Source organism: Anguilla rostrata, chromosome 5 (assembly GCF_018555375.3).
Source record: "Anguilla rostrata isolate EN2019 chromosome 5, ASM1855537v3, whole genome shotgun sequence".
NCBI classification, from domain to species: domain Eukaryota; kingdom Metazoa; phylum Chordata; class Actinopteri; order Anguilliformes; family Anguillidae; genus Anguilla; species Anguilla rostrata.
Genome location: NC_057937.1, coordinates 21021935 through 21094023, shown reverse-complemented (window position 1 = coordinate 21094023; position 72089 = coordinate 21021935). Strand labels below are relative to the sequence as shown.

Here is a 72089-nt window from a genome sequence, read left to right as displayed (position 1 = left end):
AATCGCCTCAAACTTAATGTGACTTGTAGGAGATAAGTGTACACTCTTTGTAGTGAAATTTCACTGCTTTTGATCACATCGCTTCAATAAAAAGTGAAAATTGTTACTCCCCTATTCAAAATATCTTCCTGACCATGAGTGGTAATGACATTATATAACCATCAGTTATTTGAAATAAAGTATGCAAGCCAGAATTTGTTTTTTTCTTTGTACGAATATTATGATTTTATGTAGAAAAAGCAATGTTCTGCATGATGATATGCTAGTTATGTTGGTAAGAACTAATACATTACATTACAGGCATTTAGCAGACACTCTTATCCAGAGTGACTTACACTACATTACATATAGATTTTTTTTTTTATAAAGAACAAAATATAGTTCCCCAGGGACCACAATGCAGTATAAGAACAGCCATAAATAATTCAAAATAGAAAAAAAGGAAAAAATACCTAGATACAATATATACAAACAATGAACAATATATGCAAAATACAAATTTTTCCTGCATCTGCAATTTATATCAAAGTCATATTTGACAGTATACGTTCCACAAAAACCGTTGATTGGCTTTTGAATAGGCTGTGATCATGCGTGCATTGCATCGGAAACCCTGAAATTAGCAGTCTGGACTGCGATTTACACCATAGTCCTGGTCTGAGCAGGCAGGTGGAGAGGGCGCAAATTACAAACCAAATGGGCTGGAAAATTGCTATGAGCAGCACCAAAATTGCTGTCTGTTTCTCGATCGTGACTGACACACCCCCAGCAGCAACTCTCCCACCACTTTGGCATGTAGTGAGTCAGGAAATTACCAACCAGTTAAGGCATGCCAAAATCCATGACTGAAATACTATTTCTTTGTCGGTTTGCAACATGCCATGTACTGGCCAGAAAAAAACAGCCTCAGATCTGCAGTTCCCAGCTGGCAAGCATACAATGATCCACTGGTGGCCTGCCACTAGCACAGCTGTCATCCAGTCAGCCTTTTTAAGACTGGCACTGAACTCACACATATATATGCACACTATATGATCAAATCTATCTGGACAATCTTTGGTCTGAGGCTGTTTTTCATGGTTTGAGCTGGGCCCCTTCGATCTAGTGAAGGCAAATCTTAATGCAATGACATTTTAGACCATTCTGTGTTTCCAACAGTTTGGGGAAGGCCCTTTCCTGTTTCAGCATGACAGTGCCCCCGGGCTGCGACGTAGAGGTCCATATAGAAATGGTTTTATCGCCCCATCTGGGATTTTAAACTGCATCCTCTGAAGTCCAGTTGCCAAACCACAAGAACAAATAGAATCAAATTGAATCAAAGATTTTTTCATCAAATGAATGGGATTAACAAAGATATACAAAATAATTTTCAAGGTTAATTTTAGACAAGGAGGTGTAGAAATTAGCTAAAGGGAAATTTTACAGTGCTATAGGAAAGCATTTTTTATACAAAGTTGTCCAGAGCTTGAGTTTGCAGTCATGAGACGTTCGGGATTTTCAAGTCTAGTCTAGTGACGCGGTGTTACTCTCCAGTATGTCAGTAAATTACGAACCTAGATGGATGTGATGAATGGATTGTCCCCATCATTATGTATTCTTATATTTTTTATCTTCTAAAATAAATAGAGACTGTAATATCTGAATGAAGGTCCAAAATATAAATGGTAAAAAAAAAAGAAATTCAAAATGAGCCCTAAATGTGATTGGACTTTATAGGCCAATAAAATCAGTCACCACTTCATGAAATGTAATGTGAGGTCATTTGTGTTTCCTTCAGTGATGTCTGATGGATTTGGCCAAACTGTATTTAAAAGCCTTTTTCACCAATAACAGTAAATTGAATTTTAAAACTAATCATGTTAATGAATTACATGTGATTTCTTGTTTTCATATGGCTTCTGTGTGTGTGTGTGTGTGTGTGTGTGTGCACGTGCTTGCATTTGTGCATCTGTGCATGCAAGGATTGTTCCATGTCATTTGCCTACTGTCCTACTCTTACAAATTAAAAGGCATTAAATGTCAGAAGTTTAATTAAACTAATTGATTCCTTTGCTTTTTCATTAGATACTGTCATCATTAGAAAAGCAAAACTGCCTTTACAGATCAGAACTGAACAGCAGCATTTCTTATGCATATTAATCTCCCTGACACTCCCCTGTTTAGCATATTGGAATACCTGTATAAATTCCAGTAACACAGTAATACACTTTCTGTTTTTCATGCAGTGACAGAGTTTGGCAGGGGCATCTTGGATGGCTATTATCTTCACCTTGGGCATCTGAGGCCCCTCCCACTTTGTTGATAATGACATGGGGCTGTCTGTCAGTAGCTCCTCTGCAAATTGAAACATAAACATCCAGATCTCCGTAATGTGACAGATTTACGACAGATTCACTACATACAGCATGAAGGACCCCGGACTGTAAATGAAAGAAGGTCAAATGAAATGCTTGTGGAATTAAGTCAGCAATGACAATGCTATTCCATGGATATTTATAGAAAATGTTTTAAAGGCAGTAATAAATAAGTTTTCATGCATTTATTTATTTATTTATTTATTTATTGTCTTGTACTGAGGCAGATTTAATATAACGTATTGTTTCACAATGCAAAAGAAAATAGTGATCACTTTTTCTTTTCGCTCTTATTTGCTAGTAGGCAGCACCTCAGTGCATACAATCTGTCAACAGGTTAACACATAAACACAGTTGCATTGCAGCATTACAATTGTTCATATGTTTTACTGCCAATAAAAAGTAAAAAAGGAGAGAAATTTAGTCATCCATCTATTTAGAGTCTTCAGGTACAGACATGATTATCCCAGACTGTTAGCTTCCTCTCCTTCCTTTCTCTGAAGTTGGACATGTGACACAGAGGGGGAGCTCATGCTAAATTATAGACTAAACATTACTGCTTTGAGTGTGTGAGTCTATAACATATGTCGACATGGCTAACATAAAAGAAAAAAGGGTGCACAATAAGTAGAGTACATCAGAAACAACAGTAATGCAAAAGAAGTGTGTGAATACTAAAAATAATAATAATAATAATAATGGCATACATATGAAAATGTACTTAGTTAGAAAATGTACTTACTTGGAAATGTTATTTAATGCGCCAAGGATTTCTAATTGTGTCTTTAGTACCGTTAATCTTTTTTTAGATTTGTACATGAATCTGAACTGCCATGACAATGTCTCAGCAACCAAATTTTTCTTTACTTCTTTCAAATGAAAGAGAGAATAGTTTCATGACCAAGAAATGTCTACCCCCCCCCCCCCAACCACCACCACCCCCAATGAACTCTTCGACGGGTAATGGATGGGGCTTTTTCTGCTGGAATGGAGGCTAAGCGATGGTTTTGTTTAGTGAGCAAGGCAACTGTCTGTCTTCATAATGGCACTTTCCATCAAAGAGTCGTAGGTTCGCTCCGTTCCACTGGCTCCGATTAGGGGCAGAGCCATGGATATTCTCCCTGCGATCCTCCATACAGCCTGACTGGTGTTAGTTTTGCACCTGCAACTTCCAGCTTCTCCTTCTCTGTAATAAAACCCCCTACAGTACCCACCCCACATCTGGCTTGGAAACAGCTCTGAATGAGGTCCTGTTTGAAAGCCTCCTCCCTTCATGCATTTGATGTGAGTTATCTGTCTCGTTTTTACTGCCAGGATCACTGGGAGAATCCCAGAGGTTAGAGGTCACAGGGGTCAGTGGCTGAAGGGTATGGGCTCCCTGCCCCACTTACCAAAGTCTTTTTTCTGCCTTTTTTTAGTAGGATTTATTTATTTATTTTGGAGAAATGCGATCTGTCTTGAGGAAATCTGTGCTTCTTGAAGTTTGGGATCAATCCAAATTTATTTCATAGTGAGCAGCATTCAGGGTTGTGTTTTGTCAACATATTTCCGCTTCTGTTCTGTTTGTATGTCTGTGTTGATCTTGTTGTGTACATGTGCGTGCATTTACTTTTGTGTGTGTGAGCATAAACATTGCCTTTCAAGCAAGTATGTATGTGTTTTGTATCATGTGTTCCTACGGGCATGATTGTAACTCTGGTTGTGCTTTATGTGTCCATGCGTATGTATATGTGTATAGGGGTGTGTGAGTGTGCATGTTTGTGCATGTGTTTTGTATGACTGTGTTCTTGTGGGTGTGAGAATACATTTTTATACCTCTCTGTTATGAAGGGACAGAGGGTTTTCTTCTGTGTATGTGTACATGCCAAGTATTGCACAGGTAAAGACGTGGTACATGATAAGTTAGCATAGAGCATCCAGCTGTGACATCAGCCTGCGGTAATTAACTTCCACAGCTATATAAACCAAAAGGACTCGCTTCGGGGTTCTGGTGGGGATGCAGTTTCAACAAAAGAAATACCGTTCCCTGGAATGGTATCAGATCAGTTGCTTTATACACCATGCTCAGATCATTAGTGAAGTCACCCCAAAACCTTCCCACAATTCCTGTATATTGTCTGTCAAGTTCTATTTAAAAAATGTATCTAAATGCCCTGTGCATTCACTTTGTTCTTTCATTTTCAGTGTTTATTAGGGCACAGGATAAAGATGTATATTTCCATGTTTTTCCAGGAAAATTGTCAGATTGTAAAGTATGCCATTTAAAAATGTGAGTACTGGAGGCCTAACATGGCTGTTTGATATGGATATTCAACCACATTTCAAATGATCACATCTTTGATTGGTTAAAATGCAACTGGAATGTTAATTATGCAAAACGTTTTCCAAAAACATCTTGGTGTTAATATCCTCAAAAGAGCCCTCTTAGATTTATCATGAATACACAAGATGTTTACCAAACCCCTCTAAGCTAGTGTTTGTTACAATTCCCTGCTTCTTCTGTTTGGTGTTCCCCTGTTTAGCCCATTCACAGGTGATGTTTGGACCGGGGTGAAGCCAAAAGGGCGTGGCCTGTAATTGGAAGCACCTGTTTGGGTTCTAGGAAAGGGCTCAGGTTGCCCCCAGGAGGGGTTTCTTTCTCCAGGATCAGGTTAAAATGTGAGTCTGACACTTGTCTACTTTGTCCTTATTCTTTTTTTGTTCGTGACTGTAAAACTTTTCCCTCATTTTTTTAGATAAATTACTATTTCTTTATTATGAATCTCATTGTGTGTCTCCACTATATTGTGGCTGTGACCGATCAGCTGTAACATGCTGTAACCAATCAGTTGTTACACTTAAAAGTTGTATCTTAACGAGTGCTCCAGGTCATTCAGCTAAGTACATTATCTTAATTTCACCCCTCCCAAGATAATAAAAATTCTAGTAGAACCACAATGCGTGTTTTGATTCACATATGGAGGCAGATATTGTAGTTTGAATCCAATGGAAGGATTTGAATGTTTTCTTTTCTGAAGCTTCTTTCTCAATTTCCATCATTTTGTAGGATGATGTGAACTGTCTAAAGTGTGGGAGTATTTTATTTGGATTTCAGAAAATAAAATAGAGTTTCCTCCAAAGATTTTACCGATGCAAGCACAATAGTTTAAATGTTTTATGCTTAGTTAGCCAGCTAGCTAGTGTAATGAGTTAGAGGTTTGCTTGAGTCAGAAGGGGGATTTGCACCAATATGTCACTTTTCCAAAACACAGTACCCAGTGAGCTACGAAGAAAGTAAATGTTGGGGTGACAAAGTTTTGTCTGATGTCCCTAAATGTCCACTGAGGAGATATATTCTTTAGGGGGCTGGATAATTTGTGATGTAATCAGGCAAAACGAAGAAGAAGAATTCCCTAAATGCAAAATCCCCTAAATTTGGGGATTTATTGTGTGGTCATGTCAAGTTGTTTGCAAATTCTGTCTGTTGTCGGTCAGAAGGCACAGAAATGTATGTTTGTAAGGCCAGGGGCCTGTGGTCATTGTGGTTATTTCTGTTGGGAACCCTGAAAAGTGCCAAACTTTCGGTGCTGTATAGGTATGGGCAGGGGTTAAATTGGGGGTGGACGCGGGTGGACGGCGTCCATCCACCTTTGGTAAATAAATAAATAATTTTGACCGGTAGTTTTAGAAATAACTATGACAATCCAGTCCATTTTTCGTACGCTCCAATCCATGTGTTCCCTCTAGCCAGTTACTCGCTCAACCAATCAAAAATCTGAAGGAATAAAAGACTCAGGAAGAACAGTTGTTTATATAGACTGCCACAGTAAGAAAAATATCGTTGATTGTCATGATTGTTTGGAAGCGGACGCGATAGGTAATTTCATTAACATGTAATTTCATCTATGCAACATTTTAAAGAGAGATGAATAAACACCCCCCACGAACACCGGCTATTAATTAATGGCAACTTTGATTGCTTGAGCAAAATCAGCAGGTTTCTGGTCAGCAGCTAAGCTAGGATTGAATATTTCCCACATACATAACGTTTTATTCAGCAGCGACTGGTGAGCTGAAAATCGGTGGGGCCCAAACTTTCCTTTAAACTAACCATTGATCTCAACCTGTTTTCATTAGTAATTTTCCTTATAATCAAGCGTGCCAACAATCGGATTAATCAAATGGCAAGTAGCCATAACAGACAGCGTCTTCATACCACGTTAGGGGGATTAAATCATAAATTTAATTTATTCGTTAAAAATCTGTTTTAATCAACAAGTAGTCTACACTTAACAAACAAGATACACCAGTCTATTATCTACCGTGTTAGCTTTCAGAATAACAAGCAAAAACAAAACCTGCACTTCAATTTTGTTTACAATCTACGCATTGCAGATATTTGCCATGAATACGAGTGCGGAGAGTGCATGTATCCGCAAATAATGTTGATTAAAAATGTGCACAATTTAATACTGCAAATGAAAATAAATGTAGGCTGCTATAAGGCCTAGGCTACTCGCTAAAACTGCCTATTTGGGGAGAGCTGGCTATATATGATAGTATTGAGTAGCCTATTTTGCGGATTAATACTCAAGAAAAATCATGGGAGGATTCCGCCACTGCTTAGTGATTAAAACGGATTTTTCTAAATCGCATTTATCATTTGATCTCCCTAACACAATGCGAAGAAGCTGTGTCCCTTTCCAATTGATTAGTCAGATGTTTGCATGCTTGTTAATCACTGAAAATTAATTAAGACAGTTTGAGATCAATGATTAGTTTAAAGGAAAGTTTTGCGCCTCACCAGTTTAAGAAAGATGGATAAAGGAGGAAGAAAGTGAGGACAAAAGGAGGATGACCGATTATTTTTGTGGATAAAAAAAATTTTCAGTATTAATGACACTCAATAAACTTGAAATATATTATGTAAAAGCTTGCATCAATAGTATACATTCAAAAAATTGTTTTCCTTAATTACAATTATGTGCACAACAATTTTGAACTGAGACATTCATTGGTTTGTACCTTTTTTCACCCACCTCCCACCGGATCTCAGGGTCCACCCACCTCCCAAATCCCAATTTAACCCCTGGGTATGGGGCATGCCGCCCCACCAAGCTGTAAATTGGCGAATTGGAATACCTGCCATCCCAATAAGAATGTTAATAGCTGCTTATATATGCTACCACTATTTACTGTTACAACTATTGGAATATGTAACCACTGTTTTACAGGAAGTACAAAACCTGCAGTTATTCTCAAACTGTTTGGAACATTGATATTTCACGTCACTTCCACTTTTGAAACAGACTGCCAACTGCTTTAACATCTTAGCGCAAAGCCCCTAGTGGTCGGCATGCCGGCGTGCCAAGATTACTCAGACATTCAGTGCTACTGCAACCAAAGTATGAGTTAAAAACAGAAACGTTTTGTTTTAGTTTCATTAGTAGACAATACACGACAACTATGCCGAATACAAAGTTTCGCAGCGCCACTATTGTCGCTCTGTTCCTTCATTTAACATGCACCCCCTCCCTGCACTCTCATCTGCAACTACACCCCCCACCCATGACATAATGGACAATATTGCCTATCTGGGCATGCATAAAAATATTCTTTCACAGAATACGACCACTCAAAAATCGTATTCCGTCATAGCAACAACATAAACCCGACAATAGCCCTAAGATAAGATATGCCAATACAGCAAGAAAAATGCTGCTCACTGAATAACAAAATAAATAAGACAAAAATTACTCCATGTCATTCTATAGTTAATATCTGGGACTAAATATTCAATAAATATACAACCTTACCATTGGTTTTACGCGTAGAGATGTCCCTTTTGAGACTGAGTGGTCATATATTGTCTTGGACAATCCATTTGTGAAATATATGCCCATTTGTAATGCCTGGGTACCTTCCAAAATAGCTGTGCGTAATACCATACCTGTTGTTTACGGTGTTGTCACCCTTTTTAGTACAGTCTGGCTTGATTGACAATTCAGTAGGTGACAGCATAAGCTTTCTAACGATGTATAACATCATGCTTTTGGAATAGCGTTTTATAGGTCAGCGTAACCGAAAATTTTCTTATCATCACATTCACTTACGCATTCACTCTGTGGTAGCAGTAAAAGACGCTGCACCTAACGAAACGTTGTCAATGATTTTTAGTAATTTCTTGGAAAATAATATTATTATTGAGGACTTCTGGGCATAGCTAAGCCATATGTTTGCTGATAGACTTATCTGACATTGTTTTCTGGAGCAAAACAGAAGCAGATAGTACTATATCATGAATGTACTGTCTCTGTCTCCATCTACTAAACACAGATAAAATTTCATCATTGCTATCTAAGTATTACTACTCAAAATATTTTGGTTATATACGTTATTTTTGAAATTGAGTGTCTTTAAATAGGTTAGTGGTATTATATAATGTGGATATTTCACACTGTTATTGTAAGCGGTAGTTACTAGTGTAATAGTTGTTGTGATGCATGCAACAGTGATGACGAGAGTGTCCGAACATTGCCAAAACGTGGTGAACAGTTGAAAATTGTTTTCATATCGTCCCATCCCCATACAAGAAAACATGCGTGAGGAAATACATACAAGAGTTAATTATTACACATTTAGGTACTGTACAGCATTGCGTGACAATATTTTTCCATTATTTTTAAATCTGATACCAATGTTTCATCTTAAACCTTCATAAGGGGCTCATTTATAATCTTTACAATGGACGAAAAGCATTATATCTCTCCTTTTTGGAGAGATTTTGGATATGTTTCTGGACCCCTAGCTATTTTAGACCACTGTACTGACAGAAAGCTTGTAATTACCATTGGGCAGTATGCAACAGTGAGTTTACTGAGTAAAAACAGTTGATTTGTAGTGAAATACATGAATTTGTTGTGATTTACAGCAATGCATAATTTTGACATGCTGGGTAGATTTCCAGGAGCTGGGTACACTGCTTAGTTTTTGCTTCATAGACTTCAGTAGTTCTACATACCCACCCTTAGATTTTATGAACTTGTGGTCAAGAAGTTTTTGATCCAGGACATGTATACTTTAACCTCCTGTTTATATGCAATCTCCTAGTATTTAATTGCGAACGAAAAAAGCAAATTCTTTTTTGATTTTTTGTCTAGACAATTGCATTTGTGGCACTTTGATGGGTGAAAGTGACAGTTTTAATTTCAAGCCTTATTTCATGTTGCACGTAGCGTCATTGAAATAAATAAACAAATAAATAAATGAATATGTACATTTCGTGCCACATTTAATTATTTATGCTCACATTTCATGATGTATGTATTTATTTCATGATGTATTTATTTATTTAATTTTGTCCGAAATATTTCTCTATATATTTTAGGGCTAATGTTGGGTTTATCGTGTTGCTATGACGGAATACGATTTTTGAGTAGTGAAAGAATATTTTTATGAATGTACAGATAGACAATATTGTCCATTCTGTCATGGGTGTAGTTGCAGATGAGACTGCAGGGAGGGGGTGCATGTTAAATGAATGAATAGAGCGACAATGGTGGCGCTGCAAAACTCCATATTCGGCATAGATGTCGTGTATCATCTACTAATGAAACTAAAACAAAGCATTTATGTTTTTAACTCATACTTTGGTTGCAGTAGCACTGAATGTCTGAGTTCAGCGATCTCGGCACGCCGGCGTGCCGACCACTAGGGGCTTTGCACTAAGAGGTTAGGCGAGTTGCTCAAGGGCTGAGACATAACTGAAGAACAATTGTGTAAGCTAGATAGACTAGGGCTGCGTTTCCGAGTTTCGATGTACCTTAACGTTTTACGAAGGTTCTTAAGGTATACCTTCTTAAGGGAAACCGCTTTTTTACGAGTGTTTCCCAGACTATACCTTAAGGCAACTGTTAAGGGACAACTTAAAGGTACATCGTAAGTTGGAGCTGGCCTTCGCTGTGGTGCTGAAAAGTTTATCAATCGATGCCAAGCGAATCGATTGTCTCACTTGTAAAGGCTTGTGAATGACGTTTTAATATTACACGTGTTGTCATAATCATTTTACATCAATCTAATGTTGCAGAAGAGGAAGCTATGCCTACTAGAGATTATCTGCTAATCTCTTTAAGAGTCCGTTAAGACGAGACCTTGTGATAGTTTCAATAAATACGTACATATAGGCTACAATGGATAAAATAAAAAGCATCAATCGGGACATATAAGCCATAGTCTGGGACTTTGTGGAAGCCCAGGGAAAAGTATATAGGCTACATATGGGTGAATTATTTTGTTCTTATTGAAACAAAGGTCTAATGTTAATTTTTTTTTGTCAGACAATATATAGGCAACTGTAGCAGCATATCACTGCACTGCACTGATTCCCGCGAACTTTTCTCTGCAATGCAAAAATGATCGTAGATGAAAGGCAAAAGCGCGTCTGTGGAAATTGATCATGATGAATTATATACCGGGTGCCTTATGAATAGGTCTACCTGTTAAAGTGATTTGTTCATCCACCTTAATTTGCTGTTGGATAATCTTAAGTTTAACCAAGAATATCATTATTGGGTTGTTTACCGAAAATCGTAAAACAACATGGTAAGAAAAATGTTCCGTAATGTTGATATTTACCCAGTGCTATTTTGTTTTATATAGGAGGTGTGAGCTAAAGGAAGGGGATGTAGATCATTTGGCTATGTTACATTACATTACAGGCATTTGGCAGACGCTTTTATCCAGAGCGATGTACAACAAAGTGTATAAATGTTTGTCCATTATGAGCCACTGTACCTGTATGTGTGTTTATGGCTAGGCCAATCAACGTGCTCTAGTTGGCTCATGCAAGTAGACTCACTCAACGTTGTTTTTGCACACACAGGTTTTATATTCTTAATAAACCGGCGGTTTGTTCCAAGTCAGTGTGATCATTGACTCACACACAAACGAATTAATTTCTACAGGGTATGCAGTCAGAAAAGCCATATCCTAAGTTAGCGCCACTACGTATAAATTATTTTCTCACAAATTGGATTATTATCATGGATAGGCCCTATACTTAATTACCATCATGATGGGGATAGACAGGTAAAACGACAACATTCTCACGACGTGCTATGCACAGACACGTTGATTGGATAATTACTTTTCGTAAAGTAAATATTAAACTCATTTTCGCATGCCGATGTGCTACTAGATGCGCACTGTAGTACAACTGTCGATTTGAAAAGCAAAATGTTGGCATAATAAGGCTGAAACCGCGGAGCGCATCGCTAAGGGACAGCTTACGAGTGCCTCAGACCAACCTTTTAAATGTATACCTTAATTAAGGTATACCTTAGCTAAGGAGACGCTGGGAAACAGCTCGAGAGCTAAAGGAAGAGCTTAAGGGATACCTTACGACGCATGTAGCGCTAAGGAGACTCTGGGAAACGCAGCCTAGAATAATATCTCCTCCTTGCCGCATGGTGGCCAACATGCTTGCAAGCCACTGTGTCCCAGGAAAGATAATGTATTTATTGATATTCAGAAACTAAAAGCCTATTCCCAAAGTGGACTGAATACCTGTGCCTCTGTTCTTCACCTCTGGGTCACTGCCCCCCCCCCCCCCCCCCCCAAAGAGAAAAAAAATATTGTCAGCCATTGACTGAACAACATGTTAAACACACCCTGGAGCATTTAGCAATTTTGATTAACCAATCAGGTGCATTTACATGAAACAACTTGTGTATAGCTATAACTGTGTAACTATATACGATACACAGCATTCTGGGATGGTTGTGTTTTACATTGCTACAGCATTCAGTGATTTTAGAGAGTAACTAAAATCATAAGGCAAATGTTCATCAACAGCAGGTTTTTGCATGTCATATGTTGGTGGGGATTAAATAATTTACTTATTTAGTTATATGCAACCACACATCAAAGCAAAAGTGCTACATACATTATAAAGATTAGCAAAGAAAAGGTCAAGGACTGATCCACATTGTGGCCCTCATTTTGGAGTAAATGGTGTAATCAGAGACCTGTCTGATATAGGTAACTGTTGGCACAGTGACAGGGTTTCAATACTGCAGGCCGAAGGGAGCTGTCTTGTTTACCTGTGGCAACAGTTCTCAGTTACCTGTCTGCAGAACACAGCCTCTCCCACCTACGGCTATAATGGAGATGAACATAATGGAGTCTGCTTGCTCTCCATTGCTAACCATTATTGTGTTCAAGTCTGTCTATCATAGACAACCTATTTACCCCAGGCTAAAGACTTTTTTTGGGAACTATGTGTTTCCAACAATATGAAAATGTTAATTTTATACAACGATGATGTTACTATTGTTACATATTGGTTTTATTTTAATTTTTAAGTTTTATTAATTTTTGTGGGTCTTCACAGTATCTTTTGTAAATGTTAAATAAAGGCCATAGGTATGGCTTGCCCACCTTTTAAGCAACTATGTGCAAAACAGGGCAGCATCTCAGAGTTCAGTGCAGTGGCCATAGCAAGCAGAATAGCAAAGTTAGCGTCAATGTGGTTAGCTAGCTATGTGGCGCTAACCTCAGCTATTCTCAGAAGTGTCTGATCAAATGTTAAAGTCGACCAATCACAAAACGTAATTGATAGCTACCAATTGCCTTACATATATTTTAAAATTTGAGAAGGATTAAATAAGGTTTGCTGCTTGACAACTATTCTTATGAAATGACAAAAGAAAAAGAAAAATTATTAAACAGTCAGTGGCTTTCATTGCATAAGTTTGTGGATCAGGTGTTGCCGCTGCCATCTACCTCCGCCTCTGGTCAACCGAAGTTTGCGGATGAGCTACTTGGCTGACCGGTTGAATTGAAGGCTCCTTCTGCTACCAGTGAGTATGATTGTTTCTAGGGTAACACAACCAAAGGTTCTCAGATAGGGATTACAAGTAGCACATTGAGACATGGTGCAAAGGGATCTGATGTCACTGCACAATATTGCTACCCTATTTATGTCAGGCTGTTGACATCAGATTCAGTGGGCATGAGGTGCAAAATTCTGTTCTCACACAGGGCTCAAAAATGCCTGGGAAACCAGGCTGGCCAGAACCCTTATGTCATGAGCACACATAAACATTAGCTTAAACCAATGTCTTCAGGTTTTAAGGAATATAGTGATAGTAATACAGGTTGACAACAGTGAAATGATATCATATATCCTGGTATGAAAATGTCAGGTGTTATGCTCATTTATGCTTTTGACAAATGTTATTACGCGTTTTATAGAATACAGTGAACAATTACAAAAGCTAAGCTAGAATAGCTTGATTCAAAGTATAACCGGATGTTTTGTCTTGATGCAGAAATACCTAATTTAATTGTTTAATCATTGAATGTTAGCTCTGTGTGTCTCTTTAAAATGTGCTCTAATTGCCCCTTTGCAAGCCTACAAACTGGGCAACGTATCTGCTAGAAATATAATGGCATTCTATCTGCCCGTTTATAGGGAGGGTGATTGCAAACCCTTTGAAATTCTCACGAAACATGAAAAAAGATGAAAAAAAAACTTTACATCCTGCTCTCCTGGTTTTCTGTAAAACGCTCGGAAATACAAAAAATTTGAATTTTTTATTTGTTTATGCTCAGTTCTGGTGACCAGCAGGTGTCCGATTCTACATTATATCCCTTTTTGCATTATCCAGATAAAATAAAAGAGAGAGAGAGAGAGAGAGACGTACCTTCCTTAATCCTTATCAATACACCCACCGTCTCATGTACCTCTCAACAAAAGGACCCAGTACGGAAATCTGGGCCCATTTTTCATTGTTCGTCTCTACAGAGTATGAATGTCAGGGCTCTTTGTGAGGATTACTGGCATTCCCATACCAGCACTTGTTCGGTGTGGCCGGGTGGGAGCTGAATGGAGCGTTTGATTTCAGATAACGTAAAACGATGCAAACGCCACCAGGACTGGCAGGGCCCTTTGTTCCCACCCAGGCCCAGACTCACGCCCGAACACTGAGATCTGGGACAGTCTGCTTCCGGGCCACTGTGGAGCGGGAACATGTCGCAGGGTTTGGGTTTCATAAACTGTTATAATGTGATTTGTCAGGGTCTGTGAAGTCTCTGACAGCTCAAATTCATCCCCTTAACCTTTTCAATCCACACATTATACAGATTCAGGGAACCTGCCAAAAAAACCCACAACTGCGCCTGCCTGCTACAATTTATACACCTCCCTCACAATGCTGAATCTTCTATTTCATATAATTCATGACTCCAAGGCCTTTTTAATGTAGTGTATTATGACATTCAAGGTAAACGCTGACTGTCTTACTGTATGAGTGAATGTTATGCTCATAAATCTGCAATGCTCATATTTCAATTTTCAATTTATCCAGTTACATTAAGCAATAGGACTATATGTCTGGGCTGTTTGTTATACTGCAAACATTAAAAATAACCTTTTCATTATAACTGTAAATTTATTATCGCATGCATACACACACACACGCACAATGTATACGTGGAACATGTATCAGATGTATGAGCCATGTAAATAAATATTATATAACAGTATTGATAATATGTATGTAGTATAATTGATAGGAAGTACAATTTACATTGTGTGAGATCATTAAGACTCATTCTGTATTATGTTTGTTGCTTTATTGTACTGTGTACTATTGCATTTTGCACAGTGCTATATACAGATAAGTGACAGATTTAAGGGAAAACCTACGTAAAGTGTCTTAGTAAGGTGTTGGACCACCATAGGCTGCCAGAACTGCTTCAGTGTGCCTTGGCATAGATTCTACAAGTCTCTGGATCTGTACTGATGGGATGGAATACCATTCTTCCAGAAGATATTCCCTTATTTCGTGTTTTGATGATGGTGGTGGAGAGCGGTGTCTAACATGTCGGCTCAAAACCTCCCATAGATGTTCAATTGGCTTGAGATCTGGTGACTGTGAAGGCCATAGCATATGATTCACATAATTTTCATATTCATCAAACCATTCAGTGACCCCTCATGCCCTGTGGATGGGGGAATTGACATCCTGCAAGAGACAACTCCCATCAGGATAGAAATGTTTCATCATAGGATAAAAGTCATCACTTAGAATTACTTTGTATCGATTTGTAGTGACCCTTCCCTCTAAGTGGACCCACACCATGCCAGTAAAATACCCTCCACAGCATAGAAGAGCCACCAGACCCCCTCACTGTAGGGGTCAAGCATTCAAGCCTGTACCGTTCTCTTGGTGTATGCCACACTCGCCCATTTGTTGAGAATATGGCGAAGGATGATTCATCTGACATATCAGTTTTTCCCCACATCTCTGTAGACCAATGCCTATTTTGCACCACTGAACTCTCAAATGTGCATTTGTCTTTGTAATAAGGGTTTTTTGCAATTCAACGCTACTATAATATCCCTCTCGATGTAGTTGTCAATGGACTGTTCTTGCTGAAACAATCTGATCATGTCCTGCATTGACATTCTCAATTACCTGAGGAAGAGTTGCTCTTCTGTTTTTCCCTACATATTGCACTAATGCACAAGCATCATGGTCATTGAATATGCACTTTTGACCACTATTCCCAACCCCATTTTCTAATTTCTTTCCCATAGATCTGAATGCAGATGTCACTTTAGTCACTATTCCTATTGAAAAACACTAGCTAGTTGAGCAGTCTTTATGCCTGAAGCTCCTGCCATCTGTGCCCCAATAATGAAGCTTCTTTCAAAGTTACTCAGATCTTTTGCTCTTGCCATCTTGATCCAAAATCGAGGTCAACTAGGCCTGCTCAGCAGTTTTATACATGCCACAGAGCATGATAGGATGTTCATTGCTTAATTGGATCATGCAGTACAATTCGTTATGTTCCTTCTCCACTCATTTATTCAAGTTTTTCCTTTAATTTGTCACCCGTCTGTATGTCTTTGTCCCATATGTACCACAGAAGTCAGGTGTAGTCGGCCTTGTTTCTTCTAAGTCCTGGGTAACATTTAAGTTTGTGCGCTTTGGGCCAATAACCCGTCGGGTAATTGATGTGTTGATCGTTAATGTCATGACGTGTCGGCACAGGGGCCCACAGGCTGTCATGTGGTCTGGCGGAACAGTCCAGAACAGTCTGGGGGAGTGGAGCCATTGTTCATTGACGGTTACCCCTGTCCAGGCCCATGTCTGGGCCTGAGATAGTGATCAGCAGATGATTAGACACACACATTCTTGACATGGCTGACCCGTCAAGTCCCCTCGGGGGCAGGCAAGGGAGCCTGTCAGCACGGGCACAATGCGTTGCTTTCTTTCCCCCCACCCCCCCCCTTTGTCTTCACCCATGACTTTTAGAGTTTTGTTATTAACTCGTTAATGACAAAAATCATCATCGCTCGGGCATTGCAGATAGGAGGCATGGCATTAAGTGAGGGGCGAGCGGGGGGGTTGGGGGGGGCGGGTTGGGCAGGCAGTAGTTTCTGTTGTGGTTAGTAATATGTTGACTTTGAATTTGATGAAACAATGAGCCAGGTTTATCATCAATATTTCCAGGCTGTTTGAATATCTAACATGAATTGTTCCAATAACTATGGCTTCTCTGTCCTCAACTTTTAACAAGTGAATTTTTGTGAGGATGGTTCATTTATTCATTTTTTTTAAATGTTTTAGCTGATTCTTGTACCATTTTTGGTTTAGTTCATTTTTGTGAATTCTGCGATGTGATGTGTAATGCATGCTTTTGACATTATTTTATTTTATTGCAATTTTAGTTTTATGTCATTTTGATGTCATTTGATATCTATTTTATTTTACAGCATTTTTTGCTTTATAACTTGTTGACAGTTTTATATTGTTTCATGTACAGTTCAGGACTTAAATCAAATATATATATATATATATATATATATATGTATTCTAGAAAAGGTGTTGTACAAATACAATTCATTATTATCATTATTATTATTATTATTATTATTATTATTATTATTATTATTATTATTATTATTATTTATTTATTTATTTATTTATTTATTTATTTATTCATTTTTACTGAATAGATTATATCCTTACATAGGGAAGGGAAGGACATGACAAAGTCTTTCTCCTTTATTCATTCATACCCATGGATCTCCTTTCAGCCCTCACAGCTACACTCATCTTTTTCATTCCAGAATATGTTCTAATTATATTCCAATTAGTGAACAAATGACTTATTTTGCCGCTACAGTCCTGAATAGCAACATAATCTATGGCCCACAGCGATGTGCACAGGGGAGAGAACATGAGAATGGGCTATTCAAGAAACACTCTCCTCTCCATCTACCTTCATTCTGGCCATTAAGAGAGAACTCCAAACCACTCCACACATCTGTCCAAGAGCCATTCCTCAGTGGCGCTAAGCAATGTTGCCATCACTCTGAGATAATTAAAAGCACACCCCATTACCATTCTTGCTTATTGGTAGTGTTTTTTTAACAATACTGCTTTGCCGTGTTGTAATAAATAAATAATATAAATAATGTTGTGTGCGGTTTACTTGTGAATTAGAATGCAACGAAGCGATAGTGAGATGAAGACATGACGCTGCCTTTTGTGCAATGAAGGTTGAAGCGAGGTTACTGAAAGAGACGCTTCACCATTTCAAATGAACAATGTTTGCTGAGGAAACTATTGTGTGTGTGTGTGGTGTGTGCGTGTCTGTGTCTGTGTGGTACATGCAATATGTAAAATAGTGTGGTTTACTAATGACAACAGTGTGGGAAAAACAGGCATATTTTATCGTATTATATTTTGAGAGCAATAAAACTAATTTCCGTGGTATTTATGATTTGTGTTGTCACTGGAATGACATATATCATGGTACATTGAATTGTTGATTGGTACATTGAAACCACTAAAATGCAAAGCACTGAGTCAGCAACAGGACATGAAACTAAATTACCTGCAATGAATTAGATTTACTATTCATGACAAATGAGATTAATTTAGATATTGTGTTCAAACAGACATTAATTAAAATTCTTAAATTTTGCATTTTTGCTTCTTAGAATTATAGAATAACATTCAAACATAAGTATTCATACAATCACCCAGAGAACACACCTTGTACATAAATAAGTATGCATACATGCAAGTGTCCCTACATATTGGCTAATACTATATTACTATTCCCTATAAGAGACTCTTAATGTTAATCATGAAGAAGCAGACTGCAACAGCAGTATTATGTAAAGCAAACTCATTGGCAACATATGGCATTGTTCTGTTGGACTCAAGAACAAGCCATGCCTTCCATGAGAGGGGAAATGCCTGTAATGTGGAAGCAATTACATTGCAGTCAGTGACTCATAATGCTGGCATTCTGCACAATGTGTTTCATCTGCAGGTCAGTGTCCGCGGTTGCGTATCACAGATACTTTTTGTGCAAACACGAGTGGAGCTTGACTTGAATGCCACTGTAAACTTTCCCCTACATACAATCCAAAGTTTCTCCTGGGACTTATCTTAGAGTTTTCACTTCATTTTATTACATTTCTCATTCTCTAATCTAATCTTCATTCTCTAATCATCTTGCACAAAACCCAATAGGGATTCAAGGCACACTATTCAGTCTTGAGTTAGCTCTGTGAATTTTGTGGCCACTTCATTATCGGTATGTTGTTTCTGCGAACATTCACATCACTAATGAAAACACACTGTGTGTGTGCATTAATCACTGCTCTCACATCAACAAGAAAGCAGTGAAACACTGCGCATATGAATCACCCATAAGACATACGTTCATTAGATAAAGAAGCTGACAAAGTCAAAACAGCCTGATTATGCAGGAATACATGCAAACGCGGATAAGAGACAACAAGGTCACTGGCATTCATTTTACATGGTGAGATTTCATTAAAATCAGCCCGTCGGTAATTGGAGTGAGGGATTAGGTGTATGAAAATGACACAGTGGATCTGGAGTCCATTGTGGTGGACGTTGTGTGATTTGCTCCCTGACACAAACTCTTTCAGGAGCTAAAACAGGCCACGGCCCTGGTATAGCATGGCGAAGGAGTACAAACGTCACCCAATCCTCTCGCCTTTCAAAAGTCACGCCCTTCTCCTAAGGATCTGTCTCACACCCATCGCCTCAGTCTCCCTCTTATAATGTTTCCCACATAAAGGAAAGTCTAGACCATTGAAAGCCAAGTGCTGGTATTAGTTGACACTTGTGAACAGTCTGAAGATTTTATGACAAGATAAAAGCCTCACATGAGCTATACAAAAGATTTTTTTTTGCTTCACAGAAGAGGGAAAAAATGGTTTGCACAAAGATTGGTGGCCCCAAGATCCTTAGTATGCACAGTCCACCAAACATTGGAAATAAATAAAGGTGACTTTCTGAGTGATTAAAGATTATCCGGTGCATGAACTAATATAACACATTCAACATAATGAGTTTTCTTGATCATTTAATATTAGGGTCACACCTGAGTGTCAAAAATGATCATTCCAGTCGAATGGGCCTTTGACGCTGTGGTGGAAGGATGCGGCTGGTTCACTTTTCGGGATCCCAAGCTGCTGGAGAGCTGGACGTGCTTGTTGAGGTTCTTCTGACGATTTCACTTTGCATTTGCTTGCGTGTCAGGTGCTTCATGTGGCCTTCAGCTTTTTGATCGATCTCACCTGCAGATTTAGAGCCACCAAGTTTTATTTGGCATAGATAGGCACAATCTTTTATTATCTTGTGGCATGCCTGTTTAACACCGGCTGAGTTGTGAACAAGTGGTTGCCTAGAAGGAATTTCCCACATTGGCTTTCCTAGACCATGTGCTTTTTACACACTGTCCTCATTGTCTGGAGCACCTTCATGAGACCCAGTGTTTACGTTTAAACTTATTCTTTGAAATGCTCATGCCAAATGAAGTCAGGCTGTTAACCTCAGGCAATGTCGACATTTGGAGTCTTGCAGTATCAGAATAATTCACAATGAAGGTAATGTGCTTGCAGAAATGCACCTGTTTGTTAGAGGTGATATGTATCAAACAAGGTATAGGTACAGAAAGAGCTTAATGTCATATAAACATGATACCATCTCTCTAGAGACACACCGAGCTCCTGGCAAAGGCAGACTTTGCAAACCAGTTAAGCTAGCCTGGCTTCTGAGTAGGAATTACTCTCATGTCCTTGATGAAATGGAATCAAATGTTCCTTAAAGCACCATACTCAGTTTTCAAACGAACAAATAGCAGTACACCAAACTATTCCCTACAGTGTCTTCAGTAAAGATATGCTTACACATATAATCCATTTCTCTATATGTGCATCACAAACATAATAACATGCAGTTTGATGTGAATAGATAAAAATAATATTTGTAGTCTGTGATTGCAGTTTATGTTCAGCCATTGGAATGGAATCAAAATCCCAATGGTAGGGTGGTAGGGTTGGAAACACATCTTCCATGTTTGTAATTTAGACATACGTTAAAGTTTTTTAATTAAAAAAAAAAAGTCTCTTATGTTTAATTTACCCTTAATAACATATTTTCTCCATGATTGACAATACATTTTCATAGAGGAGGTATATATTATTGCAAACATAATTGAGGAAAGGGGATATACAATGGCACATGCACAGATAACAATATATGCTGAAGAAAATGCTGCCTGCCTTGAGACAGCAGGATTAGAAGAGCTGTCATAACTTATAGTTGACCCAAGTGAAGACAATTATGAATGACCATTTTAAATTGTTTTTTATTATTTAGGTTTTTACTTGAATGTAGTGCATATTATATATAATGTGTTACCTGCTACACTTTCAGCCTTTTTTTAATCTGTTTTTTTTAATTTTTTTTTTTTATTCTCTTCAATTATTTGCACTGTTAAAAAAATGTGACAGAATGCCTGGTGGCAAAGATATAATTTTCAGTCTGTTAAATTTGATTTCTTGTCACTGTAGATCATCTTTGCTGGCACCTCAACGGGACAGATCGCTGGTGGACAGCGGTACGGGGCAGAGTTAAGTTTACTGACTGCAAGCTACGTCTTTTCCCAGGTCAGCTGTTGAAAAGATCACACAAACATTGCACTCCTGTGTCTCTGTAATTGATCCAAAAACTTGTTTGACGGTGGTTTTCGTGGCAGCCGCCTCGCATGCTTATCGCATGTACCCGCGTTCTTCGGCAACACTGTGGATACCACAAGCACTCAGCACTCATTAAATCATGCGCAGAGCAGGGCCTTCCCTCCTCAGATGGCTATCCGTGGAAATAAATACAGCTCCCTGCCTGTGTCGTCTGTCTGTTGAGTTGTGTTAAAAGCACTGAGGAATTGCCTGGTCGCTAAGTGCAAGATCTGTCCTAGCAAAAAAAGAGGCTTAGAAACACTGCTATGAAGTGAAATTATGTGTGTCATAGCCCTGCAGAAGCTGTGCTGTGCAGTATTCACATGATAAAAAGCCCCGGCTTTTATTTTATGTAAATTGTTTAACACTTCTTATCTCTCTTTTTTCAGCTCAATTTGGAATTGTCGATCGCACATCTTGAGTTACCACTGTGCCACCTGCTCACCAGGAACACTGCAGCTAAAGCGTGTGCACCACTCTGACGCACTCACTCACAAACCGGTGACTATTTCACACTCCACAGTTACCATGGTACTACAGGGAAGAGAGCTGATTGGAGGGCAGGCATAGCTTTCACTGATGACAAGTGGCAGTGTCTGTGTGACTGACAGGCTGTTGGGAAGATACAGTAACCTTACTTACTGACCCTGTTTGATGTAAAATCGCCCTATCCCTGGCAGGACGAGGCCAACGATGTACATCGATGCCTTTGAAGGAAATGCAGAAAGTATGAAGAGTTCAGTTCAGTTCAGTCTTATCACAATACAATGGGCCTCATTCACCAACCGTTCTTAAGAAGAATTTTCTTCTTAAAACCCACTTATGCAGTTTTCACGAAGATTCTGACATTCACCAATGTTTTCTTATTTGGGATTTGTTCTTAGGTAAGAACAGAATCTACGCACACTCAAGATCACACTTACGCACATTTGAGTGCTGTACGTTTGTGCAAAATAATTGGTTATTGCGTTTTCTTCAATTCTACAGTTGTATAATATTATAGAATGTGAATTACAGTAATATTTTTATCATTTTTAATATTTTTTAATTATTATTTTCATTATTTTACAAAGTACTAAGGTGCCAGGTTCCACCTCAGAGGGTGGCTGCCTCAGCGGGAGTTCATCTGTAAATAAATGATAGAAATCAAACCATTGTTTTATTTTGGGGGGTTTCAATTTTGCAATGTTTGGTCTATACTGCAAAAGAAAATGTTTCAATTTTGAATACAAACTAAGCACTTAAGTAGCACTTTTTAAACACATGGACATGCAAATGAAATTGAGAAGCCCTGGCTTTATTGTATGTGGGGCATTGCTAATTGATCATTTCATTTCATTTATAGTCAAGGGATTTAAGGAATGCATTTATGTCAATCAGGGTCTAGACAGTTGTTTGGTTCAAGTATAATATATGGCCGAAGCTACTTCAGTCTTTTGCTTCTTAAATAAAACCTGGGAGGAGATTCTGTTTTGCCCACTGGAGTTTCTTTGACCTGTAGAGACAGGAGCTGGCCTCTCTCTGATGCATCGCCAGCAAGGTCCATTTCTGATCATTTCGAGAGTCTTTTCTCACAGAGGCTCAAACAGCACACATATTTCACCCTAGTTCATTGCTGTGCCTGATCAGCATTTAAAACACCTTCTGCACCCTCCTCTGACAGTAATTTTACTTTACAAATCTTGAAAGTCAAATTTTGTCGAAAGAGTTTGTAACATAAAATAATAAATATGAACAGAAATTGTTTGTAACCGAATGGTATTTTGTTGGCATTTTAAAGTAACTGTCAACCATGCATTTCAAGTGTCATTAGAATGATGAAGGTGGGCCCAGGGATTACTGGTTTTGTAAAATGGTGACCTTTGACCCCTAAAGTCATTTTGATATAAGAGCATGAGCATTCTCTCAATCTAGCGAAGGTTCTTGTTAAATCATTAAATCGTGTATATTTATGAAGATTGTGGGCCACAGAAATAAGATGACTCAATTTGCTTTAATGCATATTTTTTAACAGAAACAAAATAATGTTGTGTTAAAATACAATAATGTTTTAGTTATTAAAATATTTAGTAAAATGAGGGATGCACCTTTTTACACAATAATGCAATGGTGATATTTTTACTCTTTCGAGTTAATGAGCCCCCAATTCAGTAAGTCTTTCTATGTGGTAATACTTAACTTTTTGAACATAAACCACTATCTACAATCATACCTCATTTTGGAAAATATTTGAAAGCAGTTAATTTGCAGCACAGTTCCTTTACAGGCAAAACAGAATTCCACAATTTGAGCAAAATAATGCTCTGCCATAACATTCATGCTCTACCATAACATGAATACAGAATCCAGAGCAGATTTTTTTGTTTTTTTTTTGTTAAAAACCTGGTCAGGTATGTTAAAAACGTTACCAATGTAAGATGGTCCCACCTGCTTGCTTGCTTATTCCAGTCCTGGAAACAGTGTGTGTGTGTGTATCTGTGTTTGTCTGTGTTTTAGTGTAGGTGCTTTGGTTTGGACCACCCAACAAACTATTACTGAGCAATGCAAACCTGCCAATGTGAGTTTGTAGATATTTAATAAGAAATAAGCTTGATTTATAACTTTATCAAATCATCAGATCAAGCCTTGTTAAAATTCTTCTCACACCATTCGGTCATATTCAAAAACAATTTTTTCTGTTGTTAGTTGCATATATTTGCCTATTGCATATTTCTTTCTTGCAAACATTTCCACAGGGATCTGCAATGAATACATGTTATCATCATTTTTTGTTCGGATAATAAGACTTTGGCAGGCAAATTTACAAAAAGATTCAACTGTTTTTCAGCAAAAACACAACTGAAAATGTTTTGTCATTGTTTTAATACCTTGCTTATTAAATAACTATGTAGTGTGTGATTTATTGTATTTACTTTCTTCAGATAAAAATATATAGTATAATGTTCAGTGTTAAATCAACTCTTACAGGGTATATGGTCCCAGCTGACACATATCATTTAAGATAAAGAGTCTAATCTAATGTGACAACTGTCAGTTACATTCCTGTTGTCCTTAAATAATATATGCATTTAACAAAAGTTTTGAAAAAAAGGTACAATCCTTTCAGTTTGCCTATATAATTGGTTTTCTCATAGCGCATTTTGCTATGTTTATTTTCTTTCTTTTTTCGAAAAAACACAGTTGACAATATGTAAGACACGTAAGATTTACTTACCTTTGACCTACCATAGAATCTGTAATGTCTCATTCAAATGAGTCAAATGATCTTTGATTTTTAAATAAATTAATCTACAAGAGGATATTTACTTAAAAAGGCTGAAGGCATTCATGAAATTTTGCACGCTATTAAAAAAACTAAATAAGCATTTAAATAGTTTTTTATTAATATTTAATTGCATAGAAAAAACGAGTTATATGTCTTACCATTAAAAATTCTGGGTTGAATGCATTGTCCACAACAGGTATATAACAAAGTGTTTGCCTATGATCTGTCTTGTGTCAGAGGATAGATATTCAGCAAAAGGAGTGCTTTCCGAAAGCTGGCATGTCGTATTAATCTTCTTCAGACAGACTTCAATAGGTGGCAGCATCCTTGCTGTGTGACACCTAATGCCTGCCTCAACAGGCTGACCTCCAGGGAAGGCATCTCTATGCTGACAGAGACCCGTCTCCATACCACAAAACTCTGCCAGCATTTCAGGATGAAACGAGTCCCTGTAAATGTAAGAGAAGTCTGGCGGTAAAGAAAGCTTTTAAATTAAATGCAACATACTCAAACAAACATACTCCAGTGTTGAATACGCTGTTGGGTACATTTTACCTTTGGCAGAGCCCATTTTATTTATTTTGGGCCCATACAAATTGTGTGAGTTGCATTAACATTGCATTAACGACCATTTTACTGTCTACATGGAAAGGTAGGTCAATGGCGTAAACAATATGGGTTTCTTTTGATTGATTTTGTGTTTGACATTTGTGGACAGCCAGTTCCTCTGTGTTCACTGTTACTTTCCATGCAAGCAAACAAGTAAATTAGTGACTATGAGATGGTGTGACACCCCACCCCCGAATCCCTGATCAGAGAACAGATTTGACAAGCTAATACAGGACACTCCTCCTATCTTCTCTTTTTTTGAGATTTTTACAGTCTGTCCTTTCCTTCTCTTTTCATGACACAGATGAAGCCTTCATCCCAACAATCTGACCATTGAACTCTTTCTTTCTTACTCTTTATTTCTCTTTCTTTCTTTCTTTTGTCCTGGCTCTGTTCTGGCACATTCCCCAATCTGGTTTTGCACAATGTGTTCAATGTCCTCAGACACTGTGCCTGCTCAACAGATCAATAAAACACAAATTTCCATTAAAGACAGCACTGAGATTAATCAATCTATGATCTAATTACTGTATGTGTGTAATAGTTATATTGTGAATTCCTATTCCTATTCCTATAGATTCCCATATCTACACTAAGCAGGGCCAATGCAAACCTACTACCCCAGCCCTGTTGATAAACTGTTTCTATATATGTTTTCGAACTACTTTTAGTTAAAGTCATGTATGTCAAAATAACTTTCATAAAGTAAATATAGAAATAATATTTCAACCATCTGACATATCAAAGCTATTGATTTAGATCAATAGAAGGTCCAATGCTTAGTGCACTGTGATAAAGCACATTTTATCTCCACAGGACACAGAGTTATTTAACATAAGCATTTTATTTTGCTGTGCAGGTGCAGATTTTGCAGCAGAAGTTGTTGACAACTTTTCTCAAAGTTTTCTTGTAATGCCCTTTTAACTGAAACATATTTTCCATGCGTTTATATGGCATTTATATTATTCTGATAAACAGAATAATACATATTTTAACATTTTAAGAAGTGTGATATCCACTGGTAAATCTAAATCAATGTGTACACCTTGAATTAATCCACATATATGAATTCATTATATTACAGCCTATCTCTGATTAGCTTCAGAGTTGTTTACAATATCATATCTAACCCATTCCTTTGTGGTTCATTCGTGAGTTTTATTATATGTTATATGAATGAATTGAAACATTATGATTCTCACCTCTTAATAAACCCACTGCTAGTCTGTTTGGTTAGTATTCAGAATTGAGGTCAACTTCATTTTAATATAATAAATTCAAAAATTACATTTAAATTCAATTGATTAACTCGAAAATTTCAATAATATTAGAGGACTTGTTTTGATGATTCATTAAATTTCAATTAGTTTCCTGAAATGTCTAAATTGAAATGAAATTATCCCCAACCCTGTTAGTATTAGTTTCCTTTCATTGATGTTATTTTTTTTTTAGATATGTACCAGTCATAGTGTGTACAGTGAGTGACGTATAGTCTGAACCCAAATATGACTGGATGTGTTCTGGATTCTGTTTCATTTTAATGGATAAATCTGGACCCATCATTCCTTTAAAAAAAGTACCTGTGGTGAAGACATGATAGAGTAACACTGGGAGAACTCGACACCCTCTCTGTCACCTCCCATTATGGTGACTTTAAAGTGCATTTAAAATTTGAAAAGAAATGTAGAAGACGTGGACAGAAAAAGGGGCCTGGCTTTCAGTGTGCAGCAAAATCATTGAGACAAATTAATCCTTCCCCTTTTAAATTGACACCGTAATCCATCATGGGTGAATCGAACACTGTAAGCTATCTCACATTTAATGCCTTCAGAGATTGGCCCTCAGGGCAAGCACTCAGACTGAGGGGAGGAGAGTAATGTATACCACTGAATGAACAACACACACACTCTCACACTCATATGCACTCTCTCTTACACGCGCAAATGCACTCACTCACACACACACACACACATGCAAATGCACTCACACACACACACACACACACACACACACACAAGCAAATGCACCCACACATGCTCACACACATGCACACAAACGTACTGCCACACACACACACAAGCGCACACACATGCTCACACACACACACACAAACGCATTCACACACACACATGCACACACGCACACACGTGCTCATGCACACAAACGCACTCACACACACATGCACACAAACTAACTCACACACACGCACACAAGCACACACACATGCTCACACACACACGCACACAAACGCACACACACACATGCACACAAACGCACACACGCACACAAACTCACTCACACATATGCACACACACACACAAGCACACAAACATGCTCACACACATGCACACACACACACACAACCCATGCATAAATTCACATACGAATGCACGCCACGCACATACATATATACAGAAATACACACACACATCCATGCAAGTATGTACAAACTCACATTCTCTCTTTCTCTCCCTTGTACCCTTCCTCTTGAAAATAGAGAAAGGGAGTAGGATCACAGATTACATATCATATCTTGACTTCACTAAATATAATTGCTAAATATCTCATTATATCAGTGAAGCTTTTTCAAGTTCTTCAAAAGTAGACACACATCATAGTACAGATTTGTATATTATTACTTTTATTTTGCCTATTAATATTTGTTATAACACTTGTCTATCTTCACGTTCCAACAATAATATATTGTTCATCTTCCCAGATCAAGCACCTGAGGGTGGGGGGAGAAGGATAGATCAGGTATAAACAGTTGACAAGTCATGATGGGAGAATGAGACTTCAAATCAAAAACAGGGCCGAGCAAGCAAGTGGCATAACTGTCTTACTTGTTTCACCAATAATATTTATTTGCTGTGGAGAGCAATATCTTTGTGATTGGTTCAATCAAAGAGTGAAATTACATTTCAGCATTAAGTAGATGCTCTTATCCAGAGTGATTTACAGACACCTTTCATCTTTACATATTACTTTCAGACAGCTGGATATTTCTAACTAAACAATTCAGGTTAAGTACTTTCCTCAAGGATAACCATGACAGAGTGCCAGCCGAGAAGTGGACTGGCAAGCTATGCGTTCACAAGCCCATTTCCATAACCATTATACTACACTGACAAGGGTTCCTGAAACTTCACTCTGCCAAGAAAACAGAAAACATAGGAAAACAGACACATCAAGTCAGTGAATCATTACAAAATTATTGCTACAACTACAGTTCTGCTTAGCGGTAACATTTTTGCTAGAACCCTGTTTTTGGGGAGTAAATAGACCAAACCGTGAAATTTGAAATAAATTAAAGGCAAAAAAGAAAATAAAGTAACCTAGCACATCTGCAAGGTCTTTATAGTGATTCTACTTAAACCATCAATTTGTTTCATTCTGGTTCATCCCAATTTAAATGTTGCCAGTTGCTAAATGTAGTGCTTGCTTACACCACACTGTCCTGGTAAATTTTCAACATCAAATTGTATCAGCACTACTGGGTTGAATGTGGCTCTGTGAGAACCATGCAGAATATATAGGTGTTCAGGTGTCCAGCATATATATGCAGCTGTCAGTATCCTGGTCTACCTTGTGTCCTTTGCTGTCATCTCAAGTGAAGTCCATCCAAATTCCATTTCTTTGCTTCTCCATAAGTTTGAAACAGCTATTGTCCTGAACGTCTAGTCACATGTCCATCTATCAGACCAGTGATATTAACTCTGACCTTCGGAGACCTGCAGGGTGGCTGGTTTTTGCTTTTCACCATAAAATCAGCAACCGATTAAGACCCAAGAAACCGGGTGAGTTCATCTGTGTAATGAACTGCTTTAATTGATCAATTAAATGGTTCTCTCCTTATTTCTCTTCATATGATTATCAAAAGACTTTTCATTCTCCATGTGTTGTATTACACCTAAATTGACAAAGAAAAATAATAATGATAAGTTGTATTGAGTGTGTGTGTGTGCATGCGTGTGTGCATGAGTGTGTGTGTGTGTGTGTGTGTGTTTGTGTGTGAGTGTGTGTGTGCATGTGAACAACCCAACAACTTCATGTAAGAGGCCTTCAGCTGTAAATGATCGATTGGCCTCAAAAATATAACACACAATGCTTAATAAATACACCTCTCACTTATAGGTATTAACCTATGTATCCTACTTTGCTAGCCACTTGTGGAACATCATTATGTGTTCTTGATTAAATAAAAACAAATGCGTGGTTAATTAATGAAAGGGGGGAACATTTGTTTAAATATTTCAAGGCTGGGCTGCAGCAGAGCTGGATTTCATCCAATTGTTTTACATTCTGGAACACGGCTCATGCATACAACTCTGTGTGCGTGTGTGTGTCTGAGTGTGTGCGTGTGTGGTGTGTGTGTGTGTGTGTGTGTACGTGTGTTGTGTGTGTGTTTGTGTGTGTCTGTGTATGTTTACGTGTGTGCATGTGTGTGCGCGTGTGTGTGTGTATGTGTGTGTGTGTGCGTGTGTGCATGTGTGTGTGTGTGTGTGTGCTTTTAACCAGAGAGAGAGAGAGAAAGAGAGAGAGAGACTGATATGAGTGCATCTGTGAGTATGTGCATGTGTGTGCATTTGAGTTTCTGTATGTGCATTTGTGTACATGCACATTGCTGTGCAGAGCTCTGAAGTGAGAATAAAATAATAAATACATAGCAGCATGTATTTGAGTGTCATATTGAGTGGTGTGTGGTTTTAATCTTCAAGAAAATAAATCAGAATTGAATAATCACTAAGAGCTTGCCTCATTCAGATATTGTAGGTTTAATGAAGGCTTAATATCATCAGTCATTTGACAATTTTACAAAAAAGCAATTAAATAATTCTACTTTTAATGTGATTTCAAAACAGGTCTTTTCTAAGGATTATTAAATAGAAAATTGAAACACATTAAACAGTGTGATGGAAGGAGAAATTCCAAGTATCAACAAATTGTCCATTCTAGCAAACATCACTTCATGCTCAAATACACACAGGCACTTTTGTTTAGCACTGGCTTTGTGTGGACTCTCCATGGCTCGTGGGTGTTGATTCACTTTCGGCATCCATTCTTAGCTTAATAAAAAATTGTATCTAAAATATCAATCAGTAATACACATCTCATGTTACACATATGAACTGGGAATACTTCTATTTCCACTTACGTACAGATTCATGAACTAAATATAGGCCTATAATAATAATAATAATAATAATAATAATAATAATAATGCGAAATTACATAATGCGTTTATTTTCAAATTATGAGAAAGCACTATATTTTGAAGTGTTTATTTAATCAATTTAATACAGATATTTGTAATATTTCAGGGTCAATCTCAATGATTTTTTAACCATTCCATTTTGACCATTGCTTAAAGTAAACGCAGTGCAACATGTAATGCTTCTCGTGTAACCTGGTCGAGTGGTTTATGAGGTGAGACCTCAGTGATAATGTGAATACAATAATTAGTGATCACATGCACATTTGCAACACATTTTCATTTTATATATTCATTGTCTTATGGTGATCCAACATACTGGCCCAGTACCCACATTTCACAAATGTAATTCCAGTTTAAACAGGTTGCATTCTACAGTGGGATGTTCACCTACCACTACTCTGAAGTTACAATATATGTTACAAATTTATATAACTTTCATAAAAATTATCTGCTTCAGTTCCTTGAAATTAGAAGTGATGTTGGTGAGTATACTTTGCCTAAAGGGAACAAGGCAATTCAATATGTTAGGTAAACCATGTAATCTTTTAATCTGAAATTAACAGTGATGAAAAGGGAAAATACGTCATATATGATTTTTTACATTTTTACTTTCGTTTTTGCATTGCAGTTGGTTTGAGTGAAGTCCTCTGCTATGAGATAAGCACGTTTGAGTATTGTTTCCACAATTACTTTATCATTTGAATTGAAAACACTTTGTAATCAAACTCTGCTCTCTTCTCCATTTTCAGCTTTTCCACTAATGTGTTTACCAATGTATTTATAAACTTTCATTATTTGTTGATCGATCAAATTCCTGCTTGCTTTCAATCGAAATTGTAGCCTACATCAATGTTCTGTACCGTGCTGGTATCAGAATCATAAATTCCGCTAGACTGAATACAAGTGACGGTTTAACTTCGAACTGTGAATGACACACCGGTCCGTCAATGTATTAGATCAGAATCCATATAATCTGGAGATCCATCAGAAGACTGCGGAAGCAGTTTTCTCGCGCACGTAGTAATCAACAGAGGAGCTATTAGGCCCTACTAGCTATATTATATTCGAAATGTGTGACGTATGATGAACCGGAGACATGGAGAAAGCTACTTTGAAAGCGGTTTGCCATTCCATAATTCTGGGCTCCACCTCCTCCGCTTTCAGTCGTTTCATCTCATTCTCCAACCGGTAACAGAGATGCTGTGCTCGAGTATGAGAATACATTGAACGTACTAAAAAAACAAAGGTGACTGTATCGACTACTCACAAACTGGTTTGAAGATTCACGTCTCCGTTCAATCTGCAGTGAGGTTTATACTTTAACACATCTATTTCATCGATCTTTAATTGAAATCATTCAGATAGAAGCCCACCATTTTTATTTTTGTCTTTAACCTTGAGCAGTGCATTTAAGTATGTAATAAGTTGTTTCTTTATTTGTTTACTTATTCTTATTATTACTTCCATTCAATTTGACGGGAACTTCCATATGTAGAAAACCAAAACCCCTGCAATTGCACAAAGGAATTTCTTTTAGGAAGCAGCTGTCCATTTGAGTATACTTTGCATCAGAATGTAATGCAAATAGCGCGCAGTTTAAAACGCCATTGTCACGATTAGCTACTGGGTCGGCTACTTAAAAAGCGGTGAAATCCATTTGAATATACAAATATGTAGTGACAATATAATTAGATTAGTTACTAATGTTGATTTTTTAAAATAATGTTTACACATTTTGGTCCAGGAATAAGACCTGCCTAATCTCGAATTACTCACATTGTATGCATGTATTATGCGGACTAGGCTACTTATTTATTAATTATTAGTAGTATCCGTGACAATAGCAGTAATAGCAGTATGATAGAAAATGTATCATTCCATAAATACATCATATTAAGAGCATATTAAAATGTTTTACCTCAATTAAAGTATAAATGGTAAATATCAGTTATAGCCCACTTTAGGTCAGCTTTTATGTGAATAAAGCATGCAAGTAAATTGTTTTTAGTTTTTAAGTGTAAGTGGAGTATTTAATGCGTTTAAAGTCGTGCTTAGACTGCACCGGCACCTTTTTTCAACAAATGTAGGCTATTTGCAGTTAATATAAATGTATCCTCTATTTAAGATTAACACGAAGCTCAAGATTGCTTGCAGCTTCCAAGCATGTTCGAATAATGCATGGCACAACACATAGGCCTATTTTAATATATGTACTGAGAAGAAGGACAGTCGTTGCATTCTAGATATAAAAAGGTAGCCAGATTTATATGACCACTTAACTGAATCAAATCCATTAACGCAGTGCTCTCTGTAGGAAAGACAATTACATTTATCTTTCTCTTGACTATTTTTCGCGTCTTTTGACTCAATTAGCTCCTCAAAGTTGATTAGCCTGGTTAACCTTTGCTCTGCGCAAGGCCTGGAAGGGTTAATCGGGCCAGGATCTCAGCGACCCCTGAGGTCGGAGTCCCTCGCATCCACCGCTCGCAAGACCGAGGTGACAGCGGAGATAAGATTAGAGTGAACTTTCGTCTCTTCGCCTTTAACACCTGGATGCTCACTCGCACATCTACACCCAATCGATATGGAGTTTCGGTTCAGGGGGAGAGTCCGTATCCTTTAAAAATTTAAATTTAATCTAAATAAGATGGAGCAAGACCGCCTCTTCACCTGCGATATAAGATATAAATGCGCAGTGTCAGGCGCGGAACAACGCAACATGCCTAAAGTGGTGGAAATATTTGTGAAGCGAAATGGCTTCTTCAGTACTTGAGTAGTTTCCTTTATTTGTACAGGCCTACTTCTGTTTTTTTCTTAATTTTTATACTTCTAAATAACCATATCTCACACAAGGCCTTGATTGTTTAGTTGTACTATTTTGATTGTTCAGTTGTACTGTTTTTATGATGTTTTTATTTTATTTCGCTCAGTCCCTTTTCCCGGCACTTCGACTGAGCCTACTCAGCGTGTGAAGTTCCTTCCTTTTCCCAGGGCACAGTGGTTCTCAACAACTCGTCTCTCCTAATCACTGCCTATCGATCCGTCTAACTCCTCTTATCCCGGTGAGGACACATCCCAACGCACCCTGCCTGGGAGGGAGCTCTTTGCTTTACAAACAATAATAAAGTGTTTTACCCCTTTCTCTACTCTGAACAGGGAAAATCGTTAAAGTTCCAACCATTTTTGTGTGATCAGTAAATATTTAGTGTGATGACATCCCCAACTCTCCTCCTAATCGATGGAGATCCCTATGGGGGGTCAGCTATTGTGTATGGAGTCTCGCTGAGCTCTTCTTACAGGTATTATGTATGTGAATGGGCATTTCATCATTACGAGTGTTCAAAAATGGATAGGATATACATTTTCTACATTATAACGGATCATCCCTCACTATTAATATAGGCCAGGGCTGCCCAACCATGCTCTGGAAATCTAACGTCCTATAGGTTTTCGCTCCAACTCTAATAAAATACACCTCATTCAACAGCTAGAAATCTCATTGAGCTGCTCATTAGAATCACGTGTGTCAAATTAGGGTTGAAATGAAAACCTACAGGACGGCATATCTCGCGGAAAAGGGTTGATCAGCCCTGATGTAGACTGTTAGCCATCATTATTTAGCTGCAATACTTTGGCTTGAATTAAGACAATTGTATGTCTTGCCTTTCCTTCCTTGTAAGAAAGTGCCCTTTTCCTTTGCAGCAATACCTCGCCATACTAACTGTAAAATGCCCAGTGTTCATTCAAATCTGCAAACCTTCATGTAACACTGAACATTTCATTGTGTACGTTATTAATTTATTAATTATGTTGCTGCTGCTGTCATATATACTTCCTCATTCCAATCTTATCTTGTTGAACTCTATAGCACAACACACACCTCTCTATCGACGCACCACTAATTGTCCATTTCTTTGAAGAGTTTTATTTGAACAAACCTTTTTTAGAATCAGCTGAGGCAGAAAACGCCTTACATACTTTTTTGGATGAGGAAGTACCCTGTGTCCATTGAAAGGCGCTGATCCGAAAAGACATTGGGTGGATGGGTTGGGGGAGGGGGGGGGATAAAAATCTATTTTAAGACGGACGACCCTCTCCGTCCATCTCCCGATCCACAGTTCTTTCGTGTCAAAAGTCGATACCATGGGAATTCTTCCTTGGATAGAGCCCATGCTTTCTAAGTGAGCTATGAGTTACATTGAAACATGTTAAGTACACTGCAGCGCGAATTGTAAAGAAAACAAAGAACCATCAAACTGGTTCGCCAAAAAAGAAAATAAAACGTTACTTTCAAGCCTTTCATTTCAATTAATTAGTATCAACACGAAGGGAAAATACAAGAGTGAAGCAGCCAAAATTAAATGGCTTTACATTTATTATTATTATTATTATTATTATTATTATTATTATTTATTCATTTATTTATTAATATTCTAGTTGTTGTTGCAGCTCTTGTTGTTACTGCGCTGTTGTTGTTATTTTCTATTATTATTTACTCTAGTTACCATGAAGCCAAATCACATTTGTTGCACCGTCAGAAACCCCCATTTTAAGGACGCCGGCTTGTTGTCCGTATTTTAGTACTTTTCTTTCAGTTTTCCGTCTCACTACTGACTTGCCTTTGTTTTTAAAGTAGCTGTAATTTACCTCGGTGGTTATGTTATTGATCAGAATCTTGCCGAAATTCTCATTAAATTGAATTGTATTTACATTATTACTTTGCATATATATTTGTTCATTTATATATTTTGCCTACAGTATTTTATCGATGCTGTGTCATTCGAAGGATTCGAAAATGAATCTCAGGGAATGGCTAAATGGATGCAGTGGGCTATAAGGGGTCTTTCTAGATTGGGAAAATGGTTGGTTAAAAAAAATTTAGTAAGCTATAAACTATAACCATATAAGAGCGGTTTCCTTGTAAACAGACAGGTGTCTCTAATGACTCCCTCCCTCTCTGCTTTGCACAGCCCACACCACGCAGCAGTGCGGAATATCGTGTTTTGCCTTCTGCGGAACAGAAAAAGCACGCTGTAAAAGATTCCTTTGGCTCTTTTCGTGGGTAAAAACTCCTGTAGGCTCGGTTTGTTCTCCAAAATGTATTTCAATCCCCTTTTTCTTTATTTTTAAAGAATATGATATGAAACTCAACATATGAAAAGCCACGAAGACCTGAGCAATAAAAAAGTTGAAAACACAAGATAAACTAATTTGGCGCATGTTATGGTTACGATGATAACTGTTTTGTTTTATAAAGTTTTTACATTTTGATTTTTATATCATTACGACGTCTTCTGGAGGTGTCCGTACTTCATAAGTAGCATCGTTGGCCAAAAAAAAGAAGAACACCAATTTTTTCATATATAACTCATTAAACGAAAGAAGGAAGATGCATCATACGGAAGACGAATCAACAACATATGCATTTGGTACGTCTGACGTTTAAATTAATATGTATATGCATGTGAATATATATGGGTACATACAGGTTATGATATTTTCATATTTGCTTGATTTTTGTGGTTTAAACTAGGTATAATATACGTTTTGATGTATATCGATTTAACAGGAACACAGTGAACAGACGGGTTATTGAATAAAAGGCTTTTGTAAGTACTCATGTCCAAAGGCTATGCGTTTTGAGTGACTACTTTACACAGTTCCACGTGTCCCTGAAAAAGTACGCCAAGGCAAGTATTTATGTAAAATACACACGCATATGCATATTTTACAGCAAATTATGATATGATTGTTTGTATGACTGTATAGTTTTGGTGTAGCTATGGCTGACAGAATCGTCTCCTATAGGCTACCCCATGCAATGGTATTATTATTATCGCCGTTCCCCGTTTCTCGCAGCGGGCTGAAAACAATAATGACAAGTATCCTTGCATTCATCAAACAAATGGAGCAAAATGTGCAGACTCACCACTGGAAAGACTCGGTAAAATCCAGAATGAGACGGGTATTATTTAGAGAGCGCTAGTATTCTTTTGACAGCCAATTTTGCAGAAAAAGACTAAGGAAGGAAACGAGGAAATGACCGGAGGGGAAAGTGCTGCACTCAGGCTAAATGTGTCAATAATTGTTTCAAACAAAACCTCGAGTAACCTACACAAAACAAACAAACAAACAAAAAAGACTCCGGTGCGCATCCAAAACTGAGATAAAAAGGTAAAAGTGAAAACCAACACACAGTAGTGCAGCGACGTCCAAGACAATTAGGTATCGACTCCTAAAGCGGTAATCTGATTAAATTGGGCAGTAGTGACTAGTGTTAGCGAGAGAGGGAAGATCGAAGCAGGTTCCGTTAAAAATGGCTCTTCTGTATTTGAGCTAGGTTCGAGGCTGAAATTATCCATACGCTAGGGGGCACCCAGACACTATAATAGATGCCGTCTCTGGAATTTTTTTCCTTCATGGACAGCATACACTCCGTTTTTGCCCTGTATATTGTAGGAGGACCAGACTCCTGACAGCCCTCATTTCAAAGTACCACGAGCCGGCTGAAAAAAATGCTAAAACTTGGAACACAAGGGGATATGCTTTTTCGCGCTCGCCAATGGTTGTCTGCTTGTAGATAACAGCCAGCAAACATAACAAAACATAAACTATAGGACCAAAAATGTATCATATGAACGTACCTGTCGCTATGGAAGTGTATTCCATATTAATGCATTACATAATTGGAATATATTTTCATTTAGGTAGTTATGTCCTTTATTACATTGAATATATACCAATTTATGACATTTGATAATTTGCTTTGTTTTCAAGAACATCCTTTAGGAATTCCAATATTTAACTTATTCATTTTATAGTATATCACAGCCTATCTGGCGCACTTTTTGTGTGATTTTGCGTTTTGACAATTGCATTTATTCTGACTGAACATTGTGCATTTCGGTGTCATGCTATACTTAAAAAATGACAAAACTTTCCACGTTCAACGTCCCATCAAACCAGGCTGAAAGTCTGGCCGGTCTTATTCTGATTTGATTTACATGAATCCCTTTTTATTCAGTTCCAGATGCTTCAGATTGTTTTGCAATTGTAGGCCAATAAGTATGGGCGGTTGAATAATTTATACAAGTGTATGCCTACGCTTGGGGCAGAAAGCGTACCGCTAGAGTTACAAAAAAATAATATTTTTTTATAAAAAGGTGATAATTCCTTACGCATAGAGTTATTAAAGCGTAACTTTACAATAAGATAAACAGGCCAACGTCTCATTTCTAAACTAATGTATTATAATATGTACGTTGTTATAATTTTTACTTTACGACACCAAAATAAGAGTAATTATTGGTATAGTTATCTCTTATGATTGTAAAGGAAATGCATATTTATCTTAATAATAAAAGAATATGTAGATTATGGTTAAGTATGTGTTTATTATTTGTCTCCCGTGACGACACAGCACTGGGAGACTAACAGAAACATAAAATTGGCAATATGAAATAATACAAACATCTAACACCAACAAGACATCAACATGTGTGCTATAATACAGATTTTAATTTAATTACAATTACTTGTAAATTGCATGCACGTGTGGGCAAAAATACAACATTAGTGCAACTTTATAATACTCCGCGGAAACGTGCCAATTCGGAATAATGCATTACCTTACAGTTCAAAGTGTATTATCACAATGTAAAATGTAACGGGCATTTTATGAGATTTGTATTTACAATTGGCTTTATTGTCCACACACTTTTACAGTCTGAGAGTAAGCTTTAAATGATTACGTCCAAAATATTACAGGGTTTGTTTTCAACGTTCAGAAAATAGATTTGAGAGTGAAATGCAGTTCTTTTTACTCTTGTTTCGGTCGTACAGTAATACTTCTCTCCTTAAGACCGAACTAATTATCCGCCTACCAGCCCTTTCTTTGGCAAAGCACCAAGTAGCGCAAGTGCCGATTAGCCAATGGGGTTCAGGGGGCGGTCCATGAGCTCTGACCAGTCAAACACTGTCACTTTCCTTATATGGCAGCCCATCTCCATGGTAACGTGTGCTAAGTTGCAGCAGTCGTGTCAAAGTTCACTATATAGAGAGCGCAGCGAGCTGATCAGAGAGAAAGCGCTCTGCCAGCCTCGCTACTACAAATCGCAATCACTTCCTAACCTCCCCCTTTTTTACATATTTGATCACTTTGATTCTCTGATCTCTTTCTTATTATTTTTACGTGCATGAAGGAGGTTCTATAGGTTGTGATCTTTTTTCATTAGTAGCCTACTCTTGCTTGCCGGAGAGTTGACTTCATCTTATTTGACTGAAGCACTTGCTTTCGGCTGCACGCTGTTGTTGCCTCAATAAGAAGAGGAAGAAACAGAATCGTTTCTCTTTTTTTGCCAGTAAATGGTTCTCTCCGGAACTTCTCAAGGAATTTGGGATCGATCGCTCACTGCTGGTGTGTTTTTAGAGTTGACTTTGGCTTCATTTTTATATATTTTTTTCTTCTTCTTTTTGTGCATCAGCAGCATCTGTACTTCATTGGCTCTTCGTCCATTCCCTGTTCCCTGTGTATATCGGTTGTCTTTCTTTTATTATCACTTTTTTCTTTATCGGTTTTCGTTCATGGGGTTTCTGAATGGCTCCCTGCAAGACTCTGGATTTGGCCTCTGAGTGCGTGGCTACTGCTCAGTTATTCAATCCATCAGGTTTAAAACATCACCTAACGCGTTTCTTCGTTTAAAGGAAAAAAATAGATGTTTTCTTTGCTTAAGTAAAGTGTCAGAACATAGCATAGAAAACATAGAGCAATCGTTTATGCATCTTTAATGATCTCTGCTCGACCGGTTACAGTTTGCTGCGTTATTCTGAAACTATAAAACACTACGATACCAAAAAACGGGAGGCAAAAAGTTTATTAACGTTGACTGATAGATATGGCAATGGTAGTGTGGAGGGGCTCCCAGGACGATGTCGCCGAGACGCAGGGCACCCTCTCCTCGCAAGCCCCTCAAGGAGGACCGCTGTCGCTCCCCACTCCTCAACCAGGCCAGCTGAACCTTGGAGGTTCCCAGGTCGCCGCGCCGACCCCACAGACAACCGTTCAGGGTGGACCACCGAACAACACGACACAGTCTACGCAGTCGAACCAGACGACCCAGAGTCAGGCAGAAAAACAACCCCAGCACATCGAATGCGTTGTTTGCGGCGACAAATCTAGCGGTAAACACTACGGTCAGTTTACATGCGAGGGGTGCAAAAGCTTCTTCAAACGGAGTGTACGGAGGAACCTCAGCTACACATGTCGTGCCAACAGGAACTGTCCTATCGACCAGCACCACCGCAATCAGTGTCAGTACTGTCGCCTAAAAAAATGCCTCAAAGTTGGCATGAGACGGGAAGGTATTGGGATTTTTTGTTTCCTTGTTGATATAGTCTATTTGTCTTTGCTTTGTGCTGAACCAACCCTGTATTGTGCCGCTGTTCCCTCCCAGTTCTCTCCCCGAGTCTTCTTCCCCAGGATACCCGGCAAGAAGACGCAAGAAACGCTGTCATTACATACTCAATACGGGGCAGATCTCTTATCACTTAGCATTTAAAATACAATGAAACATTCTGTACCAGGTTATAGTCAGTATCGTGATATTTTTGTGGATTTTTTTATGCTGAACGACTCTGTTGGTCGGTTATGGATGAAAGGGGGTGGGGAATATGTGTGCATCTGGATTTGAGTAACACAAGGACGGATATGCCGTGTTGTTATGGCGAGGCAGAACGGAGACAGCCTGTTTTACATCGCGTGCAATATGATTTCAAATCGCATTTCTCTCGTTTATGATTCAGCGAGCACGTCATTTGTACTGTAAATGGAAAAATGTCGACCTGAGATGGGAGTACAGCGCATGGAATGATGTTTAGTTTAGGCGTTTTTTGTTTAAAATAGTCGTCGGCGTAGTTTTCTGGAGTATGTAATTGCTTGAATAGCGAGTGAAGTAGGTTAAGGGTTAGCTCGCGAGGGTTGCTTTTTCTTTGTGCTTACTTCCAGTGAATCCAAATAGGTACTGTCATATTCAAGAAGTTTATTTATATATTCTTTAAAAGGGAATAACAGGTGTGTTATGAATAAAGATCCATACATTTTCTGTTGTTTTTTTGTGCACTGTGAAGTTTCTTCAATCTATGCTATTTAAAAACTATTAGTTATGTCCCATAGCCCCATATCATTTTTGTCACGTGAGATGTTTGGGAAACAGATTTAGCAATGCGGACGTTGGAAAAAAGTATAATTAATGAATGCGAGAAGGCCAAATAAGTAATATGATAATGTATTTGTTTTCAGGTGATTCAGTTTATACTTTCTGCACATGTTAATGTGTCAAGCAGTCAGGGACAACGCTAAACTGTTTTCACATGTAGAATTCAGGCATCAATATCTGCAGTTTCTCTTTTTACTGCAGCGGTACAACGAGGACGGATGCCACCCACGCAGCCACACCACGGTCAGTTCGCCTTGACAAACGGGGACCCCCTACACTGTCATTCCTACCTATCCGGATATATTTCGCTTCTTCTGAGAGCGGAGCCCTACCCTACATCCCGATATGGCAGTCAGTGTATGCAGCCGAACAACATCATGGGCATCGAGAACATTTGCGAACTGGCGGCCCGGATGCTCTTTAGCGCCGTGGAGTGGGCAAGGAATATCCCCTTCTTTCCCGACCTACAGATTACGGACCAGGTGGCCCTTCTGAGGCTGACCTGGAGCGAGTTGTTTGTTCTGAACGCTGCACAGTGTTCCATGCCACTGCACGTGGCGCCTCTTTTGGCGGCGGCGGGCCTGCACGCATCTCCCATGTCAGCGGATCGAGTTGTCGCCTTCATGGACCACATTAGGATCTTCCAAGAACAAGTTGAGAAGCTGAAAGCTTTGCACGTCGACTCTGCCGAATACAGCTGCTTAAAAGCCATTGTGCTTTTCACCTCAGGTAAGCAGTGTTCAGGCTTCTCAGAGGAAAACCGTAGGTTACCCTTGCAAACATTCCAAGTAAAATGTCAGAACGGATGCGATCTAAGTGGTGTGGGTGTGTTTTCTAGTCATAAAAAATTCCAACGCATTTATATAAAATCTTTGCATCTCCTTATTTACAATGCCGTAGCCTAGTCAAGTAGCCGACACACTTGTTTGGTAACAGCAAGAGAAAATATATATCATGCTATATGCCTATATGTTCATGTGTTATATGAGCATGTAGGCTACGTTTAATTATTTTATAATCTAACCTGAACATTTACTTAAAATCTAATTGTAACAGGGATGAAGGTATGTGGTACCTATGTTTTTTTCTTAGATGATAAAGCCATATATGTTATGTTCACGTGTAGATTGTGATGCACAACACATCTCACATAAACTGAAGACCTACTCTATAAAATTATAGGCCTATTGAAACTTTCTAGAGGTAGCTCTAAGCATTGTCAAATGACATAAAATTTATGATTTGGTTTAGCTGTAAATGGCTTTTCCTTTTGCATGATTATGTGTTTTTATACCATCAATTATTGTATTTTTAAGAAATGACAGATATAAATGATGCTACTTTAGTCGGGTGGTGGTGTGTGCCCTCGTGTGTGTGATTGGGGGTGTGTGCGGGGAGTAGGGTGATTCCACATATTACAAGCATGTCTTATTACACCATTTTTTGTCTACGAAAAACCGCAACTTCCTTAGCTTGTATATGTAACCACATTCAAAGTATAGTAGTCGTACTCTATAATGCAAGGCCTGAGACAGAATAGTTTATGCTATGTGGGAAAATAACTCACATCCCGCGGGTTGTTATTTTAGGATGACCAGAGCATCTAAAGATTTCTTGGGGTCATATCAAAACTGTGGAATGACTATAACCTAACACATCATGATGAACGTAACGCTATCAAGGTTTAAATGAACAACGATGAAACATATATACATATGAGCCTATACTTATATATAAAAGCCTATGTGTTATTGAAAAAAATAAGTATAGACGACTTGCTAAATGTAGCATATTACCAGTGTACTAAATGCAGTATGCGCTTATTGCTTCCCCATAAGTAGAGTGTTCAGTAGAGCGATTCTTAAATTGATACAACCTGCCGTTGCTATTGTGCAGTTATTTATCTTGTCTGATGTAGATTCGTGTATAAACAGCCTACGGTTAATACCAGGCCTAAGTCTGTCAAACACCAATTGAAATACTCAAACGAGCATTATGTGTCTGTAGCCTACTGGAACGTTGTCTTTTCTGCAGTGAACAGGCTACCTAAATGCAAGCATAAAACTGCCTTGTTTTTGCTGTGAGTCCGCGACGGCCATGTTTATTGGTGATTACGTCCACACGTATGAATGCGTGAACTACGATTAACGTAATTTCTCTCCACGGGGTTCTGCCTGCAATTTACTTTTGTACTATAAATACAATACTAAGTTCAGGTCAAATTTGTTCGCTTGGGCAAAAATCCGTTGATCTATACTGACAATTTCTGTGTGCGAGAACAAGACATAATTATGTCCGACGGTCTGACAGAGACAGCTCGACGGGTGTGTATTGTTGATTTTTAAATAAACCCAATTAGTATAAAGCCCCTGAGAGGCTTTCTAGTTTAAGTATTTTGTGGTGTATTTTGGAAAGATGTTTTTTTCGTATATTTTTGTGTTCTGTATATATCTCTGAATCGACATAAAAAAAAAACGAAACACGTTCTAATAAGAAACGGCTTCATGCTAGCTAATTGCCTATACTTTTCATACAAGTATGCAAACAGGTTCATGTCGTTTTGATAAAATAACTACGCTTGAAAAGTATAAAAGCTAACGCATGGTTGATTAACCAGGCAGCAACATTCATCAATTGTTGGCCAAATGTAAAAAAAAAAAAAAAATGTATATCGCATAGCCTATTTAGAATAGAAATTACGTAGTGACGACCTTAAGTAGCCTACATGTAAAAGCCTATTTAATAATTGCTTGCGATGAAATCAAGGTGTCACTGCGATACGCCGAACATAGGCCATTATGAACTCAGAAAATTAGTAATTATCTAGTGGTTCGGGATGATTTTGGGTGAGATAAGGCCAGGGATATCGTTTTGAATATTGCCGAGAAATTAAACGGTTTGGCAGGTAGGCCTAATATGTGAGAGAGAGAACATGAGTTTATTTTAAATTTGAACGGATTGAATCTATAGGTCACATCACCGCCCTGGTGTCACATCTGAGGGCCTTCGAGTTCTCTTGCTATACTAATCAGCGTTCCAAATTGTGTCCCGTGTCCTATTTTTATGTATTTATTTACTTACTTACTTACTTACTGTGCTTTCCTTCCGCTTCCTAGATGCTTGCGGTCTTTCAGATGTGGCTCACGTGGAAAGTTTGCAAGAAAAATCGCAATGTGCTCTGGAGGAGTACGTCCGGAGCCAGTACCCCAACCAACCTACACGATTTGGGAAGCTCTTACTTCGCCTGCCCTCTCTTCGCACGGTCTCCTCTTCGGTCATAGAACAGTTATTTTTCGTCCGTTTGGTAGGTAAAACCCCGATTGAAACCCTCATCAGAGACATGTTGCTTTCCGGAAGCAGTTTCAACTGGCCCTACATGTCAATTCAATGAGCAGGATGAGAACATGAGGAGTCCCAGACGACACTAGTTATCGCTTCTTTTAGAAGGAAAACCGCTGTTACACACGTTTACTTACACGAAGACAATTTGTAAACTGACTGTGAATTAAAGAAAAACAAACCGAGACATTCAGTAAACTTTTACAGTTCAGACAAAAGCTCCCGTGTCATTCTGAACAACTTGCTACTCTTTTTTTTTCGGTAAAGCCTTTCAGAATTGAAATTATAAAGTGCATTTAAAAGGAGAATTTTGTTAAAATTAGGAGAAAACGTAAAAACTTAGTTATCTTTTCCAAATTATTATTGTCCTGTGTCAATGTATCTATAGCTGTTTTGTATTTATTCTCCTTCGTGGTTCCAAACCTGCTGATGTGATTCTATAGTATAAAGTTTAAAATATAACCATGGCTTCATAAGTAAAACAGTGTAAGAAATCTATTCCGAGAGAATTAAAACTAAATCAACGGCAATATGTGTACAATGCGTGATACTGGGCGCGTGATACATTGGTCTTTTGAATAGTTCACGTTCCGTTTACTTTTAGCGACCCAAAAATAGAAGGATTTCAGTCGATAGGAAAATATATTGTTAGGAACTGGGGATTTCTTTTTAATAGCACTATTTAAAGCCTAGTGTCAAATATGCTCAACGCTTCAGCTGAAGCGATTTCAATCATTTTATCATACAATGCAACCTTAACGTTTTATTTTCTAACGCTTTCATTGCATTGGTAGAACAAGGACCATTTCCCCATATTCCTAAATTTGATAAGGCGCTTTTGACCTAGAGTGAATTAATGCAGAGTGTTCAACCGAACAAATTACATGATTATTTTACAAGTTAACATTAAGAGATTAAACAATGAGATTATGTTTTTGTATCAAATCAACCATTTAATAGGGGGTGTGATTGGCTGGTGGCTGTAGTGTATTGTTCTGCTAATTTAAGATGGAAGTATTGGCGAATCAACATTAAAAAAAAAAAAAAAAGTTTACAGACTTGCACGATGTGACAAGTGACTCTAAATCAGTTTTCCATAGCGTATTATATGCCATTTTATATCTCTGTCAGTCTAACGAATGCTTACCACCGATAAAAATGTTTGGTAATTTAATAACTTAAAATAAGCAGAGAAGGGTCAAGGGTCACTTTACCTTTTCATATTAGAGCTAATATATTTTTCAGAAGCAGTGTTATGTTCTCTGAACTGTCAAAATGTAATACACTAAATAATGCCCAATACACTTCAAGCATCAAGTGCCTGTAAAGATGGAAATTTTTAATTTACTTTTAAATTGGTTAATAAAGTGTTATGAACCTGGGGAACAGTCTAAGGTTTGAAACATCAGTCTTATGATTGTGCATTTCACATACAAAAGACAGCAATTAGAAGCAGTATTGTTGTAAATATAGGTCAATTCTTTTCAATGAGTTCTCTTTTATACAAAGTATATGTGATTAAGAAAATCTGTGGTTGCCATTTTTTATTTGGTAATACAACATGTCTTCAAAATGAGTGACAGACTTAGCCAGTAGCACTGAAAGCTGTTTTAAATGTATATACATATTACAAAAATGTTTTTTTTTTTTCTCTTTTCTTTTTTCTTAAAAAAATGTATTTAGACTGTGAATGCATGGCCACAGGTCACTAACCTATTTTACATTTCGATTATATATATATATATATATATATATATATATATATATATATATATATATATATATGTTTTTTACTGTATAGATATAATCTGTGCATTCAGTACAATAGCCCTTGTATTTAAAAAAAAGAAACAAGACATTCAGTAATAAGACTTAACAGGGTTAGGTGAATTGGTAAAAGAGGTGGGGGAACCACTATTTTGGTTTAGTGTTTCACTCCTTTTCAACAATAACCAATGCCTTGTGTGTGTGAAAGCTTGCAATTTTGTCTTTCTTTTGAGGGTTTTCTTCAACACACAAGTCACCATGTTGTGGCTGGATAAAAGGGATCATTATAATAACTAACTGAACATTATGTTTGGTTGTTCTAGGATACATATGGACCAGAGAATGATACATGATTGTAATTATCACACACGAACACGCACACGCACACACACAGACATATATATATATATATATATATATATATATATATATATATATATATATATATATATATACTATTGCAGGGTATTGATAACGTATAGATACTTTATTATTATTATTATTATTATTATTATTATTATTATTGCAAGTGATGTACGTGAGTGTGTGTGTGGAAGTTTATAGTTGAAAACAATTCTTGTTTGTTTGTGTTAGCTTATTGTAAACAAGCATTCTGCTGTAAATTTGTTCTTGGTATTAAATTATAATTTATGAATTTGAAATGAAAGGGTTTTCCTTGTTTTTTTGTTGCTTGCTGTTCATAATGAATAGAGTGCTCTTTGCAGGCGTGATATTGAACATGAACTAAATAAGAATATCTGTGGTGTGTGTGTGTGTGTGTGTGTGTGTGTGTGTGTGTGTGTGTGAGAGAGAGAGAGAGAGAGTATAAGATTGAATCCGCGGGAAAATTAGTGTAGTTTTTTCTACTTCCTGGGTAGCAGATGAAACATCAATGCGTTGGTCCGGCAAAGATTCATTTAAAACAATTTGGCATTCACTTCTTATAACTCGTGTAACACCGCGTCGCCGTCTCCCATCCCCTCGATTGGTGACCCCCGCCCCCCTTCCAAACTGAAGAGAATTCTAAAGGAAAAACGATATTGGCGTATTTTGAACTGTCATCGGCTTAGCACAAATGACAGGCACCGCGACGTCTTATTATCGATGGAAGGGTTCATTGGATTTTAAATAGCTTACGTGACAAAATAGGCCGCGGTGCTCCTCTTTCCTCGATGAGTGGCAAGAACGGTTGAATAAGCCGGTTTAAAGCAAACATGACGGTCGTTCTGCCTCCTTACCTTCTCTGCAAAATTCCCTATTCAGATCTGTGTTAAACTGTATTTCGGGTTGTTAATAGCGGAAAACCAAGCGTGTGAAAGTATGCCTTTAAGCTTGCGTTTTACTTGGTGTCCTATTAGTTGAGTCAACATGGCGTCTCGAAATGCAGTGCAAACTACGGCTCCCTGGAGCACAACAGTGTTGGTAATAGAAAGCACATTGCAAAAGAAGCAGACCCCCCTCCACCGGAACAGAGCGCAGAGCTTCAATAAAGCTAAATAGCGGCAAGGACCGGGTATTTCTGTATTATTATGTAATGAAACAACCACCGTCTTCGGAAAATTAAGTAAAATTAAGAGTACCCTTTAACTGTTAAATGTTTTGTTTTTTTTGCATGTGGTGGCCATCATGGGGCATCTGCAATGAAATAAGAAATGTTTGTTTTCTTCAAGGAAAAATAAAAGAATATAGTCTGCCTTTAAAACAAGCGTACACCAGGCGTAAAGCCGTTTTGTGCGTGACTTTTGTTTGTATGAAGACAGAAAGTGTACCAAATGCACGTGTGCTTTTCTGTCTGAACTTGCTTTCATTCGGCATCCTTATATTGTATTAGGCAATGGTTAAAATGTTATATTTTTATGACGTAATGTGCAATAATTAGGATAGAATTCCCTTAGGCTATAATTCATTTTAAGTGATTTCACGCATTTCAGCGCGCAGCGTTTATTATTATTATTATTATTATTATTATTATTATTATTATTGCAGCTTCTTGCTGTTACACTATTATACATTGGACCAAGCACCTAAAACAAAAATGTCGTAAAGGGGACAATAATCCATCGCTTCCCTACACATTCCACGTCAGTGTCAAGTTTATTTATTTAAGTGCATATCACCCCCCCCCAACCCCCCCCCCCCCCCCCCCCCGCCACAATCCCCCGGACCTCCTATCCACCCCCACTTTTACTCCTCTAATTTCAAAGGCGTCCCACTATGTTTCTGTGTAATTAATGGTGAAAGTCTACAGAATCTAATTACGCAGTAATTTTGGAGCAGTTAGTGCTGGGCGTGTGGTGTAACAAGCCTAAGACGAGGAATGATATATAGGTTTATGATTACTGAATTATTATAAATTCCCTACAGTTTTTCCCCCTTATGAATTTCTTATCAATACCTGTTTTTTTTTGTTTTAAGAAAATGTAGGGAAATTGGTTGCTTCAGTGTTATCAGTGTTGTTCCACAAAGCGCAGTGTAATGTCATCTAATAATAATAATAATAATAATAATAATAATAATAATAATTACGTTGCTTGGAGTGTGTGCGTGTGTATTTGCATTTAAGTCATGTAAGAAGATGTCAGATTTATTTAGAAATAAAATGTAATATTTTATGGTGTGTGGAGTTTAACTGTGCTGCCTTTTTCTCATCTCTTTAATGAAATAGTTTCATGTTAGGAGAATGGCCGGAGTAAGTTAGTAGTAATTTGGATCATAGCTTGACTGGGTTGATTTTAGCTGACAGAGCGTGTGTTGAGGCTAAACTCTGTAATTTGCACTTCTGTTCTTTTATTAGCGTTGGACATCGAACTAATGAGTTCTCCCTCTCTACAACGTCACTTTTATTTATTTATTTCCGGAAAAAGAAAATGCACTTTGTGGTACACTTGAGCAACGAGAAAGAACAAACATAGAGCTTCTTGTCCTTTTCAGTATCTAGGGTTTTATATGTAAGGACCAAATATAAATTGAAATATTTGAACTGTGTAGGTGTGTGCATGCACGTGCTCGCTTGTCACTATATGCTAACGTAATATATTGTACATGAAATAATGGGGATGGATATTAACTTCCATTAAATGTTGTATTTTCTATTGTATATAATAACACATGAATCACTTGCATTTCAAATGACGCTATTTTCCTCGTTGTGTATAGCCTGTGTTCGATATGCACGCATATTTCTTCAACGCCTGTTTATTCCTAAGATTTAACCGAAAACGTGTATTCTGCTGGCGGCAATTTTCTGAATAAAATTGAAGAGCAAATGATAAGACTTTTTTTTTTTATTTTTTTTTTTAATCAAATACCTTTATTTATGACAGCTCAGCATGCATTATGAATTGCATGTCTATGGGATTGGCCTAATATCTTGTTGTTTTTATTCACGTGCATAGCTGGTAATAATAAAGAATTATCTAATTTTAAATACATATATTTTAAAGGTATTGATGATGTGAGCTTTAGATAGTTTAATTCGGGGCTCAAATGTATGTTCCAATATTTGCAATGTTATCATTTTTACTCTATTCGCTCATTGGTGTGCTCGCGCGCAACCCTGACTGTTTCTTGAAATGCAGTCTCCAGTAAAAGGCAACCAGATACCTGTTTTTATGTCTCTATATAGCAAAAGATTATAGGCTACACGCGGGTCCTATATCACTGTTGCTAGTTTATACAAATGCAACGTGAGTGAATGTATCCGAATCACAATGTGAATGACGTCTGTGTGTACTTCTCTTTGTAAGACTAATATTCATTGTATTGTGTTTACACTCTTCTCGTAAAAAGATATACCCTGCCTGTGTGTGTGTGTGTGTGTGTGTGTGATAGAGAGAGAGAGAGAGAGAGAGAGAGAGAGAGAGATCAAGTTTGAAGTTTGTCCGATTTAATCAGTTGAGTAGTGTTGTTATCCACGGCGACACCTACGGGTGAAGAAGTTTGTGTCTCCCTTACACAGTATGTTTATTTTTTATTTGTGTAAATACTCGTTTGGGGTGGCGATGAGAGGGATGGATCCCCAAATGTACAATTGCTCTTTGAGGAGGCGCACTTTACAATTATGGTAAGGTCCACCCGAAACCGCTGGTAGTGGCTGTCCGGGCCAGCTGAAGAGATCGTCTGAGTACTGACCTCTTCCATCAAGTCAAGCAGCCAAGCTTCTGCAAAATAAGCCTGCCGATATGTGATCTCGTCTTAGTTAAACAGTCGTGACAAACTGTTCTGTTTAATCTACTGTTGTCACCTTCACCAATAGGGTAAGGATTTATTATTATTATTATTATTATTATTATTATTATTATTATTATTGTTGTTGGTGTTGTTGTTGTTGTTGTTGTTGTTGTTGTGTGTTTAGAATGATTCTTCGCTTCTTCTGTTATTCGTGATACATGCCTGAAGTCATTAATTTTTCCGTGGGCCCATAGTGAATTGCTGATAATGCTACATACACACGCGTGTGAGGCTTATCATGTCATTACTGTTATGCAATATATTCTGTTCAAGATGCTTGTGTATTTAGACTGACAGTTATCTTTGTTATTTTAAATAAATTGCATTTAAATAGACTTGGCGATCCAAGCTGAACGCGCTCCTCTTTTTAAATGTTAGAAAATTGTGCCATCTACCCGCTATTCACAGAACTGTCACTCGCAGGACCTCGCAAGACCTCCGGCCAACTTTAACACAAAGGAAGAGGCCGATGGGGCTGGGACGTGCTTCGCCATAAACTTTCCTGTGTTTCAGATGCAGATAAAACTAAGAGTGGGTCTGCAACTGCACTGTCGTTCACAACCAATATGTATTTAGGCTGATGTCAACTTGGGGATGATGATATGTTACCTAATGCATAAATATTATTTTAAGAAACCACCCAGGCTATTCTTTTCTGTCTGCACTCTTGTGAAAGTTCCTTGACTCAATGTTAGTGCGGGGTTCCTGATTGAATTTGTAAATAATGCACATCCCCATGATATTTGATTGGTCGCACCTTGGTTAGCAAGGAACCGATTCGTATATGTATTAAACAGTATGTATATTGTTTAAATATATTCAAAGGCCTGTGTGGGACAGAACTTCGATAGTTTTAACTGGTAGGCCTTGAAATGTATTATTTCTAAATTTATTATTTTTAAAAAATTTTCTTTGGTTGTTCATGGGAGTGAATTAATAGTTCACGGCAGTTTTGTGCCGGATTTGTATTAGTTTAGTTTTGGGATTTAACCTCATGATAGTGTCATGTAGGAATACATTTTCATATTTAAAAAAAAAACAAAAACATGATGACACGTGATGTCTGGATATAGATCACCAAAATACCTTATTGATATTCAAAATATGTCAGTTTGTCTGACAATTAACAAAATCGTACTGAAATGGTGAGAGAATGGAGATTTACAGACGTTTAAAAGAAAATTCACAACCGTTCATTATCCTTAACTCTTTACAGTTATTCTTAAACTCACAAGCGCGTGAACTCACGTATGATCTCTCGCTCTCCTCTGTCTTTATCTCTCTCTTTCACACACGCACACTATCAATTAAAATGTTGTAATTTTCACATTTTTAAGATAATTCACATTTTGTAACTAATTAAGTTCAATTTTACCGAACCAACATCTTGTAGCCCCAAATTATATTCACCAGTGACCCATACTATACCGAACTTATGTTTTGCTGACATTTTTACATACAAAACTGCTAATATACTTTAATATCAGATTTCAAAATAATGCCCTTCTCTTTTATCTTTTAAGTGTGTATTGTTTCATCATCATTTTTTTATATAAATTGTGAAAAATCATCATCATGAATATAGCAATTGTTCACCTCCAGACAACTCGCGATTGGTTGTTCCAAAATTAATATTACACAATAATTTTGACAGAGAGAGAAGGAGAAAAGGGAGAAGAAAGAGCGAGAGAGCGAGAGGTGTACTTTTTATTGTTGCGGTAGTACCACCTTTGTCAGAGTTTTGTAGACTGATTATCTCATAGACTAACTACAGAACTACTTCAGGTCATCCATTGATCGCCGGCAATGTTAAAAACCGAAGGGTTAATTTTCCCTCATTAGCATTCCCTTAGCACTATCCCACTACACTGACACGCAGACGGCCGTCCGCAATTCTCCGTGCACCACACATCTTTCTGAGGCCTGTTCTCCGTCTAAAAGATGCCATTCTTTTCAGAATTTCCTATTTTTCTTTTGTCTCTTTCGTGTTTTTAGGTTATCCCGAATTACAATATATTATCTGCAGTGCTGCACTGGTTCTTCTTGTCCACTCGCACCCCAAAGCATTCATGCGCAGTCCATCTGAGATCTTTAATTGTGCTTTCTTGAGAAGATTTTTATTACCTTTCACGTTCTGTTCCATTCTAATGGCTCTTTCTTATTAGCTATTTTGTCTAAAAACGTGTTATTTCAACCTCCCCTCCCCAACTCTTCTGCACGAAGATGCTTTTCTCTTTCCCTCGGTAGCCTCGCACCCTCTGTGAAAATGCAAAAGAATGGGGCCAGTCGACACCAAAATGGCAAAGTTCATCGCGAAAAAACTTGCAGACTTACAAAGGGGCACAAGGCTTTGTAATTGTAGAAAAGAGTGGAAAAGAAAGGGAAACGGCAGTTGAGGCAGGCGTGTGAGAGTGTTTGTGTGTGCATGCGTGCGTGTGAGCATGTATATGAGTGCACTTTTTAATGATTTTCTTTGAATTGTTGTGCTGAAAAGGTGCACACTCCTGGCATTGATAGCCACGGTTTTGAGCAACTTCTTATTGAGAATTCAATAAATATTACATCTTAATCGCTCGCTGAGTTACCCATTATATATATATATATATATATATATATATATATATATGCAACATCGGCGCCGGCGTTGGGGAACTATATGCAATGAGCCTATGTATTTTTAAGCAAGCGGAGATTGACTGGAGCAGGAGCCGGGGCTTCGGAGAACGGAAGACCATCCACAGTAAGCGCCTTCTTTATTTTCATTTCTTCAAAAATTCACACGAATGATTTATAGCCTTCTAATATTCTGTGGGCAGAGTTCAATTACGACTGAACTGTCATAAAAATGTGACCAACCCTGTCTTAGCAGAGCGAAGCCAGATCAGAGTGCCTGATGTGATGGACATGACTGACAACGAAACAGCCAGGGAAATTAATTAATAATGAATATTTTCACTAGATTAATTAATCGCATGCTTGATATGACGACATTCTATAGGCAACATGCAAATAAATGTTCTACTAACTAGTCTGTGGTGGGCCGCGAAGCATATAACCATATAGACGTGAACAACAAAATCATATGTGCCTGCTGGGAGCAATTCAGTTCAATGAAGTTAATCTGTATTATATTCTAACTGACTTGTTTTCAGTTATTATAAAACCTCTCATACAGGCCAATATTATCCTGCTGCTCTCCGTGTATGTAATCCATGTACAATTGATTAATATTTGCTCTTTGTGAATCGCTCATTAATGTTCCAATGCAGAAATTAAAGCATGTAGTTTGGATCTTCATGCGAAGAGTCACGTTAATGTTAAAGATGGGCTAGTACCTAATGTGCTAAGTCTGTGAGTCTCCTCTAGTGCCTTGGCTTCGTATATACCTTATCAAGATATTAACTCTCATTTTGTTGGTCCAAAGACATTTTAAAATATCTAAACGTTACAGGAATTAAAATATTCCTATCTCCACAGCACCACCGTACGCCCACGTGGTTTGAACTGTGAATTTAAAAAAACGCGTCGAAACACGGAGAGGTAAACACTTCACTGGGACATGCGCAATAGAGTGTCATTATGGACATAAAAGAGTCACGCTTGGTTTATTATCTCCAGGCAACTCAAATATTCCCACCAAGGAAACTGAAGTTCATATATCTGAAGATTCTGCCAATGTACTAGCACTAATACACAATGCCAATTTCAAACAGAGAAATTACTTAATTGCTTAAGCTTCTAACTTTGTGTGCACGACTATGATGGCAGCATAGTAACAATAATAATCATAATAGTAATATGATGCTGATGATGATGGTGATGATTAGTAAGAATGTAATTATGTGTTTAAGGTTTTCGTTAAAATAACATGGTGTTGTACAACAATTGCTTATCCTGTAAGCCGTGTGCGTACATCATTGAAAGTCCAATTGCACATATGAGTCCCATGTCTGTTCTTGGCGCCTTGCTCTTTCTCTACACAGTCATTAAAACAGTTCATGGTCAAGAGATATTTCTAACTTTATGACAAAGTAACAGCGCACATTTTTATGGAACGAATAAAATGCAATTCCCGCCAGTTTTCCCCCAGAATAACGCCCTTGTAGAAAATGTGGATATAGATTGTGTCATACACTTAAATAACTTTTTGTAACTAAATGTACGTAGTCGCGATGCACATTGTTTAATAAGCACTTATTCGGAAATTACATGTGCTGTCATTCCTGAAAACCGTTTTTGTTCAATCATACCAAAATCACGTGCTAACATGGCTTTAAGAGGAAAATAAATATGCCTACATAAAAGCACAGCACATTGTTATTGCGGCTTTTATAGAACAGGACTCAGAATTAACTGATTATCCATCTTTCGATTGAACAGGAAGCACCTGATGTACTGCATAAATTCGATCCAATCCAGAACTAGCCCAGCGTGTTTTATTATTTACTTAGTCATATGATCTTCCAAGACTTAAATAAAGGTGAATTGAATGAAATATTGTTTCGTCTTCATTGGTGACACTCTCTGACAGGTGACACCCCCCATACCCCCACCCCCCAACCACCACCACCACCACCACCTCTCTCTCTCTCTCTCTCTCTCTTTCTCCATGCCACAGGCACGCATGCACTCATGCATCTCACAGATTAACGTACATGCCTAATGTAATGAAAGAAGACAATTATTACAGATCACAGGTCTACAGTCGTTACCTTTTTAACCGAGGCTTATGTCCATAATGTCCTAACATGACATAATTTGGGAACTTAGCGTATTTACATTGGCCTGAAGTTATTTTAAATAAGAGTACGTAGTGATCCCATAATTTCTACATTATGCTTTTGTATCATTTATCATTTCTCATTATCTTGACCTGTGTGCACCAAATAACGCTTTATTTTTTTGTTACGTCATCTTGGTCTGAGCTCGCCAGACCAAGATGACGGACTTGATCAGACGTCCTCCCAGACTGAGATGATCAGACTTCTCTCCTTAACTTCCATGGATTACGGCACCTCCTCGCGCCACCAGAAGCAGGAGACACTTGGCTACTAACTTCATCACACGTCAACACCTGACAGCAACATACCCATGGCAACATCAGAAGCAGCTACCCATTGCTCACACCTCGCATTTCGCACAATACTTTTTGCATAAATGCACACACACACACGCACACACACACACACACATATACATATATATATATACATATATATAATGAAAGAAAAATGTTGCATTTCAGGTAATGCGCTTGAGAAGGTAAAATGTAAAAAATCTGGTAGGCCTAAAAAATCACAGTATACGTCTTCCCATTCATTGATGCTAGAATTAATACATTTTTCAGTCTAGAATCATGGTTACCCAATTTCCCACACAAAACCAAAAACTGCATGTCAGACGTTGCATTTTGTAGACTGAATTTATGAGCAGACGATATTATAATCTGCAAGGTTCTCTTACTTTTCAATGAAATTTCATGAAATGTAGAATCTAAATCAGAGACAAAACTGCCACTTTCATTTAATTAGACTAGATCTACTTTATGTGGAACCTTCCTTATTTTGTTGAAATTACACTGTTGTGTGGAGTCTGTACAACAGACTAATTTTATTTCATAATGAATTTTAATGAATGAATGAGTTAAAATTTATTTTAAGAATTAAGTTCAAGTTTTCAAGTGGGGAGAGTCGCTATAAATATAACAGTTACTGGATTTTACTTATTTACTTAAATTTTAAAAATTTACTAAAATTTTAGTCTAGCACTATGAAAGTTTACTTCAAACAGCTTTGACATGTCAGTGGTCATTACCGGTTTCAGTTCAGAGCTTAATCTGGTCGGATACAATTTAATCCGAAGTTACATTCATGTGACATGGTCGGTATAATTGTAACAGAGGGTCAGAATAATTGTAATAGTAAATAAAAACGCCCTATAATGCGCGTATGGAGGTTTTTTTTTCCTGTGCATACTAATATTAAACAAGGAAACACATTTCCAGTGGTAACGTGAGACCAGCCACATCCTCAGATTATGAAGCATGGGGCTTTATTTATGAAAAATACTGTGCCCAAGACGCACAAACAACTTCGTAACTTACCGTGAGTGAGCTGTGGTAACGTGCAAACTGATGACATTCGACATTTGTTTTTGTTTTTTTGTTTTTTTTTTCACTCAGGTAAACTTTTACAAAGTAAATAGTCTACTGTACAGACAAATCTGGTGTGTGCTTATTATGAATGCCTGTGATCACGCGACTGTTTTTTTCCCCTTTCCATTAATCACTTGGGGCATCCTGAAGATGATGCTATGTCAACGCAGCAAGAAAATTAGCAGAACACATGTAACATTAAACGCTGAACTAACTTAAAAGTCAAACACGTTGACGAGTACAATTATTCTATTTAACAAATATTAAACTCCATTTAAAATGCCTAAGGTCTCCCCAAAATGACACTACATGTAGATGGTTTTCAACACCATCTAGAGTCCCTAATCTCTTTATCAGAGGACCTCTCTATGACCTCCTTGGGTACCAACTCTCTCTGTGTTTCTTTAGGTGACATTCTGTACACATACAACAGGAAAAAGCACGATGTCATTGTAAAAGCTATTACATTTATACAGACGGGGACATAATATTTTTTTATTTGTTTATTGTTTTGGTCACTTTGCAAACAATTCTCGCTAAAATTGACCTAGGAAACCATAATAACTTTTCAAGGACACATGACTGCTTAAAATGATGTATGATTTTATTTATTGTAAATCAAAATAATCTCTTATATCACAAAATTACGTCCGGAACAGATTTTTACTTACCTCGCTCAAAAACAGTTTTGTTTTAGGTATATTTACCAAGAAGGTTGTCGAATTGCTCCGTTCTTTTGGCATGCGATAGGGGACTGAATTGCGCGTGCACAAACCTGAAATGGCTACTGTAGGAGCAGTGTACAAAAAATGATTGACTTAGTTACCTTTATGATGCCTTACATAGCGACTCTCCTCTACAATATAGTTATGGGAAGGCAAAGCACCGCGGTGCAAGCCAATCACCATTGATAATAACAATAGTTTGTACCACAGCAAAATGAACCTGTGATTCACCGAAAATATTAGTATGGCCCGATTGTGTTATTGGTAAAAGGTAGCCCACTTTCACTTGTGAGGGGCGGGGGGATGTATCATTTACTGCTTCTACTCTTTACGAAGTGAAGTAAACATTAAAGTAAGCTGCAGAACTTTAAGCCTTTGCATACTAACACAAGTGCACTGTAACCTAAGGTATTGTCCCACAACTTAAGCAGTGTTTCCCCAAAATATACTTGTATCAACTGAAAGTAAATAAATACTTTTGTATCCTGGAAGTCCATTAAAATAAGTGTTTTACAGAAAAGGTACACAATTTTATTACATTTGTAGCCTTTGAAAAGTTAACCAAGAGTAAAATTTAAGTTTACGTTCAGTATACCAAAAATGAAATACAAGCATACTTAGTCTAGCTATTTAGGATATTTAGTTTAGTAGTAGAGTTCATATGAGTCCATTAGGGTACATATGAGTCTGCTACTACACTAAATATACACTGCACTCGTATACAAATGAAGGTGCCTTCTAAGCATGTATTATTATTATTATTATTAGTAGTAGTAGTAGTAGTAGTAGAATCAGCAGTAAGAGGAGGAGGAGGAGGAGAAGGAGGAGGAGGAGACGCAGTAATTGCACGGTCTTTCTAAAAAAACTGTGGGGAAATAAGTCACTGGAAATCTGCAAAACAAGTGTGAGCGCAGCCTTCTTTGAAATTTAAACCTAAAATAAAGTTCTAGAATGGATATGGATCCTAAGATAGTAGCCTACTTTTGTGTGACACGGCTGCTGATAAGGCCATCATTGCGGATAGTACTTTAAATGCACGGACAATATAGCGTCCGTTGTCTTATCCTTTTTGTAAGAGCGACAAGAAGAACACCATGACCCTCGCACTCTCCATTGGAGGGCTGGGACTGTTAGTTCTGAAGGTCCCTTCGTTTAATGTTATGTATCTTTTTACATGTTGAAATCATTAGCACACCCCTCTAGCTACTTGTTTTATATTGCTGCAGCATGATTGCATTACAAAGTCGGGCTTTTGTCTTTGTATGTTGCAGCAGAGGAGAAAAAATAATAATTTTGACTTTCGGCGATACACACACTAAAGATGAAGACAGATAAATCAAGGAAAGTCCTTAAATACACTACTTTCTATGAAATGCTAATTGTAACGCGCATGTTTCACGTGTCCTATAGCCTACAGCGGTACAGCACACGTTGTCGTAGCTGATTTATGAGAATCTCACAACTGCATCGCCAAGAAAATAGTTTTGTGAATGCTCATTTATATTACAACAAGCACATTTAACGACCACATCAGTTGTTTTTTCCAATAGGAGATATCTAAATATAGCCTACTTAACGCTGAACGTCTGATTATATACAGATGACAATTTTACCGATAAGCAGTATTTTCTTCGCTGGAATAAACCTAAAACAAGCATTATTACAGTAATGTTTCTCATTTGTGTATCTATGCGAAAGATACTGGCTAAAATTCAGTCGTTTATTTAAGCTTTACCCGTTTCAGCTAAACGCTTACAGAAAATTGAATAGCCATAGCCTATAGTCGGCCGCCATATTTTAAAAATGATTCTTCCATAAAATCGCTAAATGTATAGGCCTACTATAGCTGTCAGGCTATTTCATATGTGCATACATTGTGCTATATTGAGACAGCCCTAATATATTCCATAAGTTGTATCGTTAAAGAAGTAACATATATGAATTAAGACTAAACCTAAACTCCCAGTGTTCTTTGATATTGCCATTCAACTGGTTAATGATACATATAAATGATCTAGGTTTCCTTTATATTGTCATTGCATAGCCTATAATATATATCCCTGCGACAGTGGGCAGGTATAGATAATGTTTAGGAGGATATACATATACATTCAATTTAGACACAAAACTTTGTACATAAGTGCATTTTACAGAAGGGAACTGCCCATTTCAGAAGCGAGATGGCGCTGTTTTGTATTTCAGCTGGCCTCTCATAAACTGCCACTTCACGTCATTTCTAATTTTATAAAATTACATCGGTAATAAAACTGCGATCAAATACAATTATTACTAAAATAGGTCAATTTTTTTCATAACATAGCACTTCAAAATGCAAAATTATTTGTTTATGGGGGGAAAAAAATTGCACTTTTCTGAAGTTTGAGTGCAAATGAAATCCGTAATTATTTTGTAATCTTTATTGATTATCGCTTTGTTCCATTAAATTAGAAGTATTTATAAACAATATTATGTAGTATGGCAACTGTACGATTTCCGAAGTAAAACGTCGGACTAAAGATTATTATTGTATCTATAGCCTATAGAGGCAAGCGTAAACTGTGCCCCGATTCATTTCAGATAAGAAAAGTAGCTATTTAAAAAAATCAATTCTACTCCCGTCTGCATTATTTTAGTCTACATTATTCTAGTTATATTGGAGTAAATGTTGTTAAAAGTGTTTTTTTTAAATGGATGGTTAATATATATATATATATATGTGTGTGTGTGTGAGAGTGTGTGTGTGTCAACTTTAGAGAAACCAAGTTTTCATATTTAAGGTGAACAATGATTATAAGTATTGTATAGCAAGGTTATTTTAGGGTATCACATTTGATTTATATAAACTATGCAAAAAGAAACGGAGTTTATATAAATCAAATATATTCCCTTCTTTTCCAGATAATACTTTAAAAGGAAAACTAATATTTAAATAATATTTAAATAATATAATAATATTCTTTAAAAAATGTTTTGTGCACTCCTGCATTTCTTCTTCTTATTGATCGTATTATTATTATTATTATTAGTAGTAGTAGTAGTAGTAGTAGTAGCAGTAGTAGTAGTACTAGTAGTAGCATTACATTAAATGCTTAAGGAAATATATTATAGGGTATTAATACCAATAATTAATACCAAGAACGTTTCTGATATGAAATAGAAACACGAAAAAAATATATTATGAAACATTGAAGACACATATTTCTCACATATTTATTTCCCACAGGAGTTCTTTTATGACCTTGTTGAAAGTGAAGTATACAATTTCCGCTCGCTGTGGTAAAGTGAATTGCGCTTGCAAGTACACAACAGGGTTCTGCTATAATAAATCAAATTTTACCGAATAAATTGGATCCTTATCCTCGGTGGTAATTCTCTTCTCTCTCCTCTCTTCTCTATTCTCCCACTGCCTCTCGTTTATTGTTGTCTTTTTCGACAGAAATCCGTTAGGCTTATTTATTGAGTGGACACACACTGTGTGACAATAACTTTCTGTTTCTTTTTCAGGGTTTCTGCTCAAGCAAAGAATGAAAACAAGGTATGATATAATCAGTGATTGTACACTACATTTAAACGGTTTAGGTTTATATATGTCATATACAAGGCCTCTAGATTTCCAATAGCCCATATACATATATATCAGTCTTTACAAAAAAAGGTTTGTTTGAACGACAACAGCACTAATAATAATAATAATAATAATAATAATAATAATAATAATAATAATAATAATAAATAAATAAATAAATTGAACAGTCATTTTATTTTAGAAGACGAAAACCTTTTCCTCCAGTCACAGTTTGACACGACACCGAGAAAAACGTTTTGAAACGTAAGAATTGAAAAGTCATCTCATTATCTAAAGAAATAGGCCTACTGTAAGCCTTTTTAAGATGTTTGCCTATTCCAACAATTTCTCTCACGAGAATTGAATTCAAATGTAAAGCCCAGACTTTACCACACTTGTGTTTTAACCACAGCTGAAATTAATCGATTTCCCCTATCCCTAACTACCAACAAAAACTGAAGTCCAACCTAAGAATGCATGAATGTCTTGAGATAACGTAAGAATGAATGAACGAGAGCAATATTTATTTTCACGGCCCAGTATACGATCTGGAGCGTTCAAAGTTTAGAACCTTAAACTGCCTCTTTTATCCTCGCCCTTTTAATTTAAGGGCCCTCTATCGGATTGCACCTGTCAATAATCGTTTTTCCCCTGCCAACATTCTGGTTGTGCGAAACTTGCCATCTCGCCATTGCCAGTATTTGGATTGCGCATTCGCAATTGATTTTTGTTCAGTAAGAGAAAAAATACTTATGCACACCCTTTCATTGTCGAGGATTGAAAACAAAAACCAGAATGTTCTAAAACGCCTTCAACTTGCATCGTTCTGAAATCATCATAAAATATACATAGGCCTAATAACCAAAATACTCATTAAAAGCTATATTATTTTAAAATTGCTTTTACGCAAAGTAAATTTATGAACAAGAAAGACGTACCTGTATGTTTATTTTATGGTAAATAGGTTGGACATTAATTTCACTAACAATATCACTACTACAAGTAAAATATACGACTGTTATACGGTAAAATGTCAAGCACCAGAGTACATGAGTTCAATAATAACCATATGTAGGCTACTGTGTACGCGTTTATTAAACACATTTTACTGTAAAATATGCTGATTTATATATTTATAATATATATTTAAAAAACTAATATATAATAAACCATGCACACAATACTGGCACTAGTAGTTGCAATGATGATGATGATGATGATGATAACAATAATAATAATAATAATAATAATACTAATGATAATAATAATAATAATAATAATATCATAAAAGTAATGTCTCATACGTCCCCCAGTGAGATCATGATCATTCACTGATAAAGTATGTTTATACAAAAATAAAGTTTCTCTCTCTCTCTCTCTCTCTCTCTCTCCGTTTTTAGTGCTCAAAGATAGACTATAATAGAACAGATGTAGGATTTATATTGATTAGAACTACGATAACTGTCAAAGGTTTTAGATCAAGGAAGAGGTAGGGTAATTGTATTCTGAAACCAGCGAAGCTGTCTGTCCAAATGAGAACATTTTAATTACAGCGGCACAATGATAGAAAAGAACCCCATCTTTGGAAAAAAAAGGACTTCAATCTTTTTTGATGAGGCTTTTTAGTATGTCGGACCGAGTGTCTAACTCCTAATCGCGTCCCCTGAAATCTTGACCAGTCCTCTGAACTTTATAACTATATGTAAACAAGTCGTCAGTTTGAGAGTAATCTTCTTTGCTTTTTATCAGAATGAAAATTCAATCTCCCAAGCTTAGATTAGGCAGACAATATTTTTTTATTCCTTGTCGCTGGTGGGGCTAGAGTTTGGTGGACAATAATGTGGCAATTGTTGATGGTTTCTGACCCATAAAATTTGAGGGTGGCTATTCTGGCTTTGGTATGTAATTATGCAAAACACTTTTCATAAAGGGCTGCCATCCGATCTAATGATAGAGCCTGCGGTCCAATTTCAAAAGAGGGAGGGTCCTGCTGCTTACACTCTCTTAGAAAGGGGGCGGGGAAAGTGGTATTCAAATAAATTCAAGGCATACTGCAAATAAACATTGTCTCATTGTCTGGCAGTCTGAGTGTCATTGCAGTGCCCCTGTCTCTGTGTGTGTCTGTGTGGGCACTCTAAGCCTGAATTGAAAACAGGTAAATTGAATGAGCAGTCAGAAAATATAAATTAATGACATCCATTCCATAACGTATGTTCTACTAAGATATCAATATAATTGTTTTTAAAAAGATCTATGAAGAGATGCCCCCTTGCCCCATTTACTCGTAGCTGTCTTTAAGTTAACAAGCACTTCAAATGATAAACTTAAGGCCCCACGATCTGTGTTTCAAACACCGGAAATTTCAGTTAAAGTGGATGCCAATGCTTGCAAATGACCAATCTATGTACGAAAACCCCGAGCTCCATGCTTTCGGCTTATTGCTGAAACACAGACGGAGAGAGAAATTCTCGAACCCTTTTTGAACTCTTTTTGAACACTCTTCTTGGTGGCTCTATAACTCGCCACACTTAAAAGACGAAATACTGCATTTTCACAAAGTCTATTTTCTTCGTCAGTAGGCTACCAACTAAATTAATTTAAATTAACGATCGTATCTCACTGAAACCCAGAGACCCACAATACAACACTACACTTTGTGCTTAACTAAAATAAAAAATAAACAAATCAATTAATAAAATAAATTTAAAAGTAAACCATACATGCTGTTGTTTTAGAGTTGTAATTTTTATTGTTGCTGCAGCATCGGTGGAATCAAACCAAAATCTGGGAAATGAATACACTTACATACACACAAAGCATGTCGCGTTTAGAATAAATCCAATAAAAAATGGTGGACATCGTAACAGGACTTCAATAACTTATGTAACCATACAGTTGTGTCCCGTATGCTTTAAATGATAAACTATTACTTTTTTCATAAACAATACATTTAAAAACGACAAACTTGGGAGGGGTGGGGGAGATGCCCCAATAGAAGATTCAACATAAGAGACTGAGACCTAAAGGAGAGGAAATGTGTTGTGTGACTTGTTTGCATTTTGTAATCATGTTATGTATGTGCTCATTATAAACTTTCACAGACTGATAAGCATAAGGAATGCAAGACAAAAGTACACATTTTGCATCTAGACTGGTGGAAGAAGAAGGTAAAGAGAGAAACAGGCATACTATAAGTCAACCGCAGAAGACATTTACAGTGTGACGTAGGGTGTTTTATGAGTATGAATATAATAAACAATTGTAAGACAAAAGTAGAAATCTGTGAGCTTTCTACCAAATGGAATGCCATAAAGAGAGAGAGAGAGAGAGAGAGAGAGAGAGAGATAGAGAGAGAGAACTCTGCAGCAGTCAAGGGTCAGGCAGGCTGAGATTGCTTTCAAAGATCTTTTTGAAAAAATACACACGTTTGAAGGCTTAGTGCATGGCTGTCTATGCATTTCAAGCTCAGATCAGAATCTTAAAAAAGCCAAAAAAGATATAAATAGATAAAATAAAATATAAAATTTTAAAAATTAGGAAAATTTCGATAGCCAAAGAGATTAATGGAATTTGGAAGGTATAAGCCAACCTCAACTCTGATCCTTACAAAGAATACTGGCACAGAACTCCAATAAAAGAGAATAGGAAAAGACAGTCCTCTTTTTATCCATGCACACGTGCCACATAAAACAACCTGGACTGCGTATTACAGGGTAAAAACAATGCCCCCGTATTTACAGTAATGTGTAGTTTGTAACTGTGACAGTGTAGTGAACGGTGCGAATATAAATTTAAATAAAGAAATATCACTCATTTGAAACTCATTAAAAGGACTGAACTTATCAAGGCAACTATGCGAGAGCAACAGACACTCTAGCAAGTACGAACTTATTAACGTAAACATTATTAACGGGAAAACGTAAACATGCTTGTTAACCCGTACTTACTTCCAAATGCTTTAAAACTGAATTTATTCCCAAATTTCATCAAATTATTTACTGTGACGTATCTTAATCAAAAAGACAAAAAAGCCCAGAAAGTTCTCATGGCTAGTCTATTCTACATATGTCATGCTAAGACAGTAGCAGATGATACACGAGGCTGATTAATTATGTATTTATTTCTGCACTATGTGTATACAGTATATATAGTATCTTGCAGATACAAAAAACAAATAAATAAATAAATAAATAACGGAACATGAAAAACCCCAATATGTGTAAAATGAGAGATATCAAGGCTTGTGGCAAAAGGTTAATTGAATAAAAATGATTCCAAATGGAAGCATATGAAGGTGGCAGAGAGGACAACAACTGAGCAGGGATGTCCCGCAGGGCTTTCACACAGAAACAAAGAAAATTGAGAGAAGAGATAACGTGACCAGAGGCGATGAATTAAAAATCCCTCGGTTTGATTTATGACCAGTTCTATTGTCTGACGTTACCATTACACTCACCACATTTATACGCGTTATCTGTAGTAGTAAACCCCCTGCGCTTGGAAATCTCCCCTCCTTTCCCGGTAAACGGATTGGTACCGCAAATGTTCTCTCTGGCGGGCTTGCCCTGCCAGGGGTTTGCTCAAATGAAGTTTGAATTCCCCCCAAATTGCATTAACTTTGAAAACGAATGCAATTTATCACATTTTAAGTATCTGTTCAGAAAAAATCCTCCTGAGATGACAATAAATAAATAAATAAATAAAGCTAGGAACTGACTTACATGAATGCTTTCTGAGGGCCTGTGGGGAGGCCCATTCATTGTAATCACGAAAGTGAAAGACCACAACAATACTAAGAAAAGTATACTGATAAAGATAATCACAATTCATGCTTATGCAAAATATTTGTGCCATTCATCTGGAGTTAGCAACTCTAGCAATGATTGTGACACACAAACACTCTCACTCACTCACTCCCTTCTATCCAGAGCGGTGGCTCCCCACCAAACAAACTGAAGTAATGGCATGCTACCACAGGATGGTGAAAAGCTCAGCAAAAAGTAACTTCAGCCTTTTCCCCTAGCCCCACTACCATTGACAGAAATATATGGTGAGCTCCTTAATGTTTTGGCTTTATACTCCACAGTTTTAAATTTGTAATAAAACTAGTCACATGTGGCCAAAGTGCACATTTTCAGCTTTTATTTAAGTGTTTTTTTAATACTTTTTAAAAATACAGTTTTTATGTTTTGCACCTTGCTTTCTCCATGTACACATTATAGCACTTTTAATGCATATCCCCCTTATTTCAGGGCACCATGATGTTTGGGACATATTAATGTTATGTATATGAAAGTAGATGTGTTTTGTGCTTTTTTGTATATCCTTTATATGCAATAAATTCTTAAAGTTTGTGACCCATAGAAATCACCCAGTGCTGAGTTTCATCTCTGCTGATTCGCTGCCAGGCTTGTACTGCAGCCACCTTCAGCTCTTGCTTGTTTCGAGGGCTAGTAGCCTTAAAGGCAGACTATGCAGGCTTTCTTACTCGAAAATATTATAGAATCACCATGCTAAGGCATATCTATGATGTACTGGCAATCTATGTATTTACGTAGTTATGCCAAATTCCTGCACCTTTTACCGGTATTTGCAATTCTAAAATGTGTTCAGGATGTTTCTGGGAGTGGCACTCTTTTCTGTGGCTGGAGGGTTGGATTTGGCCACAGAGCCAGTGGTTTGGGATAAGATTCCAACAAAGATTCCAACAAACCATTCAAACGATGGTTGTTAGCTGATGCACTGACAGATGCAAAGAAGCCTAGATACAGGGAAGCAAAAAGGCAAGACAAGCTGACAGGGCTCATTCAACAACTAGAGTCAACCTTCAAATTACTTTTTCTTGGTGGCGCCAAGGGGATGAAAAGTACTGCAGAGTTAGCCTGTTTTCTGTTGGACTGTAAGTAACTTACTTTGAGCTAGCTAGTTATGTTAGGCAGGTTGATGCCCGAGGTTTGGGAGCATTTGTATTGAATTCTGTTCTCCTATGAAGATGTCTTCATCCCGATGGGAACTGCTATTACTGTTCATGGTTAACTTAACTAGCTTGATAATTCACCAGCATTTATTTCAATTGGGAACTGAATTCCATGCTATTTAGCTACGTGTAGCCAACTTCACTAACAAAGCTAACACAGTTGCAAACAAAGACTCCTTGTCCTCATCAGGATTCACTGATGATAAAATGCAGCATAATTGCCTAGGCATCGATAGTTCACCTGCATTTATTTTAATCAGGGGAGCTGAAATCTAGCTATGTGTAGCCAAATTCACTAACAAAGCTAACAATGTTGGGGTTCTCTGATTATGAAACACAGCATAACTTGAAATATTGAAATATTTCAATAATTTATTTATACTTCAGGAATATCACTATGCAATATTACATTACATTTTATTTGGCAGCAGTTTTATCCAAAGTGACTCAAAATAACTTACATACCAAAGGATGTTGGAACAGCTACAGAACACAGGTCAGGTAGCTACAATTCACATTAAGTACCAGTCATCCATAGCCATGAACATACACATATTATGCTGTATTGGAGAAAATAAAGAGGCTAAACAAAGGATAACTTTGTGAAAAAGTCATTCACTTTACAAGTGTGTTAGCTAACAATAATGTACAGTACCTGTGGGCTGCTTATGTTATTTATTCGACACACGTTTCCATGTTTACATCTCAGTTCTAACTAAATGTCCAGAATAGTTAAATACTGAAGGAGGAACGATGTTCTCACACGTTAAGGGGTGCACTCAGTGTAAAAGATATAACACTACCTATAACACACTAAGTTATAACACTACCTCATTACTGTTACCATCTATATGGAATCATTCTTATTGCTAAAAATGTTATTTTCAATATCTCTGACCACCTCACCTTTTCGCCTGACATTTTGCTTGTCGCGCTCGGATGTGCGTCCTCAACAACAACAACAACAACAATAATAATAATAATAATAATAATAATAATAATAATAAACTTTATTTATACAGCACCTTTCATATCATAAAATGCAGCTTAAAGTGCTTTACAAGAGAGTGTGGGTGGGGTTGAGACACACGAAGGTGTGGGTGGGGTTGAGGATGGAGGAGGAGACAAACACCATTTGGAAGGGCTGCAAAAATAGTATAGTATAGCATACCACTAAGTTTTCTCTTCAAAACAAGTTTTTGGCTTTGAAAAATGCCTTTTTTGATTTAACAGTATGTTTGGGATCATTGTCTTACTGTTGGATGAAGCACCATCCAATAATTTTGGAGGCATTTCATTGAACCCGAGCAGATAAAATACTTCTGTACACTTCAGGATTTGTTCTGCTGCTGCTATCAGTAGTTACGTCATCAATGAAGGTAAGTGAGCCAGTAACTGTCATAACCATCCATGCCCAAACCATAAGACCCCCACCACCAGGTTTCACAAATGAGTAGAGTGATTTGGATTTTGGGAAGTTCCTTTTGGCCTCCACATTTTGCTCCTGCCATCACTCTAATGCAAGTGAATCTTGGTCTCATCTGTGGGGAATTGGTAATGGAAATGATTGCAGCAGACTGATTAGCAACTACAGTCCCTAACTACCTGTCCAAAACTAACTAAAGTCTGGCTAGTCTTTGAAGACTTGCCAGGTCCAGGGGGCTTTAAATGCAGACACTTAATCTGCAGGCTGAAACAAAGATTCTGAATGGCATACCCCCAACGGAGATTAAAAATTCAGCCCAGAGCCACCTTCAAAAATAATAAAGGAAAAATAACTAAGTAAAATAACAAAATAGACAACAAACTAGAAGGACTAGACAAGAATTGTAGCTGAACAACATAAGGTCAAACAAGCAAATTCAACAAAGTAATCAGAATCCATGAACACAAAACTAATCCAAAGAGCCACTTTTCTTCCCATTAAATGAGAGAATATTCTCCTAAGAATAAAATTAATCCCTTTAACTTGCAACTGAGAGCAAATAACAACTTTTCAAAACTCGGAAACTGTCACAAACTCATCAGCCAGTACAGCTGCCTCATTTAACGAGGAAATCTTTTGGAAATGCACAACAATTTTATCTGGAATGTAATTTTTTAATTCCTCAAGCAATAACAACTCATTCAATTGTTCAAAAGTTGTAATGTTGTTAAGCCAAGCACCATTTATCAAAAAGTGTAGTTTTATCATGACTAAACTCAACAAAAGTAGTTTTCACCACCTCTTAATCCAAACTTTCTTCCTGAGACAAAGTCAAGCACAACTCCTGAGCTTTTCTAAATAATTTGTATTGCAACAGCAAAGACCACACGCTCTTGGCAAAATTTAGTAGCAATGTGTTTGATCATAGGGAAGTATTTGACTACTTCACTTTCTCTGAATGGATGTACTAAACGAATTTGCAGACAAACATACAACTCAACAAAACTCACCAAAGAGATGCCTTGGAATGCCACTTGAGGAGCAGGCACAGGCGACGATGCATTGACCAGCACAGGAGAAGTGGCAGTGGGCGAACCAACCAGAGATTTCCACGGCATTGGAGTGGGTCTACATTCCTTCACTCACAGCTCTAACTCCTTTAACTTGACCTGATGGTCAGTCTCAAGCTCAAAAGCTTGGAGTCATCGACTGGTTTTGGTATTCTTGCCTACTCAGCTCCAGTTCTTTTAAGCATCGGGCGAGCATCGAAGTACTCAGAGACGAGCGTGGATCACTGAGATGGAGACACATTTGACATGCCTTCAGCATCCGCTGCAGCCGTAGTCTGCAGTGCTTCCAGCTCAGCAGCACCCATGAACTCATTTCTCTCAGGTAAGATCTTTTATGCTGGCAAGTCCTCAAACAGCATCATCTTTATTTCCTATTTTTCTTTTCCAAGGCACTGACACACTAAAGAAATCTGTTATAAGAAGCAGATCATCTTTTCTGTGTAGGTAATGAGTAGGTAATTAGTAATGGACATGACTCCTGCAGAGCAACTCCGGTCCCTAACTACCAATACAAAACTAACGAAAGCCTGGCTTGTCTTTGAATGCTTGCCGGGTACAAGGTGGCTTTGAATGCTGAGCTTTGGGACACTTAATCTGCTGCCTAAATCTAAATAGAGTACCCCAATGGAAATTTTAAATTCCACCTAGAGTCGTCTTCAAAATTAATGAAAGCAAAATAACAAAATAGTGTCTGGATTTGTAATATAGCTGGGAACCCTCTAACTAACCAGAGTCACTGTACAGTGAGCAGTGGGGCTAAACAAGAGTTCAGATCGATTGGACAAAACACAAAATCCACTGGGCAGACAAAGTAGAGTCGAATCGAAAGAGTTTGAAGGGCTCGACAAGAATCTAATAGAATGAGACTATGGTTATGAACTAAAATCCAATCAGTAAACAAACTAGAAAGGCTAGACGAGTCAAATGAACTAAGGTCAATCAGAATCCACAAGCACAGAGCAAATCCAAAGAGCAAGTCTCCACTGGTGAAGGGCAAACAGCGTAGAAGACTGTAATCTGCAAGCCGCATCCTGTTTTGCAACTACTAACTAGTGGTTTGCATCTTGCAGTGAAGCCTCTGTAGTTTGGTTTGTGAAGTCTTCAGGAGACAGTAGTCACTGACACATGCCTGCTTCCTGAAATGTCTTTCTGATCTGTCGGACAGGTACTTGGGTTTTTTTCATTGTGAGGACAATTCTTCGATCATGAACTGTAAGTTCTCCTTAGCCTATCGTTTGCGATTACTGAGCTCACCAGTGCTCTCTTTATTCTTGTTCCAAACAGTTCATTTTGGTAGGCCTAAGGTTTGGCATATGTCTCTCACTTTTTTCTTAGTTCTCAACCTCATAATTGCTTCCTTGAAGTTCATTGGCACAGATCTGGTCCTCATGTTGACAGACGCCTCTAACAGACTCCAATCAAAAAGCCTAGAATCAAGCCTAGATACCGAGAGCTTTCTTAGACCTGTACTAAGGAAACAATGGAACACACCTGACTGTCAGAAACACTGTTAGAGCCATTTGTCCCAAACATTATGGTGTTGAAATGGGGGGACCATATTGCTGTGATTTTTACATGGTGAAACAAAATGTATAAAAATACCCTTTAATAAAAGCTGAGAATCTGAACTTTAAGCACAAATTAATCGTTTGATTAAAAATATGAAATTGTGGAGTACACTGCCAAATCAAGAAAAAAACTGTCTTTGCACAAAACATTATGGAGCTGACTGTACATCTCCAGTGTTGCTTCTGGAGCACAATGCAACATAGTGGCTGAATCTGACCAGTCTATTAGCACAGGTGCTAATGTTCTAGCTCTTGTTCTTAATCTGGCCTACGGACATAGTCACTTTACCTTTAGCATCCTTGCAAATGCTTTATTGTGTTTATTCATTCACTCATTCATTAATTTCTTAGCTTTCTCCAGTTTTATGTATTATATCACATTACTGATTAATTTTCTATCACATTTTTAAAAAACTGTTTCTTGTGATAGCCTCATTGAATCATGTCCCCATTTCTTTATTTCTGTCACTTGCTTCTCTCTCCACTTCTGTCTTTTCCAACAGTCCCAATTCATACTATTACATATACAAAAAATAATAATAAACTGTGATTACTCAAACCTATATATTATTTCCACATGATTCAAACTTGATGTGGGTCATTATATAATCAATCTTACTCTATGTGGTTATTGAGGTCTTAGTCATGATTGTTTCCTTATCAGAAGATTTTCTTTTTTGTTTTGCATATATTACATTTTCTGTATTTTCTGCTTTGTGGGGAAAAACACAAGGCATGAATGGAATCAGGTAAATAATGTTAAGAAGCTTTCAATATAAAAACATAAATGCAGTATTGTGTTATCTTCTCATTTTCTCAACAGACTGGTAAAACCAAGAATAGATGTTATTTTGAAGAATAGATACTTTTCCCACTCTCTCTAGTTCAAAGATTATACAGAAGTTAGCCATTATATTTCAATTCATATACTGTAAAATGATGAACAGCTTTGACTGTGACTCAAGCCAAATATATAGATAGAGCCATATATGGACCACATAGGTCAAAGGGGAACTTTTGTAACACAGTTTTTTTCCTGTTTTATAATTAAAACATAACAGCATAGACTAACACTAAAAAGTCTTTTCAAACAATAAAATGTAAACTGTTTACCTGTTGCCCAAAAAAAATAACAAATGAACAAAAAACACAAGCTGGAAAAGCTGTAAGTCATATGTGCTTTGTGTGTGTGTGTGTCCATGCACATGTGTGTGTGTGTGTGTGTGTTGTGTTGTGAATGCAAATGTATGTTTGTGCATGTATATGCATGTGTGAGTGTTTGTTCACGTGTGAGCACATGTGTGTTAATACATTTGTGTGCATGCACGCAGATGCATTTGTGTGTGTGCAAGTAGGTACTTGTGTGTATATTTGTTTGTTTGTTGTCATTCTAAAGGGTCAGGGAGTTCATATTTAAGTCTCTACAATGTCAAGGAATGTCAACTTGGACTGGGACAAATCATTTGTTGCCTCAGCACAATTCCCTGTCCTGTCCATTTGTCACAAAAATATAATGACAAATTATAATGATTGGATGGCAGGAAATACACA

General features: G+C 37.4%; 1 protein-coding gene and 1 long non-coding RNA gene across 7 annotated transcripts; one reads left to right on the top strand and one right to left on the bottom strand.

Annotated features, from left to right (window-relative positions):
* Positions 1–23388: 23388 nt before the first annotated feature.
* LOC135254969 (uncharacterized) lies at positions 23389–35488 on the bottom strand. The gene is made up of 2 exons (XR_010330007.1): positions 24838–35488; positions 23389–24153 (listed from the first exon to the last, which is right to left on the bottom strand). It is a non-coding gene; the product is annotated as an uncharacterized LOC135254969 (long non-coding RNA).
* A 258-nt stretch (positions 35489–35746) lies between these two features.
* On the top strand, positions 35747–49097 carry LOC135254968 (COUP transcription factor 2). 6 transcript variants are annotated; one of them, XM_064335612.1, is made up of 3 exons: positions 35747–35932; positions 40919–41446; positions 43834–49097. In XM_064335612.1, the coding sequence occupies exons 1-3, from the start codon at positions 35893–35895 to the stop codon at positions 44106–44108; spliced, it is 843 nt and encodes a 280-aa protein (XP_064191682.1). In that variant the 5' UTR covers positions 35747–35892; the 3' UTR covers positions 44109–49097. The 6 variants fall into 6 exon arrangements, with proteins under 6 accessions (XP_064191682.1, XP_064191678.1, XP_064191680.1 ...); XM_064335608.1 differs by lacking the exon at positions 35747–35932 and adding an exon at positions 38559–39863 and having other exon boundaries at positions 40901–41446; XM_064335610.1 differs by lacking the exon at positions 35747–35932 and adding an exon at positions 38561–38919.
* Positions 49098–72089: the final 22992 nt, after the last annotated feature.

Bases quoted from the DNA above. Each gene is read 5' to 3' on its own strand.
- LOC135254968 (XM_064335608.1), top strand. From the start codon at position 39,398: ATGGCAATGGTAGTGTGGAGGGGCTCCCAGGACGATGTCGCCGAGACG. The intron at 39,864-40,900 runs GTATTGGGATTT...CAATATCTGCAG, and splicing joins AGTTGGCATGAGACGGGAAG to TTTCTCTTTTTACTGCAGCG. The intron at 41,447-43,833 runs GTAAGCAGTGTT...TCCGCTTCCTAG, and splicing joins CATTGTGCTTTTCACCTCAG to ATGCTTGCGGTCTTTCAGAT.